The sequence below is a fragment of the Zalophus californianus genome, chromosome 5, assembly GCF_009762305.2.
Source record: "Zalophus californianus isolate mZalCal1 chromosome 5, mZalCal1.pri.v2, whole genome shotgun sequence".
Taxonomy (NCBI): Eukaryota; Metazoa; Chordata; class Mammalia; order Carnivora; family Otariidae; genus Zalophus; species Zalophus californianus.
The window spans coordinates 5839559-5911647 of record NC_045599.1 but is presented as its reverse complement, the minus strand read 5'-3'; the positions used below and the strand labels follow the sequence as shown (position 1 = coordinate 5911647).

The 72089-nt window shown below is 39.4% G+C and overlaps 2 protein-coding genes and 1 pseudogene across 2 annotated transcripts; all 3 read right to left on the bottom strand.

Annotated features, from left to right (window-relative positions):
• The window catches only part of LOC113928652, a 13950-nt pseudogene extending 521 nt beyond the window's left edge, over positions 1 to 13429 (bottom strand).
• A 2519-nt stretch (positions 13430 to 15948) lies between these two features.
• Positions 15949 to 39893, bottom strand: LOC113929801 (immunity-related GTPase family M protein 1-like). Its single transcript, XM_027606961.1, has 2 exons — positions 39634 to 39893; positions 15949 to 18729 (listed from the first exon to the last, which is right to left on the bottom strand). The coding sequence occupies exon 2, from the start codon at positions 18598 to 18600 to the stop codon at positions 17518 to 17520; it is 1083 nt and encodes a 360-aa protein (XP_027462762.1). The 5' UTR covers positions 18601 to 18729; positions 39634 to 39893; the 3' UTR covers positions 15949 to 17517.
• A 23323-nt stretch (positions 39894 to 63216) lies between these two features.
• Positions 63217 to 66553, bottom strand: LOC113929910 (T-cell-specific guanine nucleotide triphosphate-binding protein 2-like). Its single transcript, XM_027607138.1, is given in 3 exon segments — positions 63217 to 63388; positions 63390 to 64560; positions 66472 to 66553. Coding segments are annotated over 3 exon segments (1425 nt in total).
• Positions 66554 to 72089: the final 5536 nt, after the last annotated feature.

The following is a 72089-nucleotide window of genomic DNA, read 5'->3' as shown; positions in this document are numbered from 1 at the left end:
CAAAATGGCCTTGGTAAAGGTTCAAGCACTTCTCCTCCTAGGACAAATCAGTCACTGAAGCAGACCATGAGGGGATGGCCAACGCTGATTTCAGGGCAGAGTTCAAAGCATCCAGACAGATCTTCTCCTTGAGGAAAGCTCTCTTCATCTCAATGGAAGCACCAGACAAATTGGGCAACAGGAACACAAGGGTGTAGCGCTTATGAACAGGGAGCTCCTTCAGCAATGTCTTCTCCAGTCTTGGGAAATTAAAGTCATCCAGGTCAAAGTTGGAGACTAAGAAGGTGCATGGCTCACGCACTCTGATGTTGCTGATATTAGACAAGCAGTTGTCTCAGATCTGCTGAAGCACTCTCTCCCTTTTGAATGACCTGGGCTTGCTTTTCTCTTCATTATATAAATCAATGTCCACCTTGGTTTTAACAAAGTAGAACTTTTTGTCTAGCTTCTTGAATTGGGGGGCCAACATATAATCATTGAATTTAAACTATGAGGTGGAAATGATGATGAAGAGGTCATAGTTAGCAAATCCTACCATTTTAAGATACATATGTGGAATGAAATTGGGGGTTCTATTTCCAGGAAGGTCTCAGAAGATCACACTGGGATATTTTGGATGTTAATAGACCATTTTCTTCCAGTGGTCTTCACAACTCCAAAACTAGCAGAACCCCCATCATCATGACTAAGAACCCACAGTCCATTATAAAACTGGACTTCTCAGTGCCAGATTCCCCAATCACAGCCATATCCAGGGGAGTGTTCTCTGCTTCTACAACTTATTCCTGAATTAGGTTAGCCACATCTTTTAGCTTGGCCTCTTTATATTTAGAATTTAGAACCTCTTTTTTTTTTATTTTTTTATTGTTATGTTAATCACCATATATTACATCATTAGTTTTTGATGTAGTGTTCCACGATTCATTGTTTGTTCATAACACCCAGTGCTCCATGCAGAATGTGCCCTCTTTAATACCCATCACCAGGCTAACCCATCCCCCTACCCTCCTCCACTCCAGAACCCTCAGTTTCTTTTTAAGAGTCCATCATCTCTCATGGTTCGTCTCCCCCCTTCATTCTTCCTCTCCTGCTATCTTCTTCTTTTTCTTTTATCTTAAAATATGTTGCGTTGTTTCAGGAGCACAGATCTCTGATTCAACAGTCTTGCATAATTCACAGTGCTCACCATAGCACATACCCTCCCAAATGTCTATCACCCAGCCACTCCATCCCTCCCAACCCCAAACACACCAGTAACACTCTGTTTCCTGAGATTAAGAATTCCTCATATCTGTGAGGTCATATGATACATGTCTTTCTCTGATTGACTTATTTCACTCAGCATAACACCCTCCAGTTCCATCCACGTCCTTGCAAATGGCAAGATCTCATTCCTTTTGATGGCTGCATAATATTCCATTGTGTATATATACCAATGCTTCTTTATCCATTCATCTGTCGATGGACATCTTGGCTCTTTCCACAGTTTGGCTATTGTGGACATTTCTGCTATAAACATTGGGGTGCATGTACCACTTCGGGTCCCTACATTTGTATCTTTGGGGTAAATACCCAGTAGTGCAATTGCTGGATCGAATGGTAGCTCTAATTTCAACTGTTTGAGGAACCTCCATACTGTTTTCCAGAGTGGTTGCACCAGCTTGCATTCCCACCAACAGTGTAGGAGGGTTCCCCTTTCTCCACATCCCCGCTAACATCTGTCGTTCCCTGACTTGTTAATTTTAGCCATTCTGACGGGTGTGAGGTGGTATCTCATGGAGGTTTTGATTTGGATTTCCCTGATGCCGAGCGATGTTGAGCACTTTTTCATGTGCCTGTTGGCCATTTGGATGTCTTCTTTGGAAAAATGTCTGTTCATGTCTTCTGCCCATTTCTTGATTGGATTATTTGTTCTTTGGGTGTTGACTTTGATAAGTTCTTTATAGATTTCGGATACTAGCCGTTTATCTGATATGTCATTTGCAAATATTTTCTCCCATTCTGTCGGTTGTCTTTTGGTTTTGTGGACTGTTTCTTTGGCTGTGCAAAAGCTTTTTATCTTGATGAAATCCCAATAGTTCATTTTTGCCCTGGCTTCCCGTGCCTTTGGCGATGTTTCTAGGAAGAAGTTGCTGCGACTGAGGTCGAAGAGGTTGCTCCCTGTGTTCTCCTTTAGGATTTTGATGGACTCCTGTCTCACGTTTAGGTCTTTCAACCATTTGGAGTCTATTTTTGTGTGTGGTGTAAGGAAATGGTCCACTTTCATTCTTCTGCATGTGGCTGTCCAATTTTCCCAACATCATTTGTTGAAGAGACTGTCTTTTTGCCATTGGACATTCTTTCCTGCTTTGTCAAAGATGAGTTGACCATAGAGTTGAGGGTCCATTTCTGGGCTCTCGATTCTGTTCCATTGATCTATGTGTCTGTTTTTGTGCCAGTACCATACTGTCTTCATGATGACAGCTTTGTAATAGAGCTGGAAGTCCGGAATTGTGATGCCGCCAGCTTTGCTTTTCTTTTTCAATATTCCTCTGGCTATTTGGGGTCTCTTCTGGTTCCATACAAATTATAGGATTATTTGTTGCATTTCTTTGAAAAAGGTGGATGGTATTTTGATGGGGATTGCATTGAATGTGTAGATTGCTCTAGGTAGCATTGACATCTTCACAATGTTGGTTCTCCCAATCCATGAGCATGGAACATTTTTCCATTTCTTTGTGTCTTCTTCAATTTCTTTCATGAGTATTTTATACTTTTCTGAGTACAGATCCTTTGCCTCTTTGGTGAAATTTATTCCTAGGTATCTTATGGTTTTGGGTGCAATTGTAAATGGGATCGACTCCTTGATTTGTCTCTCTTCTGGCTTGTTGGTGTATAGGAATGCCACTAATTTCTGGGCATTGATTTTATATCCTGCTACTTGACTGAATTCCTGTATGAGTTCTAGCAGTTTTGAGGTGGAGTCTCTTGGGTTTTCCACATACAGTATCATATCATCTGCAAAGAGTGAGAGTTTGGCTTCCTCTTTGCCGATTTGGATGCCTTTGATTTCTTTTAGTTGTCTGATTGCTATGGCTAGGACTTCTAATACTATGTTGAATAGCAGTGGTGAGAGTGGACATCCCTGCCGCGTTCCTGACCTTAGGGGAAAAGCTCTCAGCCTTTCCCCATTGAGAATGATATTCGCTGTAGGTTTTTCATAGAAGGCTTTTATGATATTGAGGTATGTCCCCTCTATCCCTATACTCTGAAGAGTTTTCATCAAGAAAGGATGCTGTACTTTGTCAATTGCTTTTTCTGCATCTATTGAGAGGATCATATGATTCTTGTTCTTTCTTTTGTTAATGTATTGTATCACATTGATTGATTAGTAAGATGTCAGAACTAGAATTCAAAAAAATTGCCTTGCAGCCCAGGGATAAATCCCACTTGGTCGTGGTGAATAATCCTTTTAATGTACTGTTGGATCCTATTGGCTAGGATTTTGGTGAGAATTTTTGCATCCATGTTCATCAAGGATATTGGTCTCTAATTCTCATTTTTGATGGGGTCTTTGTCCGGTTTTGGGATCAAGGTAATGATGGCCTCATAAAATGAGTTTGGAAGTTTTCCTTCCATTTCTATTTTTTGGAACAGTTTCAGGAGAATAGGTATTAATTCTTCTTTAAATGTCTGATAGAATTCCCCTGGGAAGCCATCTGGCCCTGGGGTTTTGTTTCTTGGGAGATTTTTGATGACTGCTTCAATTTCCTTAGTGGTTATAGGTCTGTTCAGGTTTTCTATTTCTTCCTGCTTCAATTTTGGTAGTGGATACATCTCTAGGAATGCTCCCATTTCTTCCAGGTTATCTAATTTGCTGGCATAGAGGTGCTCATAATATGTTCTTATAATTGTTTGTATTTCTTTAGTGTTGGTTGTGATCTCTCCTCTTTCATTCATGATTTTGTTGATTTGGGTCATTTCTCTTTTCCTTTTGTTCAGTCTCGCCAGGGGTTTCTCAATCTTGTTAATTCTTTCAAAGAACCAGCTCCTAGTTTCGTTGATCTGTTCTACTGTTCTTTTGGTTTCTATTCTGCTCTGATCTTTATTATTTCTCTTCTCCTGCTGGGTTTAGGCTTTATTTGCTGTTCTTTCTCCAGCTCCTTTAGGTGTAGGGTTAGGTTGTGTACTCGAGACCTTTCTTGTTTCTTGAGAAAGGCTTGTATTGCTATATACTTTCCTTTCAGGACTGCCTTTGCTGTATCCCAAAGATTTTGAACAGTTGTGTTTTCATTTTCATTGGTTTCCATGAATGTTTTTAATTCTTCTTTAATTTCCTGGTTGACCCATTCATTCTTTAGTAGGATGCTCTTTAGCCTCCATGTATTTGAGTTCTTTCCGACTTTCCTCTCGTGATTGAGTTCTAGTTTCAAAGCACTCTGGTCTGAAAATATGCAGGGAATGATCCCAATCTTTTGGTACCGGTTTAGACCTGATTTGTGACCTAGGATGTGATCAATTCTGGAGAATGTTCCATGGGCACTAGAGAAGAATGTGTATTCCGTTGCTTTGGGATGGAATGTTCTGTGAAGTCCATTTGGACCAGTGTGTCATTTAAAGTCTTTATTTCCTTGTTGATCTATTGCTTAGATGATCTGTCCATTTCAGTCAGGGGGGTGTTGAAGTCCCCCACTATTATTGTATTTTTGTCAATGTGTTTCTTTGCTTTTGTTATTAATTGCCTTATATAATTGGCTGCTCCCATGTTCGGGGCATAGATATTTACAATTGTTAGATCTTCTTCTTGGATAGACCCTTTAAGTAGGATATAGTGTCCTTCCTCATCTCTTATTACAGTCTTTGTTTTAAAATCTAGTTTGTCTGATATAAGGATTGCCACCCCAGCTTTCTTTTGGTGTCCATTAGCATGGTCAATGGTTTTCCACCCCCTCACTTTCAATCTGGGGGTGTCTTTGGGTCTAAAATGAGTCTCTTGCAGACAGCAGGTGGATGGGTCTTGTTTTTTAATCCAATCTGATAGCCTGTATCTTTTGATTGGGGCATTGAGCAGGGTAACTATTGAAAGGTATGAATTTAGTGCCATTGTATTACTTGTAAGGTGACTCTTACTGTATGTTATCTGTGTTCCTTTCTGATCTTTGCTGCTTTTAGGCTCTCTCTTTGCTTAGAGGACCCTTTTCAATATTCCTTGGAGGGCAGGTTTCGTGTTTGCAAATTCTTTTAGTTTTTGTTTGTTCTGGAAGCTTTTTATCTCTCCTTCTATTTTCAAGTCAGCCTAGCTGGATATAGTATTCTTGGCTGCATATTTTTTCGTTTAGTGCTCTGAAGATATCTTGCCAGTCCTTTCTGGCCTGCCAGGTCTATGTGGATAGGTCTGTTGCCAATCTAATGTTTCTACCATTGTAGGTTACATATCTCCTCCCAAGCTGCTTTCAGGATTTTCTCTTTGTCTCTGAGACTCGTAAGTTTTACTATTAGATGTCGGGGTGTTGAACTATTATTATTGATTTTGAGAGGGGTTCTCTGTGCCTCCTGGATTTTGATGCCTGTTTCCTTCTTCACATTAGGGAAGTTCTCTGCTATTATTTGCTCCAATATACCTTCTGCCCCCCTCTCTCTCTCTTCTTCTTCTGGGATCCCAATTATTCTAATGTTGTTTCGTCTTATCGTATCACTTATCTCTCGAATTCTGCCCTCGTTATCCTGTAGTTGTTTCTCTCTCTTTTTCTCAGCCTCTTTATTTTCCATCATTTGGTCTTCTATATCGCTGATTCTCTCTTCTGCCTCATTTATCCTAGCAGTTAATGCCCCATTTTTGATTGCACCTCATCGATAGCCTTTTTGATTTCGACTTGTTTAGATTTTAGTTCTTTTATTTCTCCAGAAAGGTTTTCTCTAATAACTTCCACGCTTTTTTCAAGCCCAGCTAGTATCTTTAAAGTCATGATTCTGAACTCTAGGTCCGACATTGTACTAATGTCAGTATTGAGTAGGTCCCTGGCTGACGGTACTACCTCTTGTTCTTTTTGCTGAGGTGATTTTTTTCGTCTTTTCATTTTGTCCAGAGGAGAATAAATGAATGAGAGAACAAAATGCTAACAGGTTTACAACGTCCCCAGCAAATATACTGTATACAAATCAGAAAAGACCTGAAACCAGGGGAAAAGAAAGGGAAAGAAAGAAAAAAGAAAGAGAAAAAAAAAGAAAAAAAAGATAAAAACAAAAACAGAACAATACAAAAAAAGCAGAATGTGATCAAATATGATCAGGCTAGTGCATAGATCAGTGCCACACACTAGATTTTGGGCGTATTTTGGTCTGTTAGAAAAAAGTGCCTCCTAAATTTTAAAGGAAGAATGACATATATACAAAATAAGGGTTGATACAATGAAGGGATGGAAGATGACTGTAAAGATGAAAATTATAAAAGATTTTATAAAAGGACTTGATAAGATAAGAAATTGTTTGAAAAAAGAAAGAAGAAGATTTAAGAAAAAAAAAAGGAAAAAGGAAGAGAATGTGATCAGGCAGGAGACTAGAACAAAGCCATACACTAGTGATTTGGGGTATATTTTGATCTGTTAGAAGAAACTGTATCTCAAAATTTTAAAGAGAGAACAACTTATATATATATGCCAAAAATAAGGGTAACTACTATGAAGGGATAAAATATGACTCTAAAAATGAAAAATAAAAAAATTTTTTTTTAAAAAAAGGGATTGATAAGATGTTGGTTGAAAAAGGGAAAAAGAAAAATAAAAAAAAAACAGTTAACAAAAATTAACTTTGATGAACTAATGAATCTTGGTTAAAAAAAAAGCCATGAATTCTATGTGCAGTATTCCCCTGGCCCTGGAGTTCTCCCATTCTCCTTGATCGGTAAACTTGGTCTTGGCTTGCTGGCTGTTCGTGCTGATCTTCTGGGGGAGGGACCTGTTGCTGTGGATCGCAAATGTCTTTGCCGGAGGCGGAATTGCCCCGCCCTTGTCCGTCCCAGCTAAAGAAGCTGCTCGGGTTTGCTCTCAGGAGCTTTTGTTCCCTGCAAGCTCTCGGTACAGCTTTGGAGGACCAGGGCAAAAATGGTGGCCTCCCAAACTCCACCCAGAGGAGTTGAGAACTCGGGGCCCCGCTCCTCAGTGTGCCCCCAGAGAAAAGCAGTCACTCCCGTCTCCCTGGTCCGGCCGCATTGCGTGCTCACCCGGCCTGTGACCGAGCGTTGCTATCTCTGGCACCCGGCCCCGTGTGGAGTCTCCAAACCCAGCAGATCCCTGCGGTGTGTTTCTGCGCCGCTCCTCCCCGGGAAGGAAGGGGAGTCTCCCCGGCTCTGCCGCTGGTTGGGTCCCTGCTGGAGGAGCAGTGGCCCGACTGGGCCGCGGATCACAGTTTATGGCAACCCCGAGCTGAGAGCCCGTGACTCGGCTCCGTCTCTGCAGCCGGCTTCCCTGCTCCGATACCTGGGAGCTCTGCCGCACTCAGGCACCCCCGGTCTTTCTGTGACCCCAAGGGTCCTGAGACCACACTGTCACGGGAGGATTCCACCCCCTGCTTAGCCACTGTAGCGACGTCCCTCAGCAGAGCCGACTTCTAAAAGTTCCGATTTTGTGCTCTGCTGCTCAACCACTTGCCAGAAGCGGCCGGCGGAGGCCCCTCACCCGCCATCTCTCCTCCCAAATATCGCCTCGGATTCACTTCTCCGCACGTCCTACCTTCCAGTAAGTGGTCGCTTCTCTGTTCAGAGAGTTGTTGCTACTCTCCTCTTCGATCTCCTGTTGAGTTCGTAGGTGTTCAGAATGGTTTGATCCTTATTCAGCTGAATTCCTGAGACCAGAGGAAATCTAGGTCTCCTACTCCTCCGCCATCTTTCTCCACCCTCCTATACCACCTCTTCTTTATCCATTCATCTATCGATGGACATCTGGGCTCATTACATTGTTGTGTATTGTGGACATTGCTGCTATAAACATCGGGTTTCAAGTACCCCTTCAAATCACTATGGTTGTATCCTCTGGGTAAACACCTAGTAGTGTAATTGCTGGGTTGTGGTTGGCTCTATTTTTAACTTTTTGAGGAACCTCCATGCTGTTTCCCAGAGTGGCTGTATCAGCTTGCATTCCCACCAGCAGTGTAAGAGGGTTCCCCTTTACTCCACATCCTTACCAATATTTGTCATTTCCTGATTTGTTAATTTTAGCCATTCTGACTGGTGAGAGGTGGTATCTCAATGTGGTTTTGATTTGTATTTCCCTGATGGCTAGTGATGTGGAGCATTTTTTCATGTGTCTGTTGGCCATTTATATGTCTTCTTTGGAGAAATGGCTGTTCATGTCTTCTGACCATTTCTTGACTGGATCATTTGTTTTTTTGAGTGTTGAGTTTGATAAGTTCTTCTTAATTTATTTTTAAAATTTTTTAATTTAAATTCAACTAGCCAACATATAGTACATCATTAGTTTCAGATGTAATGTTCAATAATTTATCAGTTGTGTATAACACCCAGTGCTCACCACAACACGTGCACTCTTAATGGCCAACACTCAATCACCCCATCCTCCTACCCACCTCCCCTCCAGCAACCCTCAGTTTGTTTCCAATAGTTAAGAATTTTTCATGATTTTTCTCCCTCTCTCATGACTTCCCATTCAGTTTTCCTCCCTTCCTCTATGATCCTTCTGTGCTGTTTCTTATATTTCACATATGAGTGAAACCATATGATAATTGTCTTTCTCTGTTTGACTTATTTTGTTCAGCATATTACCCTCCAGTTCCTTTTACATTGATGTAAATCGTAAGTATTCATCCCTTCTGATGTCTGAGTAATATTCCATTGTATATATGAACCACATCTTCTTTATCCATACATCTGTCCATGGACATCTCATCTCTTTCCACACTTTGAGTATTGTGGACATTGCTGCTATGAACATTGGGGTGCATGTATCCCTTCAAATCACTACATTTGTATCTTCAGGGTAAATACCTGGTAGTGCAATTGCTGGGTCATAGGGTACCTCTATTTTGAACTTCTTGAGGAAACTCCACACTGTTTTCCAGAAAGGCTGTACCAGCTTGCACTCCCTCAATGAGTTATGTGTAAGAGGGTTCCCCTTGCTCAACATCCTCACCAACATATGTTGTTTCCTATCTTGTTAATTTTAGCCATTCTGACTGGTGTGAGGTGGTATCTCATTGTGGTTTTGATTTGTATTTCCCTAATGGCTAGTGAGGTGGAGCATTTTTTCATGTGTCTGTTGGCTATGTGTGTCTTCTTTGGAGAAATGTCTGCTCATATCTTCTGCCCATTTCTTGACTGGATTATTTATTTTTTGGGTGTTGAGTTTGATAAGTTCTTTATAGATCTTGGATACTCGACCTTTAACTGATATTTCATTTGCAAATACCTTCTCCCATTCTATAGGTTGCCTTTTTTGTTGACTGTTTCCTTTGCTGTACAGAAGCTTTTTATTTTGATGAGGTTGCAATAGTTCAATTTTGCTTTTGATTCCCTGGCGTTTGGGGACATGTCTAGCTAGAAGTTGTTTCAGCCAAGGTCAAAGAGGTTGCTGCCCAGTTCTCCTCTAGGATTTTGATGGATTCCTGTCTCACATTTAGGTCTTTCATCCATATGGAGTCTATTTTTTTGTATTGTGTAAGAAAATAGTCCAGTTTCATTTATCTGCATGTGGCTGTCCAATTTTCCCAACACCATTTATTGAAGAGACTGTCATTTTTCTATTAGATATTCATTCCTGCTTTGTCAAAGATTAGTTGACCATAGAGTTGAGAGTCCATTTCTGGGTTCTCTATTCTGTTACATTGATCTGTGTGTCTGTTATTGTGCCAGTATCATACTGTCTTGATGATTATACCTTCATAATATAATCTGAAGTCCAGAATTATGATTCCACCAGCTTTGGTTTTCTTTTTCAACATTCCTCTAGCTATTGGGGTCTTTTTTGCTTTCATATAAATTTTCAGATTGTTTTTTCCAGCTCTGTGAAAAATGCTGGTGGTATTTTGATAGGAACTGCATTGAAAGTGTAGATTGCTTCGGGTAGCATAGACATTTTAACAATATTTGTTCTTCCATTCCAGGAACATAGAACGTTTTTCCATTTCTTCGTGTCTTCCTTAATTTCTTTTCTAAGTGTTCTATAGTTTTCAGAGTACAGATCATTTACCTCTTTGGTTAGGTTTATTGTTAGGTATCTTATGGTTTTTAGTGCAATTGTAAATGGGATCAATTCCTTGATTTCTCTTTCTTCTGTCTCTTTGTTAGTGTATAGAAATGCAGCTGACTTCTGTGCATTGATTTTTTATCCTGCAACTTTGCTGAATTCCTGTATCAGTTTTGGCAATTTTGGGCTGGAGTCTTTGGGTTTTCTACATAGAGTATCATGTCTTCTGCAAAGGGTGAGAATTCGGCTTCTTATTTGCCAATTTAGATACCTTTTGTTTCTTTTTGTTGTCTGATTCCTGAGGTTAGGACTTCCAGTACTATGTTAAACAACAGTGGTGAGAGTGGGCATCCCCGTCGTGTTCCTGACCTTAGGGGAAAATCTCTGTTTTTCCCCATTGGGAATGATGTTCTCTGTGGGTTTTTCATAGATGTCTTTTATGATTTTGAGGTATGTCCCCTCTATTGCTTTACTGTGGAGAGTTTTAATCAGAAAAGATGTTCTATTTTGTCAGTTTTTTTCCCCTGCATCTTGAGAGGATCATACGGTTTTGTCTTTTCTTTTATTAATGTGGTATATCACATTCATTAATTTGTAGATATTGAACTACCATGCAGCCTAGGAATAAGTTCCACTTGGTCGTGGTGAATAATACTTTTAAAGTAATGTTGAATCCTATTGGCTAGTATCTTGATGAGAATATTTGCATCCATGTTCATCAGAGATATTCGTCTGTAATTCTCTTTTTGGGTGGGGTCTTTGGTTTTGGGATCAAAGAATTGCTGGCCTCATAGAACAAGTTTGGAAGTTTTCTTTCCATTTCTATTTTTTTGAAACAGCTTCTGAAGAATAAGTGTTAGTTTTCTTTAAATGTTTGGTAGATTTCCACTGGGAGGCCATCTAGTCCTGGACTCTTGTTTTTGGGGAGATTTTTGATTACTGCTTCAATTTCTTTGCTGGTTATGGGACTGTTCAGACTTTCTATTTCTTCCTCTTTCAGTTTTGTTAGTTATATGTTTCTAGGAATGCAACCATTTCTCCCAGATAGTCTAATTTGTTGGCATATAGTTGCTCATAATATGCTTTTATAATCTTTTGTATTTCTTGGGTGTTGGCTGTGATCTCATTCTCTCATTTATCTTTTTTTTTTTTTAATTTGGGTCCTTCCTCTTTTCATTTTGATAAGTCTGGCTAGGGGTTTATCAGTCTTTTTAATTTTTCAAAGAATCAGCTCTTAGTTTTGTTAATCTGTTCTACTGTTCTTTTGAGTTCTATTTCATTGATTCAATCTAATCTTTATTATTTCTCTTCTCCTCCTGGATTTAAGCTTTATTTGCTGTTCTTTTTCCAGCTCCTGTAGGTGTAATCTTAGGTTGTATATTTGAGACTTCTTTGTTCCTTGAGAACAGTTTGTATTGCTATGTACTTCCTTCTTAGGACCATCTTTACTGCATTCCAAAGGTTTTGAAGAGTTTATTTCCAGTTTCATTTGTTTCCAAGAATTTTTAATTCTTCCTTAATTTCCCGGTTGACCCATTCATTCTTTAGTAGGATGCTCTTTAATCTCCATGTATTTGTGTTCCTTCCACATTTTCTCCTGTGATTTAGTTCAAGTTTGAAAGTAGTGTGGTCTGAAGATACGCAGGGAAGGATCCCAATCTTCCGGTACCAGTTGAGACCTGATTTGTGATCTAAGATGCGATCTATTCTGGAGACTGTTCCATGTGTACTCGAGAAGAACATGTATTCTGTTGTTTTAGGATGGCATGCTCTGTATATATTTGTGAAGTCCATCTAGTCCAGTGTGTCATTCAAAGCCCTTGTTTTCTTGTTGATCTTCTGCTTATATGATCTGTCCATTCCTGTGCGTGGGGTGTTAAATTCCTCTACTATTATTGTATTATTATCAGTGTTTCCTTAATTTTGTGATTAATTGGCTTATATAAATGACTGTTCCTATGTTAGGGGCATAAATATTTACAATTTGACATCTTTTTGGATAAACCCCCTTATTATTATATGGTGTCCTTCTACATCTCTTATTACAGCCTTCAGTATAAAATCTAGTTTGTCTGATATAAGGATTGCTACCCCAGCTTTCTTTTGATGTCCATTACTATGATAAATGATTCTCCACCCCCCCATTTTCAATCTGGAGGTATCTTGGGTCTAAAATGAGTCTTTTGTGGATGGGTCTTGCCTTTTTATTCAATTTGACACCCTGATCTCCTGACTGGAGTATTTAATACATTTATACTTAGAGTAATTATTGAAAGATATGGATTTAGTGCCATTGTATTACTGTAAAGTCGGTGTTTCTGTATACTGTCTCTTTCTGTCTTTCTGGTCTATGTTACTTTTGAGCTCTCTCTTCACTTACAGGATCCCCTTTAATATTTCTTGCAGGGATGTTTTAGTGATCACAAATTCTTTAGTTTGTTTGTCCTGTAAGCTCATTATCTCTCCTATTCTCAATGACAGCCTTGCTGGATAAAGTATTCTTGGCTGCATATTTTTCTCATTCATCACCTTGAATATATCATGCCAGTCCTTTGGCCTGCCAGGTCTCTGTGGACATGTCTGCTGCTACCCTTATGTTTCTACCCTTGTAGGTTAAGGACCTCTTGTCCTGAGCTGCTTTCAGGATTTTCTCTTTATCTCTGAAATTTGCCAGCTTCATTATTATATGTGGAGTTGATAACCTATTTTTATTGATTTGAAGGGAGTTCTCTGTGCCTCCAGGACTTGAAGACCAGTTTCCTTCCCCCAGATTAGGAAGTTCTCATCTATAATTTGTTCAAATAAACCTTCTGCCCCCCTCTCTCTCTTTCCTCTTCCTCTGAGACTCCAATTATTCTAATATTGTTTTGCTTTATGTTTCACTGATCTCTCAAATCCTCCCTTTGTGATCTAGTAATTGTTTATCTCTCTTTTTCTCAGCTTCCTTATTCTCCATCATTTTGTCTTCTATATCATTAACTCTCTCTTCTGCCTCATTTATCTTAGAAGTTAGAGGCTCCATTTTTTATTGCATCTCAGTAATAGCCATTTTGATTTTGGTCTGATTAGATTTTAGTTCTTTTATTTCTACAGTAAGGGATTCTCTAGTGTCTTCTATACTTTTTTTCAAGCCCAGCTACCATCTTTATAATTTTTTTGAATTCTAGTTCTGACATCTTACTAATATCCATGTTAATTAAATCCCTGTCAGTGAGTACTGCCTCTTGTTCTTTTTTGGGGTGAGTTTTTCCCATCTCATCATTATGTCCAGAAAACAATAGATGAAAGAGAGAGAAAATGCAAAACTAGCACTGCAATATATGCACTAAGGAAATCAGAATAGAACAGAAACCAAAAAAAAAAAAAAAAGGGGGGGGAGAGAAAGAAAGAAAGAATCAAACAAGGAGGAGAACAGAACACAAAGTAAACTAGATCCTGGGTGTATTTTGGGCAGTTTGTTTGAGGAAACTATGTCCCAAAGTAGGAAAGAAAGAAAAACTTTAATATATACAAAAATAAAACTGAATACAATGAGAGGAAACAAAAATGAAAAATATATATATAATGTAAATATAAAAATTAAAATTAAAAAAAACAAAATGGGAATTGTTAAATAAGAAAATAGCTAAAAAGGAAAAAATATCAAACTGAAAGACTACAGAATAAGAAAAAATGATGAATGTTATATACTGTTACCTTAGAGCTTAAGTTTTGCAGTTCTGTATGATTAGTAAACTTGGTATTAGCCTCTTGTTCTTGCTGGTCTTTTGGGGGAGGGCCCTGTTGCACTGATTCTCAGACGTCTGCCTGGGTGAAATGCACCGCCCTTGCCAGGGAGCTAGGCTCAGGGCAAATGGCTCTGGATTGCACTATATGGTGCTGTATTGCTACCTGAAGGCTTTCAGTACCAGTGGGGGGGGGGGATAAAAAAAAACCCAAATCCTTAGCCCCAGAGCTGAATGTTCGCACCCCCCACCCCCACTCTTCAGTGAGCCCTCACAGAAAAGCAATCACTCTTGTCTCCCTGGTTTCCATCTGAACTCTATGTTCACCCAGCCTGTGACCAAGCATTTTTTATCTCAGGCATGCAACCCTGTTTCAAGTCTCCAAATTTTATGGATCCTGTGGTGTAGACCCTCACCCTTCCTCAGGGTAGGAAAGGGGGAGGTTCTCACTAGGTTTCTGCCCTTTGCTCAGCCCCTGCTTGGAGAGTGGTCACCCAACCAAGCAGCAGTTTGTGGTTTATGGCAACACTGAGTAGAAAGCCAGCTCCAAAACTTACTGTTTGCAGCAGGCTTCCCTGCTCTAATATTTGGGAACTCTGTCACACTCAGGCACCCCCCTATTCTTTTTGTGGCCCTGGGGATCCTGAGACCATGCTGTCCTACCTGGGATTCTGCCCTGCTTGACTACCTGAGCCTTTCAGGTAGGATGTCTCCCACCCACGCAGACTTCAAAAGTTCCAATTTTGTGCTTCCACTGCTTAAATACTTTCTGGTAGACTCCTTAAGCTAGACCCTCCCCCCCGACAGTTTATCTTCTGATATATCTCCCCAGATTCATATCTTTGCACCTCCTACCTTGCAAAAGTTTGGCTTTTCTATTTGTAGAATTTCAGCAATTCTTTTCTAAGATCTCCAGTTAACTTTGAAAGTATTCAGAATGATTTGATAACTATCAAGCTGAATTCCAAGGACCAGATAAAATTAGAGTCCCCTATTCCTCTGCCATATTAACTCCTCCTTTTTCTCCCAGAGAAAGATTTCTTAAATGAGATGATACCTATATAAAGATACCAAGATGGCAGCTGTATAACACAGACTGATCAATGTAATACCTTTGACTACATTAAAGTGAAAAGCTTCTCTTCATGAAAACAAATGCAAAAAGAAAGTTTAAAAATCACAAATCTGGAGAAGATTTTTGCATAAATGTAGTCAACTAATGATCAATGGAAAGAAAGTATTTTAAAAATTCCAGAAGTCACTAAGAAAAACTGAAACAATCCAGTATGAAGGTGGGCAAAAGACATGAACAAAATGTTCATAGAAAAAGAAACATGTATGGGGAGAAAATAGAGAAATTACCACAAATTAATTAGTAATGAAACAAATTTATCTCTGTGCACTATGAGATGACATTGTTAATTAGTTCAATTGTAAAATTTAAAAAGTCGGACAAATTCAGATATTGGTGAGAATGTACATTGATAGAATCTCTGAAACATGGTTGCTGGGAATGAAAATGAATACAATTCCTTTGAAAAAATAGTATGGCTGAATCATAAAATTGCACATTCATGTGCCTCAGGACTCAGCATTTCCACTCATAACACTATACTTAAGAGTCACTATGCAAATATGTGCAGGAGACCTGTGACATGTGCTCCTAACAGCAGTCTTCATAACTGTGAAAAAAGAGAGGATAGACATTGACAGAGAACAGATAAATAAGTTCAGTTACACAGTGTTGAAAGGATTGAACCACAGGTATATGGAGAGTAATTAATCTTTTGGTATAATGTTGACATTAAATATTAATTTATGGAGCCTTCTGAATGCTGAGTGTTGATGGAAGTGCTCCAGGACACTAGTCACTCATGACACTTCTGAACCCCAGGGATGAAGAGTTCCTACAATTTTCCATGGAGACAACTGGGTGGCCATCCAAGGAACATGAATAGACTTGGCATTGGGCTTTTTACTGGCAACATGGCATGCTTGAAGAAGATAGATCTTCAGAGTTCTAAGAGAACATGATGTTGTATCCAGAATCCAATACTCAGTTAAACTATTTATTGAAAGTGATCACAAAATAAAGGCATTAATTTGAAATGCAAATACTCAGAAAGTTTACCACACAGAGAACGTTTTTCTCACGTTGTTTGAGAATGGATGCAATATAAATGAACAGGGAACAGGGAATCCAAGAAGCACCAACACCACTAAGGTAATGGATGGATGTGAGTGAGACCTGTGCTCCAGGCTAAGAGAGCAACTAGTCCAAGTGAGAATGGGAATTAGAGATGTTGCACAAGACACCTTCATGGAGAACCCTAGCCTGCTCTTCCTCAGGGGAGTGCTCACATTCTACTGTCATTTACTCTCCCTCTCACTACTTAGCATGGCTCTATCTAGCTTTTTCTTCTTAAATATAGAGCCTCAAACTGCTTAACTCTGTGTGGCCTGAGGCTGGATGAAATGACCTGTGAATGTTTGCAGAGACTGGTCCTTCTGTAGATAGCAGGGAAGGACATGTCCAGGGGCCAATGAGGGAAGGGGTGTGATTGAATAGGGTGCAGCTCCTTCATGCTGGGTCCATACAGGAGTGACTATCACAGAAGGAGGAGGTCACTCACAACTGCCAGTTCTGTAAGGAGCTTCTTGATGGTATTATCTGTTATCTGTTGCTGTGGATCAAATTACCCTGAAACTTAGTGGCTTAAAACAAGTGTTTATTTGTTTATAGTTTCTGAGGGTCAGAAATCCAGGAACAGTCTCAGTTGTGTGGTTCTGGATAAGGGAGAGACCTGAGGTGGCAGTCAAGCTACCATCTGGGCTGCATCTTCTGAAGTCTTGCTGGGGCTAGAGGATTTGTTCCCGAGATGAGGTATTTATATTCCTGGCAGTTAATGCAGGCTGCCTCTGTTCTCCTCCACATAACCTCTGATTCTTCAGGACCTCTCCAGCAGGTTAGTTTAAAATTTCTGTGATTAGTAGGCAGAGAGAGGAAAAGGGAGAGGGAGATGGAGAGAGGGAGGGAGACAGAGCTGGAGCAGGAGCAAGACAGAGCCAGTGAACAGAGCATTTATAAGACAGAGCTGCACTTTTCATAACAAAGTTCTGGAATTTTTGGACATTCCATTATTGCTGCCATATTCTATTAGTCACTCCAGGGAAAGGGATTAAACATAGCCATGAAAATAGGAGAAAATTTTGGAGGCCATCTTAAAGGGTCTACCACTGACCTATGGGCAGGTCAAGATTGTGTGAGTCCACAGAGTGTGAAATGAGAAGTGAAAGAACACGGGCATCAGAAAAATGATGTTCAAGTTAAGTGATAAGGGGATGTCAGAATGAGATTGTATGTCACAGTGAGCAGATCTTTTCTTCCACCTTTGGATACAGGCTCATTTAATAAATGACAAAAGTAGAACATATTTGGGAACTTCCTGACATGGGTTCAAAATGGGCAAGTCATCTCATATACCTCAAGGAACTTAGAATCAATGAAAGTGGAAGTAATTGAGCTTGATTGAAAATTCAGAAAGGGGACAGTGTGAGGAGAGAACCCCAGATGTCCTAACTTCCCTCCAGAAGGAACCTGCTGAAACACCACCTCTTCAGATGATGGAGTCTGTCAGGATTTTCTTCAGGATGGCTTTGGTGTCCTTGGAAACTATTTCAAGGAGGCGTCTGTGTTTCCACTTTCTCAGGGAGTTGAAAATAAAGTCACCTAAGAGTGGGATGTAGCTCAGAATTGAATATAAGCAAGAGACTGTATTACAATTCATGAAAGATAATGGCCAGTCCCCTCTGAGGACAGTGTATAGATCCCAAGACTTCATAATGGCCCTGTACTCCTCTGTGGGTTTCCCCATACTCTGAGCCATCTGCTGGAGAGATTCATCATCTACACCAAAGAGCAAGTGGTAGGCTGTCAGACTCTCCTCCAGATCATCTGCATTCTGGATGCCAAGGGTGTCGAAAGACTTTGAGGATATTTTCTCCCTGCAAGTGGTCACTTCATCATTAATGGCCTTCTCATAAGTGTGGGACAGATTCTCTAGGGGACCATGGTACCTGATGTCAGAAATGTCCCTATGCAAGGTAACCCTAAGCTCTGGGAAGCCATGCAATAAGGGGTCAAAGCTGGAGACCAGGAATATGTTGGGTTCACACACTCCCTCCTTTTGGAGAGTTTCCCGAATATTATCCCGAATATTCTTCAGGAGTCGTTCCTCCAAGAGGGCACTTGTGCTGAGGTCCCTGTCCAGCTTAGTCCAGACAATATAGAATCTCTTTCCCAGGCCCTGGATGGTTTTAGCAAGCTTCACGAGAGTCATGCTGAACTGTTCAGATGCAATGATGATGAAGAGGTCATACTGGCTAAACTGCATCTCCTCCAGATAGTTCTCCAGGCTTTGGGTAGCTGCCCCTGTTCCGGGTAGGTCCCACAACACCACATTGGGAAAATGGGGGTAAAAGTAGTGAGTGGGAACCTGAGTAGTCCTCACCACTCCAGTGGGAGCTGAGTCGTTTTCCTCATGCCCAATTCCCCGCAGTGCATTGATGAAGGAGGACATGCCATTGCCAGAATCTCCAGTCACTGCAATGCTCACTGGGGCACTGGATGCCGTCTTCAAGGTCCCCCTGATCACAGAGACCATCTCCAGCAACTTCCTTCCTCCCAAGGCCTTTTCCATATTTACTGCAGTCTCCTTAGGTAATATATTCCAGCCCGTCTTGTACAGACTATCAGAGGTGGAGAATGTAAGGAATGGGGGGTGAAGAGAGTGGGTGGGCTGTGTCACATCACTGAGCAGTGGAGTCACCTGCAGAAACAGGAAAAGCAGGGGAGTTAGGAGGGCCAGGCACACAGAGTGGCAGAGGAATCATCAGATTTGGTAACCGAAACTGAGGGTGTCAGATCCACACCCAATTCCCTGCAAAGGCCCTTAGATGACAAACAGCAAGTCTTTGCAAAAATATTTGAAAATTTGTCAAAAATTTAAACATACACAACCATAGAAAATAGGATCCTACCATTTGTAACAACATGTATGGACCTTGAAAGCATTATGCTAAGTAAAATAAATCAGACAGACAAATACTGCATGATCTAACTGATATGTGGAATCTAAAATTAAAATAAAATAAATTCATAGAAAAAGAGAACAGACTTGTGAAGAGGTGGAGGGTGAGAGGAGGGGGAATTGGAGGAAGTGTTCAAAGGTACAAGATTTCAGTTATAAGTAAGTACTAGGGATGTAATGTAAAACCTGATGACTATAGATAACCCTGCTGTACGATTTTTAGGAAAGTTGTCAAGTTCTCATCACAAGAGAAATTTTTCTCTTTTTTTCTTCTTTCTTCTCCTTTTATTGAGATGATGGATTTTAGCTGAACCTACTGTGGTAATTACTTCACAATATATATAAGTCAAATCATCATGCTCTGGGCCTTAAACTCATACAGTGATGTATGCCAATTATTTTTCAATAAAACTAATAAAATAATTTAAAGAGTCACCAAATGACCCAGCAGTTACATTCCTAGGTGTATACCTAAGAGGGATGAAAACATACATCTACATAACATGCATGTAAATGTTCACAGCAGCATTATTACAGTAGCCCCTGAGGTGGAATTAACAGTTGTTCTGTTCAACACTGTTCAATGGGTAAATAAAAGTAGTCTATCCATACAAGACATCAGTATTGGGGAAGAAAAAAAATGAAGTACTGATACCTGCCACAACATGGATGAACCCCAAAACATTATGCTCAGTGAAAGCAGACAGCCCATCGGACCATGTATTCTATGATTCTATTCATATGAAATGTCCAGAAAAGGCATCTTTTAGATAATGAAAGATATTTTTTGGATAATGAAAATGTTCTAAATTTGATTATGACAAGTATACAACTTTGTGAATATATTCAAAGCTACTGAAAACTTTAAAGGGAGGAATCATAGAATTTATAAATTATATCCCAATAAAGTTGTTGATTCAAGAAAAGCAGCAGAGGTGCTCATTTAGGAGATGTGCACATATTAGAGGCTCAGAGGAGACCACTGAGAAATGCTCTGCAGCCGTGGTGCTAGTATTCAGCTCCTAAGCAGGCTGCACAAGACAGAACACTGGGGCTCAGTTTTCTTTCTTTCTTTCTTTCTTTTTATTATGTTATGTTAATTACCATACATTACATCATTAGTTTTTCATGTAGTGTTCCATGATTCATTGTTTGTGTATAACACCCAGTGCTCCATGCAGAATGTGCCCTCTTTAGTACCCATCAGCAGGCTAACCCATCTTCCCACCCCTCTCCCCTCTAGAGCCCTCAGTTTGTTTCTCAGAGTCCATAGTCTCTCATGGTTTGTCTCCCCGTCTGATTTACCCCCCTTCATTCTTCCCCTCCTGCTATCTTCTTTTTCTTTTTCTTTTTGTTACCATATAATTTATTATTTGTTTCAGAGGTACAGGTCTGTCAGTTTTCAACATGAAAACATTTACATTACCAGGCTTGTCTGAAACCTCAGTCAGGGCTCTTGGCAATTTCCTTATCGGAAGGGTCTGTCCTGGCCTAATGCTGGATGAAAGCACTCAGAGAAGTCTGGAAGGCAGTCATGCAAACAGGACACACAAGTGGAGAGGAAAGCTGGTGTGGTAGGTTACAAGCTGCACCATAGGATCTACAGCTCAACATGAAATTTGTCCTACAGACAGGACTGCAGTCCTTTTGAGCAGAAATCTGAGCATTTGGATGTGAGGTCTCATCTCCGGCAGCATCAGGAGATGCCCATAGATGGGTGTGGGAAGGAAGCCCTCATGCAGAAGAAGACCTCGTGGCCTCACAGGAAAACTCCTCAATAAAGAGTCAGTCTTGAATTAGAAAATGTTTTAAAATTTGTATTTGTGCACACAGAGATAGTAAATGTCTTAAGGGAAATTACCACAGTAAGCAGTCATAACTTGTGGGACTGTGAAAGTCCACCAGGCAGCACTATGTGTGTAGCCCCCAGGAAGAGAGTCCACTAGGTAATCCTAACCAGTTCTCTTCTCCAATTCTGCCTTATAAAATGCTTGCAATCTCACTGCACAGCTCAGCTTACAAGAGAAAGTTCATGGGAGAACTTAAATATTTATAATAATAATCATAACAGATAAACAATCAAGTACAAATGTAAGTACTGACTTAAAAATCAGTAGAATATTATTTGGAAAGTTTGTGTAATTTAAATGTTGAAGTGGATGAGGGACAGGGATTTCTTAGGTATGCCGTTAGTGGTGAAAGATATGGAAAATGGGGGAAATGCACTTTTCACTGCTGTTAAAAATGATTAAATTGTTTTTGACTCTGAAGACATATGTATTGAGGATGTGTCGGTCCTCAGGATTGAAAGGTATGAAAAGTTGGCACAAGTTTGCTTCTTCCCTGTGGACATCCCCAGTACGACAACCTGCTCACCCAGTCTGGGCAGAGGAGTACCCATACCTGCCTGGCTCCTGACTGAGTGACCCTCATGATGCTCTTCTGCTCAAGTCCCCTCCATCTATCAGTCTCCATCCACTAACAGCATAGAATAAGATCTTGCCAGGGATGCCTGGGTGGCTCGGTCAGCTAAGTGTCTGCCTTCGGCTCAGGTCATGATCCCAGGGTCCTGGGATCAAGTCCTGCATTGGGCTCCTTGCTCAGTAGGGAGCCTGCTTCCCCCCTCTCCCACTCCCCCTGCTTGTGGTCTCTCTCTCTCTGACAAGTAAATAAATAAAATCTTTTAAAAAAAAGAATAAGATCTTGCCATTTGCAACAACAACATGAATAGATCTAGAGAATAAAATGCTAGGTGAAATAAGTCAGACAGAGTAAGACATATACCATATGGTTTCACTCATATGTTCAATTTAAGAAACAAAAGAAACAAAGAAAAAAGTAGGAAAAAATAAAATAAAAATAAAACATAGGCTTATGTCAAGACAATCTCTGGAAAAAAGTCACATTATACATGCACTGAGACAACATCATGTTCCCAGAGGTCAAGAGAGTATGTGGGCTTTATTTCTATCCCTATATCAAGAGACACAAAATCAGAAAGAATCAAAACGCATTTGGTGTAGCAGCCAGTGGTCACCTCAACACCAAGTGAAATAAATTTATTTCATGGGTAAATGTGTTTCTGTTATTTTAAAACACACACACGCACACACACACACGATTTCACTTTTTAGTGCTAAATGCATTATCTGGCATATTAAGGAAGTAACAAGTCTTCCATATTTTGTAAGGAAGCTTTTATCCTTTCTAGCATGATAGAAGTTAGCCTGGCAGGTAAGAAATACACCCCAAACATGGGCTTTATGCCAATTATTCTCTTATAACTGACCTGTCAGCTGGGCTTCCTATTAAGAACTTTAGGTTACTATAGTGTTATCATTGGATTTTACAATCTGTTATTAAGAGAGAAAGAAGGACAATATATCGAAATGAATGAAAGGAATAAGTTATTACTGAAATGATGGGGGATAAATAAATACATCAAATATGAAAGAAAAGTAGAAAAAAAAGAGAGAAAGAGAGACCCTAAACACAGAACACAAACTGGTGGTTGCCAGAGAGGAGGTGGATGGGTGGGCTAATTGGTAAAATATATAAAGAGGATTAGAAGTATATTTTTGGTGATGAGCACTGAGTAATTTATAAACTTCCTCACTCATTATATTCTACACCTGAAAAAAATAACACTATATGTTAAGTATACTTCAATAAAAATATCATACATCTGTTATAGTAGCAAAGTTATTTCGTTGCATTTCAAAAAAAGAAAGAATAAAATACTTAAGAATAAATTTAACCAAGAAGGTGAAAGACATGTGTACTGAAAATTCTAAGACATTGATGTAAGAAAGTGAAGAAAACACAAATAAATATAGAATATTCTGCACTCATGGATTGGAAGAAATGATATTGTTAAAACACCCATACACAGGGGGTGGAGTAAGATGGCAGAGGAGTAGGAGCCTTGGATTTCGTCTGGTCTCAGGAATTCAACTGAATAGGGATCAAACCATTCTGAACACCTACGAACTCAACAGGAGATCGAAGAAAAGAATAGCAACAACTCTCTGAACAGAAAAGCGACCACTTTCTGGAAGGTAGGATGTGTGGAGAAGTGAATCCGAGGTGATATTCTGGAGGATAGACGGTGGGGGAGGGGGCCTCCGTTGGCTGCTTCTGGCAAGTGATAGAGCAGCGGAGCACAAAACTGGAACTTTTAGAAGTCGGCTCCACTGAGGGAGGTCACTCCAGTGGCTAAGCGGGAGGTGGAACCCTCACCCTCAGGGTCACAGAAAGACCGGGGGTGCCTGAGTGTGGCAGAGCTCCCAGGTATTGGAGCGGGGAAGCCGGCTGCAGAGACTGAGCCGAGGCGCGGGCTCTCAGCTCGGGGTTGCCATAAACTGTGATCCGCGGCCCAGTAGGGCCACTGCTCCTTCGGCAGGGACCCAACAAGCGGCAGAGCCAGGGAGACTCCCCTTCCTCCCCCGGGGAGGAGCGGTGTGGGAGCGCACCGCAAGGATCTGCTGGGTTTGGAGAATCCACGGGGTTGGGTGCCAGAGATAGAAACACTCGGTCACAGGCCAAGTGAGCATGGAGTGCAGCTGGACACAAGGGAGACAGGAGTGACTGGCTGCTTTTCTCTGGGGGCGCACTGAGGAGCAGGGCCCCGAATTCTCAGCTCCTCTGGGCAGAGATTGGGAGGCCACCATTTTCACTCTCATCCTCCATAGCTGTAGTGAGAGCTTGCAGGAACAAAAGCTCCCAAGAGCAAACCCAGCAGACTGCTTAGCCCAGAAAGACAAGGGCGAGGCAATTCCGCCTCTGGCAAAGAAACTTGGGAACCACGGCAACAGGCCCCTCCCCCAGAATATCAGCACGGGCAGCCAGCCAAGACCAAGTTTACTGATCAATGAGAACGGGAGAACTCCAGCGTTAGGGGAATACTGCACACAGAATTCATGGCTTTTTTACCATCATTCATTAGTCTTTCAAAGTTAATTTTTTTACCTGTTTTTTATTAATTTTTCTTTTTCTCTTTTTCAACCAACATCTTATCAATCCCTTTTTTAAAAAAATTTATTTTTCATTTTTAGAGGCATATTCTATCCCTTCATAGTAGTTACCCTTATTTTTGGCATATATATATAAGTTGTTCTCTCTTTAAAATTTTGAGATACAGTTTCTTCTAACAGATCAAAATATACCCCAAATCACTAGTGTATGGCTTTGTTCTAGTCTCCTGCCTGATCACATTCTCTCCCCTTTTTTTCTTTTTTTTTAATCTTCTTTCTTTTTACAAACAACTTCTTATCTTATAAATTCCTTTTATAAAATCTTTTATAATTTTCATCTTTACAGTCATATTCCATCCCTTCATTTTATCAACCCTTATTTTTTACATATATAAGTCTTTCTTTCTTTAAAATTTTAGGAGGCACTGTCTTCTAACAGACCAAAATACACCCAAATTCTAGTGAGTGGCACTGATCTATGCACTAGCCTGATCATATTTGATCATATTCTGTTTTTTTTTGTTGTGTTCTCTTTTTGTTTCTTTTTATCTTTTTCTTTTTCTCTTTTTTTCTCTTTCTTTTTTCTTTCTTCCCTTTCTTTTCCCCTGGTTTCAGGTCTTTTCTGATTTGTATACAGTATATTTTCTGGGGAGGTTTTAAACCTGTTAGTATTTTGTTCTCTCATTCATCTATTCTCCTCTGGACAAAATGACAAGATGAAAAAAATCACCTCAGCAAAAAGAACAAGAGGTAGTACCATCTGCCAGGGACCTACTCAATATGGACATTAGTACGATGTCAGACCTAGAGTTCAGAATCATGATCTTAAAGATACTAGCTGGGCTGGAAAAAAGCATGGAAGTTAGTAGAGACACCCTTCCTAGAGAAATAAAAGAACTAAAATCTAACCAAGTCAAAATCAAAAAGGCTATTAAGGAGGTGCAATCAAAAAAGGGGGCACTAACTGCTAGGATAAATGAGGCAGAAGAGAGAATTAGCAATATAGAAGACCAAATGATGGAAAATAAAGAGGGTGAGAAAAAGAGAGATAAACAACTACTGGATAAGGAGGGCAGAATTCGAGAGATAAGCAATATGATAAGATGAAACAACATTGGAAAAATTGGGAACCCAGAAGAAGAAGAAAGAGAGAGAGGGGCAGAAGGTAAATTGGAGCAAATTATAGCAGAGAACTTTCATAATGTGGGGAAGGAAACAGGCATCAAAATCCAAGAGGCACAGAGAACCCCTCTCAAAATCAATAAAAATAGGTCAACACCCCAACATCTAATAGTAAAACTTACGAGTCTCAGAGACAAAGAGAAAATCTTGAAAGCAGCTTGGGAGAAGAGATATGTAACCTATAATGGTAGAAACACTAGATTGGCAACAGAGCTATCCACAGAGACCTGGCAGGCCAGAAAGGACTGGCAAGATATCTTCAGGGCACTAAACGAGAAATATATGCAGCCAAGAATACTATATCCAGCTAGGCTGTCATTGAAAATAGAAGGAGAGATAAAAAGCTTCCAGGACAAACAAAAACTAAAGGAATTTGCAAACACGAAACCAGCCCTCCAAGAAATACTGAAAGGTGTCCTCTAAGCAAAGAGAGAGCCTAAAAGCAACATAGACCAGAAAGGAACAAAGACAATATACAGTAACAGTCACCTTACAGGCAATACAATGGCATTAAATTCAGATCTTTCAATAGTTACCCTGAATGTAAATGGGCTTAATGCCCCAATCAAAAGACACAGCCTACCAGATTGGATTAAAAAACAAGACCCATCCATATGCTGTCGGCAAGAGACTCATTTTAGACCCAAAGACACCCCCATATTGAAAGTGAGGGGGTGGAAAACCATTTACCATGCTAATGGACAAGAAAAGAAAGCTGGGGTGGCAATCTTTATATCAGACAACATAGAATTTAAACCAAAGACTGTAATAAGAGATGAGGAAGGACACTATATCCTACTTAAAGGACCTATCCAACAAGAAGATCTAACAATTGTAAATCTCTATGCCCCGAACATGGGAGCAGCCAATTATATAAGGAAATTAATAACAAAAGCAAAGAGACACATTGACAACAATACAATAATAGTGAGGGACTTTAACACCCCCTGACTGAAATGAACAGATCATCTAAGCAAAAGATCAACAAAGAAATAAGGACTTTAAATGACACACTGGACCAAATGGACTTCACAGACATATTCAGAGCATTCCATCCCAAAGCAATGGAATACACATTCTTCTCTAGTACCCATAGAACATTCTCCAGAATAGATCACATCCTAGGTCACAAATCAGGTCTCAACCGATACCAAAAGATTGGGATTATTCCCTGCATATTTTCAGACCAGAGTGCTTTGAAACTAGAACTCAATCACAAGAGGAAAGCCGGAAAGAACTCAAATACATGGAGGCTAAAGAGCATCCTACTAAAGAATGAATGGGTCAACCAGGAAATAAAGAAGAATTAAAAAAATTCATGGAAACAAATGGAAATGAAAACAAAACTGTTCAAAATCTTTGGGATGCAGCAAAGTCAGTCCTAAGAGAAAAGTATATAGCAATACAAGCCTTTCTCAAGAAAGAAGAAAGGTCTCAAATACACAACCTAACCCTACACCTAAAGGAGCTGGAGAAAAAACAGCAAATAAAGCCTAAACCCAGCAGGAGAAGAGAAATCATAAAGATCAGAGCAGAAATCAATGAACTAGAAACCAAAAGAACAGTAGAACAGATCAACGAAACTAGGAGTTGGTTCTTTGAAAGAATTCACAGGATTGATAAACCCCTGGTCAGACTTACCAAAAAAAAAAAGAGAAATGACCCAAATCAACAAAATCATGAATGAAAGAGGAGAGATCCCAAGCAACACCAAAGAAATACAAACAATTAAGAACATATTATGAGCAACTCTATGCCAGCAAATTAGATAACCTGGAAGAAATGGGTGCATTCCTAGAGATGTATCCACTACCAAAATTGAACCAGGAAGAAATAGAAAACCTGAACAGACCTATAACCACTAAGGAAATTGAAGCAGGCATCAAAAATCTCCCAACAAACAAAAGCCCAGGGCCAGATGGCTTCCCAGGGGAATTCTACCAAACATTTAAAGAAGAATTAATACCTGTTTTCCTGAAACTGTTCCAAAAAATAGGAATGGAAGGAAAACTTCCAAACTCATTTTATGAGGCCACCATTACCTTGATCCCAAAACCAGACAAAGACCCCATCAAAAATGAGAACTACAGACCAATATCCTTGATGAACATGGATGCAAAACTTCTCACCAAAATCCTAGCCAATAGGATCCAACAGTACATTAAAAGGATTATTCACCATGACCAAGTGGGATTTATCCTGGGCTGCAAGGTTGGTTCAACATCCGCAAATCAATCAACGTGATACAATATATTAACAAAGGAAAGAACAAGAATCATATGATCCTCTCAATAGATGCAGAAAAAGCATTTGACAAAGTACAGCATCCTTTCTTGATCAAAACTCTTCAGAGTATAGGGATAGAGGGGACATACCTCAAAATCATAAAAGCCATCTATGAAAAACCCACAGCAAATATTATTCTCAATGGGGAAAGGCTGAGAGCTTTCCCCCTAAGGTCAGGAACCGGCAGGGATGTCCACTCTCACCACTGCTATTCAACATAATATTAGAAGTCCTAGCCACAGCAATCAGACAACAAAAAGAAATCAAAGGCATCCAAATCGGCAAAGAGGAAGCCAAACTCTCACTCTTTGCAGATGATAGGATACTTTATGTGGAGAACCCAAGAGACTCCACCCCAAAACTGCTAGAACTCTTACAGGAATTCAGTAAAGTGGCAGGATATAAAATCAATGCACAGAAATCAGTGGCATTCCTATACACCAACAACAAACCAGAAGAGAGACAAATTAAGGAGCTGAAACCATTTACAATTGCATCCAAAACCGTAAGATACCTAGGAATAAATCTAATCAAAGAGGCAAAGGATCTGTACTCAGAAAAGTATAAAATACACATGAAAGAAATCGAGGAAGGCACAAAGAAATGGAAAAACTTTCCATGCTCATGGATTGGAAGAACGAACATTGTGAAGATGTCAATGCTACCTAGAGCAATCTACACATTCAATGCAATCTCCATCAAAATACCATCCACTTTTTTCAAAGAAATGGAACAAATAATCCTAAAATTTGTATGGAACCTGGAGACCCCGAATAGCCAGAGGAATGTTGAAAAAGAAAAGGAAAGCTGGTGGCATCACAATTCCGGACTTCCAGCTCTATTACAAAGCTGTCATCATCAAGACAGTATGGTACTGGCACAAAAACAGACACATAGATCAATGGAACAGAATTGAGAGCCTAGAAATGGACCCTCAACTCTATGGTCAACTACTGTTTGACAAAGCAGGAAAGAATGTCCAATGGAAAAAAGACAGTCTCTTCAACAAATGGTGTTGGGAAAATTGGACAGCCACATGCAGAAGAATGAAACTGGACCATTTCCTTACACCACACACAAAAATAGACTCCAAATGGTTGAAAGACCTAAACATGAGATAGGAGTCCATCAACATCCTAAAGGAGAACACAGGCAGCAACCACTTCGACCTCACCCGCAGCAACCCCTTCCTAGAAACATCGCCAAAGGCAAGGGAAGCAAGGGCAAAAATGAACTATTGGGATTTCATCAAGATAAAAAGCTTTTGCACAGCAAAAGAAACAGTCCACAAAACCAAAAGACAACCGACAGAATGGGAGAAAATATTTGCAAATGACATATCAGATAAAGGGCTAGTATCTGAAATCTATAAAGAACTTGTCAAACTCAACCCCCAACGAACAAATAATCCATCAAGAAATGGGCAGAAGACATGAACAGACATTTTTCCAAAGAAGACATCCAAATGGCCAACAGACACATGAAAAAGTGCTCAACATCTCTCGGCATCAGGGAAATCCAAATCAAAACCTCAATAAGATACCACCTTACACCAGTCAGAATGGCTAAAATTAACAAGTCAGGAAACGACAGATGTGGCGGGGATGTGGAGAAAGGGGACCCTCCTACACTGTTGGTGGGAATGCAAGCTTGTGCAACCACTCTGTAAAACAGTATGGAGATTCCTCAAAAAGTTGAAAATAGAGCTACCGTATGATCCATCAATTGCACTACTGGGTATTTACCACAAAGATACAAATGTAGGGATCCGAAGGGGTACGTGCACCCCGATGTTTATAGCAGCAATGTCCACAATAGCCAAACTGTGGAAAGAGCCAAGATGTCCATCGACAGATGAATGGATAAAGAAGAAGTGGTATATACACACAATGGAATATTATGCAGCCATCATAAGGAATGAAATCTTGCCATTTGCAATGACGTGGATGGAACTGGAGGGTGTTATGCTGAGTGAAATACGTCAATCAGATAAAGACATGTATCATATGACCTCACTGATATGAGGAATTCATAATCTCAGGAAACAAACTGAGGGTTGCTGGAGTGGTGGGGGTTGGGAGGGATGGAGTGGCTGGGTGATAGACATTGGGGAGGGTATGTGCTATGGTGAGCGCTGTGAATTGTGCAAGACTTTTGAATCACAGATCTGTACTTTTGAAACAAATAATGCAATATATGTTAAGAAAAAAAAAAGATAGCAGGAGGGGAAGAATGAAGGGGAGTAAATCAGAGGAGAGACAAACCGTGAGAGACGATGGACTCTGAAAAACAAACTGAGGGTTCTAGAAGGGAGGAGGGTGGCGGGATGGGTTAGCCTGGTGATGGGTATTAAAGAGGGCACGTTCTGCGTGGAGCACTGGGTGTTATGCACAAACAATGAATCACGGAACACTACATCAAAAACTAATGATGTAATGTATGGTGATTAACATAACAAAAAAAAATTTAAAGATTAAAACATCCATACAACACAAAACAGTCTACATGTTCAATTCAATCCCTGCATTTTTCAAAGAAATAGAACTAACAATCCTAAGATTTATATGGAACCACAAAAGAACCTGAGTAGTCAAAGCAATCTTGACAAAGGACAAACTGCAGGTATAACACTTCCGGATTTCAACCTATATTACAGAGCTATGGTAATCAAAACAGTATGGTATTGGGCGCCTGGGTGGCTCAGTCGGTTGAGCGGCTGCCTTCAGCTCGGGTCATGGTCCCAGGGTCCTGGGATCGAGCCCCGCATCGGGCTCCCTCCTCGGCGGGGAGCCTGCTTCTCCCTCTCTCTCTGCCTGCCTCTCTGCCTACTTGCTCTCTCTCTGTATCTCTCTGCCAAATAAAATCTTAAAAAAAAAAAAAAAAAAAAAAAAACAGTATGGTATTGGCATAACACAAGACAGATAAACCTGTTGAACATGATGAGTACCCATAAATAAACCCAAATATATATCATCAATTTATTTATGACAAAGAATGCAAGAATATAAAAAGGGGTATGGACAATCTCTTTAATAAATGGTGTTCAGTAAACAGGACAGCCAAATACAAGAGAATGAAACTGGACTATTATACCATCACGAATACTAACGCAAAATGGATCAAAGACTTGAGTTTAAGACCTGAAGCAATAAAAGTCCTAGAAGAACATTTTTCGGGTAAATTGCTTGACATCAATCTTGGCTATGATTTTCTGGATCTGACTCCAAAAACAATGGAACAAAAGCAAAAATAAAAAAATGAGATGAAATAAGCTAAATTAAAAAGCTTCAACACAGCAGAAGGAAATCATAAAAATTTTGAAAAAACAACTTACTGAATGGGAGAAAATATTTGTAAATCACATCTGATAAGGGATTAATAGCCAAAATATATTTAAAAAAACTCATACAACTCAGTAGCAAAAAAGAAAAAAATATGATTAAAAGATGCACAGAGGATCTGATTACATGTTTTTCCAAAGAAGACTTAGACAAATGGCCTAAAGGTACATGAAAAGATCCTCAACATCCTACTCTTCATGGAAATGCTAATCAAAAGCACAATGACACATTACCTCACACTTGTTAGAATGACTACCTTCAAAAAGATATCCCACAAAAAGGGAATCTTAATGCATGGTTGGTGGGAATGTGAACTGATGCAGCCGCTATGGAAAACAGTAAGGAGTTTCCTCTAAAAATTGAAAATAAAACAACCATATGACCCAGGAGCTCCCCTTCTGGGTATTCAACCAAAGATAATGAAAAACACTAATTTGAAGAGATATATGCACCCCCATGTTCATTGCATCATTACTTACAATAGCCAAGATATGAAAACAACCTAAGTGTTCATTAATGGATAAAGGGATAAAGAAAATGTGAGATATATATATACATATATAATGTATATGTATGTATATATATGTATATTTGTGGTATATATTTAATTTTGGTATAATTTTGTGTGTATATATATAATAGTGACATATATATTTATATATATAAGATATAATATTATTCAGTTATGAAAAAGAATAAAATCTTGCTACTTGCAACAACATAGGTGGGACCTTGAAGGCTTTAGCTAAAATGAAGTAAGTCAGAGAATGACAAATACCGTATGATCTCCTTATTTGTGGAATCTAAAAAACAAAACAAAAAACCCTAAAACAATGAGATCCTAGACAAAGAGAACAGAAAAAGTTCTCTGGGAGGTAAACTTTCTGAGTCTTTGGATTTCCAATTAATGCCTTTATTTTGTGATCACTTTCAATAAATAGTTTAACTGAGTAGAGGATTCTGGATACATCATGTTGTCTTAGAACTCTGAAGATCTACTTCCTTCCAGCATGCCATTTTGCCAGTAAAAAAGCCCAATGCCAATTCCATTCTCATTCCTAGATGGTCCCCTGGTTGTCTCCATGGAAAATTGTAGGAACTCTTCATCCCTGGGGTTCAGAAGTGTCACCAGGGACTAGTGACCTGGAGCACTTCCACTTACCACTCAGCATTCAGAAGGCTCCTTAACTTGACTGCTGACATGAAAAGACATGGAGGGGGCGCCTGGGTGGCTCAGTTGTTAAGCGCCCGCCTTCGGCTCGGGTCATGGTCCCAGGGTCCTGGGATCGAGCCCCACATCAGGCTCCCTGCTCGGCGGGAAGCCTGCTTCTCCCTCTCCCTCTCCCCCTGCTTGTGTTCCCTCTCTCGCTGTGTCTCTGTCTGTCAAATAAATAAATAAAATCTTAAAAAAAAAAAAAAGAAAAGAAAAGACATGGAGGAAACTGAAATGCATATTACCAAGTGAGAGAAACCAATCTGGAAAGGCTATATACTGCATGATTCCAACTGTGTAACATTCTGAAAAAGGCAAAACTATAGAGATGAGGAAAAGATCTGTGGTTCCCAAGGGTTCAGGGGAGGGAGAGATAAGTCAGTGCAGCATAGAGGCCATTTAGAGCAGTGAAACCACTCTGTGTGATATGATAATGGTGGATCAGTGGTGGATAAATTATACTTTTGTCAAAACCCATAGAATATACAACATCAAGAGGGAACCCAATGTAAACAATGGATGTGGAGGGAGAAAGATGGATCAGTTTGGGTTCATGAATTGTACGATGGGGTGAGCTGTTGACAATGGGAAGGCTGTACTTGTGTGAGGGCAGGGGATACATGGGAACCCTCTGAACCTTCTGCTCAATTTTGCTGTGACACTAAAACTGCTCTAAAATACAGTCTAGTGAAAAAGATGGCTGTTGACATTGTTCTTCAGCTTTGCCACTGTCCTTTGTTACTTTTTCTTAGTGTAATATGTGTTCCACAGCTACCTACAGTAGGATATATATAATATTACATGCATACATACACACAGAATAAAGGAAGATATAAAGGGGTTCCAGGGTGGTTCAGTCAGTTAGGCATCTGACTCTTGGCTTCTGAGATCCTGAGATGGAGCCCAACATTGGGCTCCCTGCTCAGTGGGGAGTCTGCCTGAAAATCCTTTCCCTCTTCCTTGCCCCTCCCCTGCTTGCAGGCACTCTCTCTGTCTTAAATAAATAAATAGCTCTTTCATAAAAGAGATATAATCATGCAGCATTAAAAAAAGATACAAATATAAATACATGTGAACTCAACTCCCAAAATGAACTAGAATGTTTCTTGTATAAATGAATATTCCTACACACTTAACCCCATTACCTGCTTCTCTGTATCTCTTCTCAGACATAAAACACCTTTAAATTTTGCATTTATCATTTTTTGCTTCCTTCAGTTTTTACCACTATGTGTGTTTACTCAGAAAATATATCATATAGTTTTCCTTGATGGGTGTCTTAGAAAAATATGATTATTTTGTGTATCATCTTCTGTAAACTGCTTTTCACTTACAATTGTTTCTATCACGTTTTTTCCGTTTTGCCAAGATAGCACATATAATCTATTCCCTGTCAATGGAAATTTAAGTTTGGGGTTCTTTAAAGTTGTTTCTTTCTCTTCAACACAGTTCTGCTATAAACAGGTTACACATGTTTCTTGTACACTTGTGCAGGAACCTTCACCAGAAATAGGGGTGGAATTGGTAGGTCATAATATCCTGATTCTTACACATTGCACAAAAGAAAGAGAATGCATTTCTTACCAAACAGCATCAAATTTCCAGTCATTCAGATATTTTCTGTATGTCTATCACTACTGGGTAGTTGAGAAGGATCTGCCTGCCCTTATACTCAAGTGTGAAGTACACTTGTAACTTGGTGTCTGTGACCATCCATTTCTCTCTTGAGTAGGTTACATGGTATCAGATCACATCTGCATCTGAAGCAGCTTCCTGAATCATGTCCTTTAAGCTCTGAAGGAGCTGCTGGCTCATCCTCCTGGGTCTTTCTCTGAATGGACTTCCCCTGAATAGATTTCCCCAGGGCTGCTGGGGTTGTCAGACACACCCACACCATTCTCTAGTCCAACTCTAACATTACACAAGGAGTACTCCTACTAAAAATTATTTTAGACTTAGAGTTTTTTCTGGACCAAAGTATGTATCCCCAAGTTCCTATGGTGAAGCCCTAACCCCTATTGTGACTGTATTGTTACTGTTCTTTAGGGAAGTAATGAAGGTTAACTGACCTCAGATGGGTGGGACTCTGATCCAATAGGACTGGTGTCCTAGAAGAAGGGGAAGAGCACCAGGGATGCACACACATAGCGAAAGGCCATGTGAGGACACAGCAGGAAGAAAGCCATCTACAAGCCAAAGAGAGAGGCTTCAGTAGAAACAAAACCTACTGGCACATTGATCTTAGACTTCCAGCCTCCAGAAGAGTGAGAAAATAAATTTTTGCTGTTTAAGCCCCCCAGCCCATGGTATTTTGTTATGGCAACCTTAGCAAACCAACCTCCTGAAGAGTTATTTCCAGAATCCAGTCTGATTCCCAATAGGTTTTTATTCCAGTTCAATGCTTCAGTTTCTCTCCATTGGATTGGAAGTGTGCTTTTAGCCAAGGTTGAGAGGATTCTAAAGAATTAATTCCTTTTTCCTTTGTCACTGAAGCCTTGAAAACTCTCCTTCTCTTCCTGCTAACACCATGGCCAGCCCTGGGGAGCTGCTCACCTGGATGTATGAGCCCAAGATGCGCCTGGATGGCCTCTACCCAACCTCCCACAGATGCTCTACCATCATTCTTTCACCATCACCTCACAACACAGGTTGAATTCCAAGGTGTAAAAGAGCCAGAGTAGCCCACTGAGACCCTGAGTGTGTTCTGAGTGCTGAGGTCACAGGGCTGGGTTCAGGTCCCAGAACTTCTCTTGGGAGTGTGGTGAATGCAGACTTCCCTGACAATGGCTGCTATCACTGGGTCTGACTAGAGATATTTTGTGTTTCATGGACTGTAAAAGAAACTTTCTGCCTTCTGCTCCCTGCCAACTTGAGAAGATCAAAAAGTTGACTACCCAAAAGACATGACATCACCACATATTGAGTGCCATTTTCAAATTTAAACATACAGTGAAAAGTCCCATGAAGTCAGTGATGATAGGAAGATGAGTGTGCTATCTGAGAAGGAATGTAAATGACTCAAGAATCCCAGAAAAGCAAATATTGGTACTGTACTTCTAGTATCAAAAATTAGACACCAAGAGGGGCACCTGAGTGGCTCAGTCAGTTAAGTGTCTGCCTTTGGCTCAGGTCATGATCTCCTGGAATCAAGCTCGGCATTGGGCTCCCTGCTCAGTGGTGAGTCTGCTTCTTTCACTCCCTTTGCTTCTCCCCCCATTCTTGCATGCTCTCTCTCTCAAATAAATAAAATCTTAAAAAAAATTTAGATACCAAGAAACTCAGGCTGTCTGGTTGCAAGATGGGTGTCCCCTGGCTGGTGAAGTAGAAATGTTTCCTATCCTCACTAAGGTCTGGGTGGAACTTCCTTTAAGACCACCGCATTTGCCTTCATTTCATAAACCAGCTTGTGACTGTGACCCTCAGCACCTCCATAGTAGGGAAGGTGGTGGCTGTGGAAATGTTTCCTGTCTTCAATATTCTCAGAGGCCAGTGGGAAGAAGCAGACAATGGAAATGTAGGCAAAACATCTAGAATGAGGTTACCCAAAGCAAACTCTGCTGTGTAGGAGAGGACTGTGTCTCTCAGGTAAAGACTGTCCCAAGACTAATAGGAGTTTCAGTGTAGGGAATATGGTCAATGAGATTGTAGTAGTGGTGCATGGTGACAGCTGGTAGCTACACTTGTGGTGAACACAGCAGAACATATAGATTGCTGACTCACTATGTTGTATATATGAAGTTAATGTAACATTGTGTGTCCAATATACTTCCATTATTAAAAAAAAAAGTATCCCAGGAGTTCTAATTAAAGAGTAAAATGAGGGAAGACCTGGCATTGCGGATATGTGAAGTCCAGATAAAACTTGTCTCCTTCCCTGCTCTCCAGAGTGATCAATCCACCAACGGAAGCAGGACCGGGAGACCTCCTGGCTACCCCAAGAGTAGCTGCCTCATATTCTCTTTCCTCTAGCACCAGACTCTGGCTTAGGTCCTCCACTAACCAGGCCAGTCACAACATCACCCCGAACCTCATTCCTTATGATGGCCAACAAACACATGAAAGATGCACAAAATAAGGAATTGGAGAATTAAGCTACTTGAGGTCTCTTCCTGCCTCAGTGTTTTTTGGTTCTGTGACTCCTGAAAGCACAAGAGGACAGTTTCCCTGTCCACATAGGTATAGACTTGCACACCTGCTGACAGCCAGTTGGACTCAGTCAAGGGCTTCAGCTGCCCTTGAGCCTGCCCCAGGAGCCTGAGACTCTACAGCTGGAACATAGAGTCCCAGGGACTGACCTGAAACTGAACCAATTTCTTACACCATACACAAAAATAAACTCAAAATGGATTAAAGACTATATCCATAAAATCCTAAACCATAAGTACCCTGGAAGAAAGTACAGGCAGTAATATCTCTGACATCAGACATAGCAACATTTTTCCATATATGTCTTCCGAGGCAAAAAAAAAATAAAAGCAAAAATAAACTATTGGGACTACATCAAAATAAAAAGCTTGTGCACAGTGTAGGAAACTCTCATCAAAACTAAAAGAAAACCTACTGAATGAGAGAAGATACTAGCAAATGACATTTCCAGTAAAGGATTAGTATCCAAAATACATAAAAACTGACATAACTCAACACCAAAAAACAAATACTCCGCTTAAAAAATGGGCAGAAGACAAGAACAGACATTTCTCCAAAGACAATATCCAGATGGCCAACAGACACATGAAAAGATGCTCAACATCACTCATTATCAGGGAAATGGAAACCAAAACGACAATGAGATATCACCTCACAGCTGTCAGAATGGCTAAAACAAAAACACAAAAAAACAAGAAGTGTTGGCAAGTATGTAAAGAAAAAGGAACATTTTCGCACTGTTGGTGGGAATGCAGACTGGTGCAGCCACTCTGCAAAACAGTATAGAAATTCCTCAAAACCTTAAAAACAGAAATACCCTACAATCCAGTACTTGAAATACTGGGTATTGACTGAAAAAAAATAAACACTAATTCAAAGGGGATACATGCACGCTCTGTTTCTAGCAGCATTATTTACAAGAGCCAAATAACGGAAGCAGCCCAAGTGACCATCAGTAGATGAATGGGTGAAGAAGATGTGATATACATATACAATGGAATATTATTCAGCCATAAAAAAATTAAATCTTGTCATTTGCAATGACATGGATAGGGATAGTGCAATGCTAAGAGAAATAAGTCAGTTAGTGAAAGACAAACACCATATGATTTTATGCATATGTGGAATTTGAGAAACAAAACAAATGAGCAAAGGGAATAAAAAAGAAAGACAGAGACAAACCAAGAAACAGACTCTTTAGAGAATAAACTGATGGTTATCAGAGGGGAGGTGGGTAGGTGGTGAGTGAAAGAAATGATGGGGATTAGAGAGTACAGTTAACATGATGAGCACTGAATAATGCATAGAACTGTTGAATTACTATATTGTAAACCTGAAACTAATATAACACTGTATGTTAACCATATTGGAATTAAAATAAAAAACGTAATAAAAATAATAAAATAAAAATAAAAATAGCTTGGGAGAATAATTTAGTTTGAGGTCTCATGGTCTTTTATTGCTCATGGGTAATCAAAGCATAATTGCTAAGAACAAGTAAATTAAATAGATGTAAATTAATTTTTTTAGATCTAAACTAATTTTTTTTAAAATTTAGGTAAATTCATTACATTTCTAGATCATATCCAAATAAATTAAAATCATGAAACATTAATTACTAAACATACATGTCTCTAATATTGGCTTCTTTATTACTGAGAAACTAAAGATAAATGTAAGTCTGTTGGTAAACTTTTGTATGGAAAGATTGTACTGTAAAAAAAGCATGTGTTTCTAGAAGTTATAAAGTGTATTTATAAACTTCCCATCTCAAGAACAGAACACTGGTCTAACACACAGTTAACAAGTGCTTACTGCTTAATTTTCACTAGAAATTAAAGTTTCTAAGTGTTAAGAACTCTAATGTGTGTGGTTAAAGCTACTAAAAATTAAAAAAGGAAACATCTCTGAAAGAAAGAAATCTAGGTTATGTGCTTTTGGTAAAAAAAAAAATGTATATGGACTGGAGAAACACTTTTTTTGAGGTGAAAGAAAGTAGTAGAAAGATTATGAAAAATGAACCTTTGGAAAGGAATTTATTCATGGTCAGGACTGACAAACATTGTAATGAATATGTTCTCATGGAAAAGTATGATGCAAAATTAGAATTTGGTTTCCTATAACAAAGATTTGATGGTTATTTTAAACATTTGATTACTTTTGGTAATAAGTTGTGAAAGTTCCCTTACCATTTAAGTGATCTTCCTAGAAAACAAAGATTCTGTGTTTTATGTTGCATTTCCATGGGTATATAAGTGTTCTAGAAATTATGTGAAATTCCTGGAAATTTGATATGTCCTAGTATAATGTTATCGCTTGTAATTACTCTCTTACCTTCTGAAATTGCTGTCATCAAAGCTGAGGTTCACATTAAAAGGACTGAACCAGAGTATCAGGAAAATGACCCAGCTGACTCACATAAAAAAACAGCCAGGAAAAGAATCTGTAAAGATTGTGGCACATGTGGATAACATCCATTCTGCTGTTAGAAAAATGTCCCCTCATTGTGAGATTTTTACCATTCTGATGCCGAGTTAACATGGTACACTTCTGAACCAGAGAAAATAAGATGGATAAACGATGGCTCTAAGTTGAACAAATAGGGATTTACGAAACACAAGACATCTGCTTGATTCTTCCTGACTCACTAGCAAACACTTTTTTGTGTTGTTTTTTCATTCCTTCACCCATCATAGTGCATTTCAGATGACTCAAACTATGGCTACATATTGGAGGGGAGACTTCTATAAAATTGTAGAAATCTCCCAGCAATGTCTGACTTGTCTGGCCCATTATCCTGGAAAAATTATTTTTGCCCCCAGAGACCTCACGCCTCCTCCTTTGAGAGACATTTGAACATTCACAGCTGGTCTTTATTCAGTAGTCACCTAGCCTGGGTTATTAATATGTTCTTCTTACTGTGTGTGTGTTTTCCAGTTAGGATGAAGCTTTGCCCTGCAGCAAAGCTGATGCCCTCACAGTGGTAAAGGAACTGTTAATGACTTCTTTCTCTTTCCTTTCTTCCTTTAAAAACATTTCCTTTCCTATAGCTCAATGGAGCTCCTTCCTATTTGCTAGATAAGATGCTGCCTAACTCATGAATCATTTAATGAAGCTAATCACTCTTTAAAATTTGTTGATTTTAATTTTTTAACAGCTAATAAGCATTGTCTCCCCAGAAAAAGGTATTTAGGCATAAGATGGAGGGTGTCTGATCCAGAAGCTCTTGGGGAAAAGCCCCTATGCACTGACACCCCTGACATTCACATGTTCCTTGTGCAGTTCACAGGAATAAAGTTTGTTCTCGAAATGCCCTCTGAAAATGTCCCAAATAGTTAAATGCTCTAACTGGTTTACAGCCATCCACCAGACATCCTGCCCCTTCAGCCTTCCAAGTCCACAGCACCTAAAATCAAGCATGCAGACTCTCCCAACCTCAGGCCTACAGATCTATAATTCTATTTTTAGACCCGTACTCAATCCAAAATGATTTCTTGCTTACCTGCTCCTGAAGGAAAAGAGGCTTCTGGTGTCAGAGCTGAGCTCTGAATATGCCCCCGGGCAGCACAGGAAATGCTGAGCCTGGATGAAGTGCTCCCTGCAACCCACAACAGGAACACTCCTCTGCACAGACTGGCCTTGCACTGGAACACACCCTGTGTGCTGATACAGTCACTGCGGAGATAAAGAGTGGACAGTCATCTGAAATATCTAAACTGTGTGTGAGGAGCTGACAGGATTTAAAACCTCTCTGGCATCTGTTCCACCCTCACAGGATCTGGCCAATAGTGAAGCAGCCATCACATTGCAGAGCCCTGCATTTGCAAGAACAGAAAGTGAAAACAAAGTTCTGAGGGCTCCTTTTCCAAGAAACACAGCCATTGCCAGGAAGTGAAAGTGAAAGTCACCACGGTCATTGATTTTGTGTGTTTTTGACATCATGAATGAGAGCAGGGCACGGGATCCCAGGCAGCATGGGATCCCAGGCACCCAGATTCTCAGTGACGCCCAAAGGACACCCTAATCAGGCCCCAGGCTCAAGGCCAAGCACAATCTGAATCCAGATTCAGAGAACACAGGCCTGAGTCCTGGGAAAATGACACTCATGACCTCCCTGTTAACCATGGACAGCCCATACTGTGTGGGGAGTGAAGTCTAATAAAGAGGGTATCTAGTCTTGTCCCTGGTTCCTGGCACAGAGCTTCAGAAACCCCGGGAATTTCCTGAGTGATGGGAGCTGACTTTGTTATGCTAATGAAGTGATCCCAGGCAGGATCCTAGATAGCTTCAGGTCAGTGGCTGGTCACCAGGAAGACCCACCAACTGTACAGGGTGGGGACTATGGGCCACCTGGACCTCTCAGAGGAGAAGGGGGTAGAGCCTGAGTTCAGTTAAGTAGCCAATGATTTGAGCAATCATGTCTTTGTAATGTAACCCCAATCAAAATTCTGAATACCAAGGCTCAGTGGGCTTCTTGGTTGTTTGCACTGATGTTCTGGGAGGCCGCATACTCTGACTCCATGGAGAGAGACAGGGAAGCTGTGTACTCCCTCCAAGAACCCACCCTATGTGAATCCTTTTTAATAAAACTGTACTTGTATGACACTTTCCTGACTCATGTGAATCATTCTAATCAATTAGCAAGCTGAGGGTATTATAGGAACCCTCTAATTTGCAGACAATTGGAGGTCCAGGTGACCTACAGAATCCCCCCAAGTGTAGTTGGCATGTGATGTGAAGGTAGTCTTCTCAAGGACTGAGCCCTGATACCTGGGAGTCGGTTAACTCTGGGTGGTTAGTGCAGAAATTAAAAGGCAGTATATCAAGTTGGGGTGGAAACTGAATAGAGAGTAACTCTGTACCCTTGGCAGTCATATTCTGGCTTTAATTTTTTTTTCATTTATTTGTTGAAAAGAAATCAGCTATGTAGTTTATAAACCAAGAGCTATAAGGTGTATACCGTGCACACAATGGGCATTCATCAAGTTTCTGTACCAGAGGGACTCTGTCATCTTTACAGGTCTATTTAATGAACATAGGAAGAAATATACACATCTGTTTTCTCCTCTTTGCAAAAATGGCAGCATACCCTATACAATGTCCTGTACCCTGGGTTCTTCATTTGCTTTCATAATTGTTCTGGATGAAAACACTCAAAGCTCTTCCTATTAAAAATATTTTTATTAATGTCTTTTCAAACATCTGGTAAGACAAATAGCATAAGAAATAAGACCTATGTGAACTATAGCTCAATAAAGCTGTCATTCTAAAAAAGAAGAAATGGGATGCACCATCAGCCCAGTAAACTCTTGTGATCCCTGCAAATAGCAACTCTCTCCTCCAACCTGGAGTTTATATCCCCCACACACACCAGTTTTTGATTGAAGAATAATTAACATAAAAATTATATTAGTTTTAGGTGCACAACATTGATTCAACAACTCTATACATTACTCAAAGCTCTCCACAGTAAGTGCAATCACCATCTGTCACCACACAGCATTGTTACAATATAATTAACTATATTCCCTATGTTGCACTATTCATCTCTGTCAATTATTTACTTTATTACTGGAAGTGTGTACCTCTTAGTCTCCTTTATTTATTTTACCTTTTCCCCCCCACCCACCTCCCCTCTGGCAATTACCAGTTTGTTCTCTGTATTTAATAGTCTGTTTTGTTCTCATGTTCTCATTTGTTTGCTTGTTCAGATTTCATATATAAGTAAAATTATATAGTATTTGTCTTTCTGTTTCTGACTTATTTCACTTAGTATAATACCTCCTAAGTGATCCATGTTGTTGCAAATGGCAAGCTCTCATATATATATATACAACACACACTTCATCTTCTGTATCTATTCATCTATCAATGCACACTTGCATTGCTTCCATATCTTAACTATAGTAAATAATGCTGCAGTAAACATCAAGGTGCAGATATCTTTTTGAATTAGTGTTTTTGTTTTCTTTGGTTAAATGCACAATTGTGGAATTACTAGATTTTATCTTTTACTAGATTCCATCTTGTAATATATGTTTAATCTTTTGATGAAATGCCATACAGTTTTCCACAGTGGTTGCACCAATTTACATTCTCTCGACAGGGCAGAAATCGTTCCCTTTGTCCCACATCCTCATCAACACCAACACTTGGTATTTTTTATCTTTTCAATACTAGCCATTCTGACTTGTGTGAGATAACTCACTGTGTTTTTGATTTGCATTTCCCTGATAATTAGTAATGTTGATCATCTTTTCATCTGTATTGGTCATCTGCATGCTTTGGTTTGGGAATTTCTTGGGGGGGAGGAGTAATGTCCACTCAGGTCATCTGCTCATTTTTAAAATCAGATTTTTTTTTTGGTACTGAGTTGTATAAGTTCTTTATAACTTTTCTATAATAATCTCTTATCAGATATAATATTTTGCAAATATCTTCCCATTTATGAGTTGCCTTCTGTTTTGTGTATAGTTTCCTTCTCTGTGCAAAAGCTTTATATTTTCTTGTAGTCACAATAATTTATGTTGCTGAGGGAGACATGCAAGAGATTACTGCATACATTTTTTAAGAGTTTTATGGTTTCACAAAACAGGATCACAGGGGAAGGGAGGGAAAAATAAAATAAGATGAAATCAGAGAGGGAGGCAAACTTTTTTTTTTAAAGAGATTCTTAAAATAAATTTTATTATTTTTTATTTTTTAAATAGAGACTCTTTTTTAAAATAAATTTTATTATTTTTTATTTTTCTAATTGTTTAATTTTTAAAAAAATTTTAAAAAGATTTTATTTATTTATTTGATAGAGAGAGAGTGTACACAAGCTGGGGGAGTGGCAGGCTGAGGAAGAGAGAGAAGCAGGCTCCCCATGGAGCAGTGAGCCCCACACCAGGCTCAATCCTTGGACCTCAGGATCATGACCTTAATGGACTGAGCCACCCAGAAACCCCTTTTTTAAAATTTTTAAAAGATTTTATTTATGGGGCACCTGGGTGGCTCAGCCGGTTAAGTGGCTGCTTTCGGCTCAGGTCATGATCTCAGGGTTTTGGGATCAAGCCCCACATCGGGCTCCCTGCTCCACGGGGAGCCTACTTCTCCCTCTCCCATTCCCCTGCTTGTGTTCCCTCTCTTGCTGTGTCTCTCTCTCTCTCAAATAAATAAATAAATCTTTATTGTGCTTTAGAGAGAGCACAAGCAGGGGTGGGGACAGAAGGAAAGGGAGAAGCAGACTCCCCACTGAGCAGGGAGCCAGACACGGGGCTTGATCCAGGATGCTGAGATCATGACCCAATCAAAGGCAGATGTTTAACTGACTGAGCCACCCAGGTGCCCCAACTATAAGAGACTCAACTAGGACATAAACTGAGGGTTGTTGCAGGAGAGGTAGGTGGGAGGATGGAGTAACTGGGTGATGGGCATTAAGGAGGGCACATGATGTAATGAGCACTGGGTGTTATATTTAACTGATGAATAACTGAACTCTACCTCTCTTTTGGTATTGGTTGAGACCTGATTTGTGGCCCAGTATGTGGTCTATTCTGGAGAAAGTTCCATGTCCACTCGAGAAGAATGAGCAGTCTATTGTGTTAGGATGGAATGTTCTGTATATCTACAAAGTCCATCTCGTCCAATGTGTCATTCAAAGCTTTTGTTTCTTTGTTAATCTTCTGCTTAGATGATCTGTCCATTGCTGTGAGTGGAGTGTTGAAATCTCCTACTATTAATGTATTATTATCAATATGTTTCTTTATTTTGGTTATTAATTGGTTTATATAATTGGCTACTCCCATGTTGGGGGCATAGATATTTACAATTGTTAGATCTTCTTGTTTGATAGAATCTTTAAGTATGATATAGTGTCCCTCTACATCTTTTACTACAGTCTTTGGTTTAAAATATAATTTGTGTGATGTGAGAATTGCTATCCCAGCTTTCTTTTGTGGTCCGTTGGTGTGGTAAATTGTTCTCCATCCCCTCACTTTCAATCTAGAGGTGGCTTTAGGTTCAAAATGAGTCTCTTATAGACAGCATATGGATGGGTCCTACTTTTTTATTCAACCTGAAACCTGTGTCTCTTCATGGGAACATTCAGCCCATTCATGTTGAGAGTAACTGTTGAAAGATATGAATTTAGTGCCGTTATATTGCCTATAAGGTCCCTGTTTCCATAGGTTTTCTGTTTCTTTCTGTTCTGTGTGACTCTTGGGGTTTCTCTTTGTTTATGGAATCCCCCTTAATATTTCTTGTAGGGCTGGTTTGGTGTTTTATATATTCTTTCAGTTTCTGCCTATCCTGAAAGCTCTTTATCTCTCCATCTGTTCTTGAATGACAGTCTTACTGGGTAAAGTATTCTTGGCTGCATGTTCTTTTCATTTAGTACCCTAAATATGTCTTGCTAGCCCTTCCTGGCTTACCAGGTCTCTGTGGACAGGTCTGATGTTATTCTAATATTCCTCCCTCTTTAGGTAAGAAATTTCTTCCCATAGCTGCTCTCAGGATAGCTTCCTTGGCTCTAAGATTTGTAAGCTTCACTATTACTTGTTGGGGTGTTGATCTATTTTTATTGATTTTAGGAGGGGTACTCTCTGCCTCTTGGACTCTAATGCTTGTTTCCTTCCTCAGATTAAGGAAGTTCTCAACTATGATTTGCTCAAATATACCTTCTACTCTCTCTCTCCATCCCCTTGGGGATCCTGATAATTCTGACATTGGAACGTTTCATGGTTGTTGATCTCTCTATGTCTATTTGCATGTGCTACTAGCTGCCTATCCCTATCTTCTTCAGCTTCCTTCCTTTCTATCAGCTTATCTTCTAGATTACTAATTCATTCTTTGGCCTCATTTACCCTGGCTATTAGAGTATTCAGTTTAGATTGCATCTCGTTCATAGCATTTTTAAGTTCGGCCTGATTAGATCTCATTTCTGCCCTTAGAAGTTTTATATTGTCACTAATGCTTTTTTTAAGCCTTGCTATTGACTTCATGATTGCTATCTTGAAGTCTATCTCTGTCATCTTGCTTATATCCATATCCATTAGTTCTGTGGCAGAGGACATTGTCTCTGGTTCTTTTCTTTGTTGGGAGTTCCTCCTGCTAGTCATTCTGTTGAGGGATGGTTGAGCAAATGGACAGAGTCCAAAATATCAACCACAATGCAAGCTAGATGCAACCTAGCAAAATCAGGAGTGGTCAGATGCCACCACCAAAAAAAACAAAGCCAAAACTTAAAAATTGAAAAATTTTTAAAAATTAAAAAAAAAAAAAGGTGGAGGGAAGACAAAGGGGATTCTAATCTCTCAGTGTGGACAAAGCAGAGTGTTTCAGTTGTTCCTGGGTGTATTTTGGTCTCTGTGTTAGAGGACACTATGTCCCAAAATTACTAGGCAAGTAAAACTTGTATATATAAAAAGGTAAAACTTAGTAGAGTCAAATACAGGCTACAATAATGCATATATCTATAAAAAATATAGGTGTGTAAAAATACAAGTTCAAAATGTGACTATGAAAAATGAGTTGGTAAATAGGCATCTAGTTGAAATGAAGAGAAGGTATAAAGAAAAATATAGCAGGGGAAACCATGAATTGAGAAACATGAGAAAAGGAAAATTATATCTGAAAAATAAACAAGTCATGGGGCAACACCTGGAACTCAATATACAATTTTCCCCTGGCATTGGGATTTTACAGTCTTATATCCAAAGGATTGTCATCCACTTGTTCTTCCAGCCAGTCTTCTCGGGGAGGGACCTTCCTCACTGTTTCTCAGGTAACCCTGCCTGTGTGGAGTTGCCTTCCCCCCCACCCCCCCCCCCCCCACAAGGGAGATGGGCTCAGTGGAAATAGGTCTTTTGTGTGGCTTTGTTCCCTGGGTTCTTTTCTGTGCCTTTTCAGGGGATCAGAGCAAAAATGGCTGCAGCCAAAACTCTGGCCCAGAGCAGAAAATTTGCAGTCTGCCCTCTTTAATAAACTCTCCAGGACAGTCTCCACTTTTGTATCAGCCACAGAAAAATCACAGTCTCCCATGGTGCTTGCCCACAGCAACTCTCTGAGAAGTGTTTTCAGGGGCCTGGGAGAGCCTCTGCCCTCTGTGCTTCTAGAACCATGAGCGGCTGTGGGCTTACACACACACCTGAAGCTCCAGGATCATGTCTTGTTTTGCCCTAAAGCCCTTTCCCAGCCTCTACTGCTCTGTGAGTTTTTGCCCAATCCTGAGCACAGGTTTCAGAATTTTTTCAGGCTGTTCAAGGAAAGAGTGAATATTGACCTGCCCAGTTCTCTGTTTCTGGTGATCCTAGCTAAGTTTCTCTTCCTGGGCTTGCTGACCATAACCTGCTTCCTGGCTCTGATGCTCCAGCCCTCTACCATTTCAGGAATCTCCTTTTGCTCCTTTTGTGGTCTCTCCTAACCTGAGACCACAATGCCTTACCTAGAATTCTGCCATTTTATTTCCAGAGCCCCCTTTCTGAGAGGGATGTCTCTCCCTAGAGCAGATTTCTAAGGGTTCTGATTTTGTGCTGATTTTGTGCTTACCAGCTTATGGTGGCTCCCTTCATCTTCTGTTTATCTTCCGATATCTCCCGACAGATTTAACACTCTGCAGGGTTTACCTTGCCAAAGGCAGTCACTTTTCTGCTGGTAGAGATCCAGATATATATATATTCTTACATCTCAGGCTGATTTTGTGGGTGTTCAAAATGGTTCGCTAGCTATCCAGCTAAGTTCAGGGGACCAGTTGAAATGAGTCCCCTTCTCTCTGCCATCTTGCCTCTAACCCCAAAACAAGAATTCTTCTCATTTCTCTGTTCTATTGTTTTTTTAGTTTCTATTTCATTTATCTCTGCTCTATCTTTATTGTTTCTTCCTTCTTCTGGCCTTAGGCTTTGTTTGTTCTTTTTCTAGCTCCTTTAGGTGAAAGGTTAGGTTTTTTATTTGAGATATTCCTTACATCTTGAGGTAGGCCTTTATTGCTCTATGCTTCCTTCTGAGGTTCATGTACGCTGTACCCTAAAGGTTGAACTATTGTGTTTCTATTTTCATCTGTTTCCATGAATTTTTTATTTCCTCTTCGATTTCCTTGTTGACCCATTCTTTGTTTAGTATCATGTTGTTTAATCTCCATGTATTTGTGGTCTTTTCAACTTTTTTCTTGTGGTTGACTTCTAGTTTATAGCATTGTGGTCAAAAATTATGCATGGTATGACTTCAATATTTTTGTATTTGTTGAGGCCTGATTTGTGACCTGGTATGTGATCTATTCTAGAGACTATTCCCTGTGCACTTAAAAAGAATGTGTATTCTGCTGCTTTAGGACAGAATGTTCTGAATACATCTGCTAAGTCCATCTGGTCCAGTGTGTCATTCAAAGCCAGTGTTTCCTTATGATTTTCTGTTTTGGTGATCCATCCATTGATCTAAATGTGGTGTTAAAGTCCCCTACTATTATTGTATTATTGTCAGCTGGTTCCTTTATGTTTATTATTAGTTGTTTTATATATTTGGGTGCTCCCATATTGGGCACATAAATATTTACAATTATATCTTGTTTGATTGTCCCCTTTATGATTATATAATGCCCTTCTTCATCTCTTGTTACAGTCTTTGTTTTAAAGTCTAGTTTTTCTGATATAAATGTTGCTACTCTGGCTTTCCTCTGACATCCATTTGCATGATAAATATTTCTCTATCCCCTCACTTTTGATCTGCAGGTGCCTTAAGTCTAAAACGAGTCTCTTGTAGACAGCATATAGATGGGTCTAGTTTATTTATCCACTCTATCACTTTATGTCTTTTGATTGTTCATTTAAATCCAAAGTAATTATTGGTAAAAATGTATTTAGTTCCATTTTGCTACTTGTTTTGTTGTTTTTGTAGTCCTCTTATTCTTTCCTCTCGCTCTCCTGTTCTTGGTTTTCTGGTTTTCATTCGTGATACACTTGGATTCCTTACTCTTTATTTTTGCATATCTATTACTGTTTTTTTAATTTCTCCTTACCATTTAGTTTATATATAACACCTTCTGCATATAACAGTCAATACTAAGCTGATGGTCACTTAATTTTGAACTCATTCTTTACTCTTCTTGCCCCCAAGCTTCGGATACTTGGTATCATACTTTACATCTTTTATTTGTGAGTCCCTTGACTGAGTTCTACAGAAATACTTAGTTTTACTGCCTTTATGGGTTTTTTTTTTTTGGTTTTTTGGTTTTTTTTTTACTTTTCATACTCTCACTTATGGTCTCTCCTTTCCACTCAAAGTCTCCCCTTTAATATGACTTATGGGACTGGTTTAGTGGTTGTGAACTATTTCATTTTTGTCTGAGAAATGCTTCATCTCTCTATTCAGAATGGTAACCTTGCTAAATAGAGTATTCTTGGCTGCATATTTTATTTCCCTTCAGCCCTTTGAATGCATCATGCCACTCTCTTCTAGCATGGAAAATTTCTGCTGAAAATCAGCTGGTAACCTTATGGGGTTTCTTTTGTATGTAATTCTTTTCTCTTGCATCCATTAAAATCTTTCTTTATCACTATTTCTTGCCATTTTAATTACTATGTGTCTTTGTGTGGGCCACCTTGGGTTGATTTTGTTGGGGGAATTTTGTGCTCCCTGAATGTGGTTCTGTTTCCCTCCCTGAATTTGGGAAGTTTTCAGCTATTATTTCTCCAAACACATTTTCTGCCACAATTTCTCCTCTCTTCTTCTTCCTCTGAGATCCCTATAATGCAAATGTTATTATGCTTGGTGGAGTCACTGGGTTCTCTAAGTCTGTTCTCATTATGCAGTATTTATTTGTGTCTTGTCTGTTCAGCTTGATTGCTTTCCACAACTCTATCCTCTAGCTCATTAATAAGTTCCTCTGCTTCCTGTAGCCTACTATTTATTCCATCTTTTGTATTTTATTAAGGTTTTATGTATGTAATTGAGACACACACAGAGAGAGAGCACAAGCAGGGGGAGGAGTAGAGTGGGAGGGATAAGAAGACGCCATGCTGAGTGCATAGTCCAATGCAGGGCTCAATCCCATGACCCCAAGATCAAATTCAAGAGTCAGACACAACCAACTGAGCTACCAAGGCACCCACCATCTATTGTATTTTTAACTTCATTGATTGAGTTATTAATCTCTAATGTTATTTTTTATCCCTTTATCAAGGGTCTCACTCATGTCCTCCACACCTTCCTGCAGTCCAGTGAGTATCTTTATGATTATTACTTTCAATTCTCTGTCAGGCATAGTACTTATTTCAGTTTCCCTTAGATCTCCTGCTATGATTTTTGTCCTGTTCTTCATTTGGGACATATTTCTCTGTCTCCTTATTTTATCTACCTCTCTGTTTCTATGTGTTAGGAAATTCAACTATACCCTCTGCTCTTGAAAGTAGTGGCTTTATGAAGAAGTCCTATAGTACCCAGCAGTGCAGTATTCCCTGTTCCCCAGAACCTGGCACCTCAGAGGAGTCTCCTATGTGTGTTGCTTGCATCTTGATTGTGTCTGACTCGCTTTTCCTTTCAGTCCAGACTTCTGCATTGACTCTGTGCCTGCTGTGATCTATTCTTGCTCTCTGTCGTGTTAGTGAGACCCAGGTAAGACTACTTGGAAGGGGTGGGACTATTGGAGGGCTCAGGGACGGGGCCACTGTTTTAGCAAAATTTGTAGTGAGCCACTAATTCCATGTTAGATTCTACCTATGTGGGCAGCAGCTAGGGACATGGCATGCATTAACAGGGTAGTCGTGGGGGCATGATGGGTGGCAGTGGTGGCAATAAGGGGTGTGCCATGGCTGGGCACACATAGGATGGGCATGGAGCAAGGCAGTGTCTGGAGGCAAATGGCAGCTAAACATGTATGTGGCATATCTAAACTTGCACAGAGCTGCTAGTTCTAGGACAGATCTCTGAAGTGCAATGGTGGTTAGGAGCACAGTTGCATTAATGGCAGCTGCCAGGGACCTAGTATATGGCACCACCTGCAGCCATCTGCTTGCCACAACTCTGTGCAGTGGCTTGGTGAGGCACATATGGCATTAGCAATATTTACAGTGAGCTGCTATTCTTAGGTATGGCAGTGCACACTGACAGCAGGTTAGGTAGCAAGTGTTCGTGCAGTAGCTTCTCAGGAAGGTAAATTCTGTGCCTATGCTGGGGAGCAGGGAAGAAAAATGGCACTTGGCAGCTCATTTGTTCCTGGAGAAGTGCCCCCAACAGTCTCCAAAATCCATATAAACACGTCTCCCTCTCATTTGCCCAAGACATTGTGCAAACTCTTCATTCTGTGTTGCCTCTGGCACTGTTGACTCTTTCAGGGCAGGGACCCAGGTATCACTTGCCCTTCAGGCTCAACTAGTACTGAGTCAACTGGTTTTTAAAACTCTAGGTTCCAAGACCTCCTGGTTATACAAACTCACAGAATTCAACCCCTCTATTTTCAAGACCAGATGCTATGGGATTTATTTTCCTTATTTGGGCTCCCTGGTGTTTTTGCCTCTCCATACCCCAAGCTCCCTACTTCCTGCAGGCAGCTGCTGACTGCCATTTCTACCCTTCTCCCTAAACTCTCCTTTACAGCTTCCACCATTTAGTTGTGCAATTTGTTCCACCACTATTCAGATCACTTTCTAGTTTACTTACTTGGATGTGAGTGATATCTACTTATAAATGTGGAACAGGGTGAGCTTAGTGTCCTCCTTTCCTGCTATCTTCCCAGATTCATCTACTAGAGCTCTTTGTGTTATAAGGAGGCTTACATAAAACATGTTGTAGTTAGAACAAACTATTTTAAGCCTGAAAAAATTAACTTCAGTCTCAAAGATAAATGACGTTTTGCTCCTCCTCCATTTTATGTTCCTATGTCACAATTTGTGTCTTTTTATGTTCTTTACACATCAAGAAATTGTTTCAGCTCTAGTTATTTTAATATTTTTGTCTGTTAAATTTTGTCGTAGCGTTAAGTGATTACACGCCATCATTAAAGTATTAGAGTATTCTGAATTTTATTATATATTATTTTTGCCAGTAACATTTATATTTTAATATATGTTTTCTTGTTTCTAATTAACATCTTTTCATTACATCATGAGAATTTTTAGCATTTCCTGTAAGGTAGGTCTATTTGTCATGAATTCCCTCAGATTTAGTTGGACTGGGAAAGTCTTTATTTCTCCTTCATTTCTTTTTTTTTTTAAAGATTTATTTATTTATCCTGAGAGAGTGAGAATGAGAGAGAGAGAGAGTACATGAGAACGGGGAGGGTTAGAGGGAGAAGCAGGCCCCTCGCGGAGCAGGGAGCCTGATGTGGGACTCGATCCCGGGACTCCAGGATCATGACCTGAGCCGAAGGCAGTTGTTTAACCAACTGAGCCACCCAGGCGCCCCTCTCCTTCATTTCTAAAGGACAGCTGTGCTATGTAAAACATTTTTTTTTTTTTTGCCGTGTTGCAGCATCATCCCTGTTTCTTCTGGTCTACAAGGTTTTTACTGACAAATCTGCTGATAGCATTACATTATCACTGTCTGTAAGTATGCATTTTTTGTAACATATTTACTGTCACTCTCTCTCACCAGAATGGAAGCCCCCTGAGGTCAAAGACATTCTCTTGTTAACCTGTCACCCACACATTTAGCATCTGCCACATAGACACTCACTAAATATTTATTAAGAGATTGAATAAAGTTAAACTGAAGTAGGGGTCAAGGTCCCACATGCAATGGGACAACTCACACTTTGACATCTTTTTATTTAACTTCATGAAATGTAAATTTAACCAAAATGGCTTGGTGAATTCATGTAATGAGCAGAGAGCATTTTCTCCTTCCCATTGAAGGCATAATCATGAGGGATTATTTCTGAGGACTGTAATTTATTGCCTCTGTCCTGTGGAAATCATCTCAGCATCACAACAATAAACATTTGCAGTTTTATGAGCCACAATGGCATATTTTCCCTCACTTTCCAGAAACCCATAAGAAGGCATCTACTGAAAGGGACATTGGAGGGAGTCCTGACTGATGACCACACATTCCCCACTGCTTCTACTACTATTTACTTCCTCTTCCCCTTCCTCATATCTTCATCACCACCATTAGTAACCCTAGCCATCAGAGTTCACAAATTCCTGACATGTGAGGATGGCTTAATGTAACCCATCTGCTTTTTTCATATTTCTCCCTTCATCCCCCTTATTGCATCTATCTCTAAAAGGAAACAAAATAATATATTACTTTTACTGAGTTTTCCCTACACTCTAATTCTAGTCTATGCTCATTAATATGACCATGCTTACAGAACTGAGATGTAAGAGATAAGGAACTGCCTGAGATAAGACAACTAGTAAACGTCCCAGATTATTAAATTATGAGCTCCAGGTCTCACCCAATCAGTGGGATTCCACAGGCCAAACTCCTTATATGAATAGTTTTCTCCTTTACTATCCATCAATTTTTCCCTCTCTTCTGTATTTTTCTTCTTTCATTCCCTATATAGTTCATATTTCTATACTATTTGCTTTTCGTTGCTGTTGTTGTTATTATTTTAAAACATCTTAAGGAGCCTCGGAATATGACATAGTGGGAGGATGCTAAGTGCACTTCATCCCATGGATATTGCTAGATCCACATCATTGCAATTAACTCAGAAAATGACCCAAAGACTGGCAAAACAGACTCTCCACAGTTAATTGTATAAGGGGAGGTCACATCAAAATGGTAGGAAGGGCAGAGAGGCAGTAAAGAACAAAACCCCCAGTGAAACTAATCACATACTGGAGGGACACCATAAACACAGAGAAGGAAGAGGAATCGACCCCACACCAGGCACCTCAGACATGGGGTAACTGCACTAGGAAGATGAGTCCCCATAACATTCCACTTTGAAAACCAGTGGGAATTAAAATCATGAGTATTTACAGTCAGTGGTGCTTAACACCAGGTACTTTAGAAATCAACTGGCTCAGCTCTGGAAGAGCAAAATGCAATAGGAAACTGAGTCCCAGACCTTAATGAGACAGCATAACAGACAACTCTGTTGAGATACAGCATAAAAGCAAAACTTTCAAATGTGCCTGGGGTATAAAAGGAGATTTATCTGCCAAACTCAGAATGTGTGCTGGTAGAGGCAGGCATCTTTAGGAGACTTTCCAAGAACACAAGAGCTGATGGGTGTCATTTCTCTCCCCACCTCTAGACTAGATACTGGGACATCAGAGGGAACCTGCATGAACACTTGCCATACAACTTGCTAAACCTGCATGCTCCAGCCCCATGTTCTCCTGTGGATCCACCCATCCAACATGCCCCAACCCTGCAGGAGTCCTTGCAAAGCATCTCCAGACAGGTCTCATCCTTCATGTAGCCCCAGTAGGGATCAGGGACCAGCACCTACCTTGCTAATACCATGTGCCCCACCCACATGTATTCCAGTGAACTTGCCTCAACCGATCCACCCCATCTAACAAGAACCACCCAGAGCAGTTCTTGATGAACCTTATTCTACAAGCAGCCCCAACAGTGCCCAACTCCACTCCAGAGTGACTTACTCTGTGGATGGGAAAATAACCACATATACCAGTACAAATACAGCCCCAAGAGTGGGTTGGGGACAGACATCTGAGATGACCACTAGTCTAGTCCACTAACAAAACCTCACTGAGATCACAACAAGGAGAAAACCCTGTTTTGTGGGAGACCACCGCAACCTGAAGACAGGCTGGGGGTAGATATCTGGTCTTACTGCATGCCATACACAATAACTAAAGCCTCAGGGGACAACATAGGGAGAGTACCCTGCATTTTGGTGGACAGCAGGCCTGGCAAATGGCCTGAGAGCAGGTAGCCACTCTGACGCAACTACAAGCCCAAGGCACCCTCAGCTTGGCCCCTTAATAGCACAGGACCATACAAAAGGCAAATGGGTCATTGTAGCCAATGGGAAAGAAGGCAAACTCATCTCAATCACAACAAGTAGGGCCCATAAGAGACACCACTGATGCATCTGGTTTTGGTGAGCAGGGGACATTGCACTATAGGGCATTATAAGACCTCTTCTTCAGAAGGCCACTGCTTTCAATGTCAGGAAACCTAGATGAATTTCCTAATACATAGAAACATACACAGAGGGGTGGACAAAATAAGGAAAAGGAGAAATATGTACCAACTTAAAGATAGGACACAATCAGACTAAGGAGCTAAATGAAATGGAGATAAGCAATATGCTTCATAGAGAATTCAAAATAATGATCATAAAAATACTTGCTGAACTTGAGAAGAGTAGAGGATCTGTGACACCTTCAACAAAAAGATAGAAAAAAAGAATAAGACACAAAGAACTAAATAACTTAAATTAAAAATTCACTAGAGGGAAAACTGTAGACTAGAAGGATTGGAAGAAGAGATCAGTGATTCAGAAGACAGAATAATGAAATACAATAAAGCTGAACAACAAAAATAAATAAATAAGTAAATAAATAAACAAACAAACAAATAAATAAGAAATGAGAATAAGTTAAGGAAGCATGGTGACATCATCAAGTGTAACATTCACATCTTGGCATCCCAGAGGGAGACAGAGACAAAAGTGGGCAGAAAAATTATTTTAAGAAATAATAGCTGAAAATTTCCTAACCCTGAGGGAGAAAACAGGCATCCAGATCCAGGAGGCACAGAGGACACCCAACAAAATCAACCTAAGGAGGTTGGGTTGGTTGAATCCCTTATGATTATGCTTTCAATGGGAAGGAGAAAATGCTCTCTGCTCATTACATGAATTCACCTAATAATTAAAATGGCAAAATGTAGTGATAAAAAGGGAATTTTAAAATCAGCAGGAGAAAAGAAAATAGTTGCATAGAAGGGAAACCCCATAAGGACACAAGCAGATTTTTCAGCAGAAACTTTGTAGACCAGAAAAAAGTGGTATAAGATATTCAAAATGCTGAAAGAAAAAAACCTGCAGCCAAGAATCTTCTATTGAACAAGGCTGGCATTCAGAAAAGAAGAGATAAGCAGTTTCCTAGACAAAATAAAATTAAAGGAGATCACCACTTCTAAATCAGCTTACAAGAAATGTTAGAGGAAAATCCTTGAGTGGAAAGGAAGGGCAATAATCAGGGTTAAGAAACTTAGGAAAGGAAAAAATTTCACAGGTAAATACAAACATAATAAATGTAGTGGACTAATTGTTTATAAAACCAATCTGGAGGTTAAAACAAAAAAAACAGTAAAATCAATTATATCTGTAAAAACTAGTTAAGGGAACCACAAAATAAAAGGATTTAAAGTATGACTCCATATATGTAAAATATGGTGGGGATTGGAGTAAAGAATAAGTTCAAATTTAAGTGACCATCAACTTAATGTAGACTGCTCTATGCAGAAGATGTCATATGTAAGCCTAATGGCAACCATATATCAAAAACCTGTAATAGATATGCAAAAAATAAGGAGAAAGGAATCCAAGTGTATTACTAAAAACAGCCATCAAGCTACAAGAGATCAGAAGACAGAAACAGAGAACTGCAACAACAAGAATAAAACTAGTAAGAAAATAACAATAAGTACATACTATCAATAACTACTTGGAATATAAAGTGACTAAATGCTTCAAACAAAAGACATAGGTGACTTGTTGGATATAAAAGCAAGACCTATATATATATGCTGCCTACTCAGTTCAGATCTAAAGATTCATGCAGATTGAACAAGAAAGAGATGGAGAAATATTTATCATGCAAACGGAAGTGAGCTAAAAGTGATTGCAGCAATACTTATACCAGACAAAGGCAGTCCTAAGGGGGAAATACACAGCCATCCAAGCCTCACCCCCAAAAATAGAAAAATACCAAATTCACCAACTAACTCTACACCTTAAGGAACTAGAGAAAATGCAACAAACGATGCCTAAGCCATGCATTAGAAGAGAAATTATTAAGATTAGAACAGAGATCAATGAATCAGAAACCAGAAACACAGTAGATCAGATCAGCAAAACTAGAAGCTGGTTCTTTGAAAGAATTAATAAGATTGATAAACCACTGGCCAGACTTATCCAAAAGAAAAGAGAAAGGACCCAAATTAATAAAATTATGAATGAAAGGGGAGAGATCATGACTAACACCAAGGAAATAGAAACAATTATTAGAAATTATTATCAACACTATAGGCCAACAAACAGCATTCTGCAAGAAATGGATGGCTTCCTGGAAACCTATAAGCTGCCAAGACTGAAACAGGAAGAAATTGACAACCTGAGTAGGCCAATAACCAGTAACGAGATTGAAGCAGTGACCAAAAAACAAGAGTCCAGGGCCTGATGGATTCCCTGGGGAACTCTACCAAACATTCAAAGAAGAAATAATACCTTTTCTACTGAAGCTGTTTCAAAAAATAGAAACAGATGGAAAGCTTCCAGACTCATTCTATGAGGTCAGCATTACCTTAATCCCCAAACCAGGCAAAGACCCCATCAAAAAGGAGAATTTCAGGCCCATATCCCTGATAAATATGGATTCTAAAATCCTCAACAAAATCCTAGCTAATAGGATCCAACAATACATTAAAAGGATCATCCACCATGACCAAGTGGGATTTATCCCTGGGATACAAGGATGGTTCAACATTTGCAAATCAATCAATGTGATAGAACACATTAATAAGAGGAGAGAGAAGAACCATATCATCCTCTCAATTGATGCAGAAAAAACATTTGACAAAATACAGCATCCTTTCCTGATTAAAACTCTTCAGAGTAGAGGGATAGAGGGAACATAACTCAAGTTCATAAAATCCAACTATGAAAAACCCACAGCAAATATTATCCTCAATGCAGAAAAGATGAGAGCCTTTCCCTTAAGATAGGAACACGTCAAGGATGCCTGCTCTCGCCACTATTGTTCAACATAGTACTAGAAGTCCTAGCAACAGCAATCAGACAACAAAAAGAAATAAAGGGTATTCAAATTGGTAAAGAAGAAGTCAAACTCTCTCTTTTCACAGATGACATGATACTTTATGTGGAAAACCCAAAAGACTCCACCCCCAAATTACTAGAACTCATACAGCAATTCAGTAATGTGGCAGGATAAAAATTCAATGCACAGAAATCAGTTGCCTTCTTATACACTAACAATGCAACTGTGGAAGGAGAAATTAGATAATCTATTCCATTTACAATAACACCAAAAACCATAAGATACCTTGGAATAAACCTAACCAAAGAAGTAAAGGATCTATACTCTAGGAACTACAGAACACTCATGAAAAGAAATTGAAGAGGACACAAAAAGATGGAAAAATATTCCATGCTCATGGATTGAAAGAATAAACATTGTTAAAATGTCTATGCTACCCAGAGCGATCTATACCTTCAATGCTATCCAGATCAGAGTTCCAATGACATTTTTCAAAGTGCTGGAACAAACAATCCTAAAATTTGTATGGAATCAGAAAAGCCCCCGAATCACCAAGGAAATGCTGAAAAAGAAAAACAGCTGGGAGCATCAAGTTGCCCGATTTCAAGCTTTATTACACTGATCACCAAGACAGCATGGTAGTGGCACAAAAACGACATATAGACCAATGGAACAGAATAGAGAGCCCAGATATGAATCCTCAACTCTATAATCAAATAATCTTCGACAAAGCAGGAAAAAATACGCAATGGAAAAAAGTCCCTTCAATAAATGGTGCTGGGAAAATTGGACAGCCACATGCAGAAGAATGAAACTCGACCATTCTCTAATACCATACACAAAGATAAACTCAAAATGGATGAAAGACCTCAATGCGACACAGGAATCCATCAAAATTCTAGAGGACAACATAGGCAGTAAACTTTTTGACATCAGCCACAGCAACTTCTTTCAAGATACATCTCCAAAAGCTAGTGAAACAAAAGCAAAAATGAACTTTTGGGACTTCCTCATGATAAAAAGTTTCTGCACAGCAAAGGAAACAGTCAATAAAACAAAGAAACCACCCACAGAATGGGAGAAGATATTTACAAATAACACTACAGATAAAGGGCTGGTATCCAAGATCTATAAAGAACCTCTCAAACTCAACACCCAAAAAATCAAATAATCAAGTCAAAAAATGGGCAGAAGACATGAAAAGACACTTCTCTGAAGAAGATATACAAACGGTTAACAGACACATGAAAAAATGTTCATCATCATTAGCCATCAGGGAAATTCAAATCAAAACCACATTGAAATACCACCTTACATCAGTTAGAATGGCAATAATGAACAGGGAAAGAAACAACAAATGTTGGAGAGGTTGTTGAGAAAGGGGAACCTTCTTACACTGTTGGTGGGAATTCAAGTTGTTACAGCCATTTTGGAAAGCAGTGTGGAGGCTCCTCAAAAAATTAAAAATAGAGCCAGCAATTGCACTCCTGGGTATTTACCCCAAAAACACAGATGTAGTGAAAAGAAGGGCCATATGTACCCTATTGTTCATGGCAGCAATGTCCACAATAACCAAACTGTGATAAGAGCCAAGATGCCCTTCAACAGATGAATGGATAAAGAAGATGTGGTCCATATATACAATGGAATATTACTCAGCCACCAGAAGGGATGAATACCCAACTTTTACATGAACATGGATGGGGCTGGAGGAGATTATGCTAAGTGAAATAAGTCAAGCAGAGAAAGTCAATTATCAAATTGTTTCACTTATTTGTGGAACATAAGGAATAGCATGGAGGACATCAGGAGAAGGAAGGGAAAAATTAAGGGGGGGAATCGGAGGGAGAGATGAACCATGAAAGACTATGGACTCTGAGAAACAAACTGAGGGTTTTAGAGGGGAGGGGGGGGTGAGGAGATGTGTTAGCCTGGTGATGGGTATTAAGGAGGGCGCATAGTGCATGGAGCACTGGGTGTTATACAAAAACAATGGATCATGGATCACCACATCAAAAAGTAATGATGTATTGTATGGTGACTAACATAACATAATAAAAGAAAAAAATTGTCTCTTTCCTTCTTCCTCTGCCCCTTCCCCCAGCTTCTGCTCCCTCTCTCTTAAAAGAATAAAAATAAAAGTAAATAAATTACTACAATGAAGTTGGATTTATTCTGGAGATGCAGAGACAGTTCAATATTCATAAGTCAATCAACATGTTACATCACATGTACAAGAGAAAGGATAAAAACCCTATGGTCCTCTCCAAAGATGCAGAAAAAGGATTTGACCAAGTACAACATCCATTCATGATAAAAACCCTCAACAAAGGAGGCCTAGAAGGACCATATCTCGACATAATAATGAAAAACCTCACCAAACACCATACTCAATGCCAAAAAATGGAGAGCTTTCCCTCTAAAATCAGAAACAAAACAAAGATGCTTACTCTCACCACTTTTATTCAACATAGTATTGAAAGTCCTAGCCATAACAATCACACTAGAAATATAAATAAAAGGTATCCAAATTGGTAAAGAAGAAATAAAACTTTCACAATGTGCAGATGACATGACAAATGACATGAAACTATATATAAAACCTCCCAAGAATCCACCAAAAACCTACTAAAACTTATCATGTATTCAGTAAAGTCTCAAGATACAAAATTATACAGAAATCTGCCCCATGCCTATACACTAATAATAAAGTAGCAGAGAATTTAAAACAATCCCATTTACAGGTGCACCCAACAGTATAAAATAACTAGAAATAGGAAGCAAAAGACCTATACTCTGAAAAATCAAAACACTAATGAATTTAATATGAAGCATTAATATCCAAACATATGAGGAACTGATATAACTTAACACCAAAAATCCCCAAATAGCCCAATTAAAAAATAAGTTGAAGACATGCACAGATATTTCCCCAAAGAAGATATATAGATGGCCAACAGACATGAAAAGATGTTCAACATCATAAATCATCAGGGAAACGCAAAACAAAATTACAATGAGATATCTCCTCACACCTTTCAGAAGAGCTAAAATACAAAACAGAAGAAACAACAAGTTATACTGGTGAAGATGTGGAGAAAAGGAACCCTCGCACACTGTTGGCAGGAATGCAAACGTGTGTAGTCATTGTGAAAAATGGTATGGTTGTTCCTCAAATAATTAAACAGAATTACTATATAACTAATAACTCCACTACTGTGTATTTACCCTAAGAAATTGAAAACACTAATTCGAAAAGTATATACACACCCCTAGATTTATTGCATCATTATTTATGTTAGCCAAGATGTGGAAGCAATCCAGGCCTCCATCCAGAGAAGATGTGGTATATTATACGGAATATTATTTAGCCATAAAGATGAAAGAAATTTTGCCATTTTCAAGAACATGGATGGACCTAGAGGGTATTGTACTAAGTGAATTAAGCCAATCAGAGAAAAAAAAATGCCATATGATTTCACTCATATGTGAAATTTAAGAAACAAAACAAGGAAATAAACAAAGAAAAAAGAAACCAAAAAACAAACAAACAAACCACAGACACATAAATATAAAGAACAACTTGTGTTTGCCAGAGGGAAGGTGGTGGGGGGAGATGGGTGAAATATAGAAGGAGATGAAGAATATACTTATCATGAAGAGCACAGAGTAATGGTTAGAAGTATGGAGTCACTATATTGTACACCTGAAACTTATCTAACACTGTATGTTAACTCTACTGGAATTTTAAAAATTAAAAACTAAAAATAGATGATGATATAGATAGATGATAGATGATAGATAGATGATAGATAGATGATAGATGATAGATAAAATCTTGAAATAACCTCTGTTTTCTCAAAGCAAAAATAAGCTTAATTTGTTTCAATTTGCTTTGTATTTCTATAAATGTTGGGTATTTTTACATATCTTTTAAAATATTTGCCTGTTGCAATGTAAAATAAGTTGCATTGGGGTGCCTGGGTGGCTCAGTCATTTAAGGATATGCCTTTGGCTCAGGTCATGATCTCAGGGTCCTTGGATCAAGCCCTGTGTCAGGCTCCCTGCTCAGCGGGGAGTCTGTTTCTCCCTCTCTCTCTGCCCCTCTCCACCCTGTGCATGTGCACTCTCTCTCTCCCTATAAAAAAAATAAATAAAATCTTTAAAAAATAATAAAATAGGGGCTCGTGGGTGGCTCAGTCGTTAAGCGTCTGCCTTCGGCTCGGGTCATGATCCCAGGGTCCTGGGATCGAGCCCCGCATTGGGCTCCCTGCTTGGTGGGAAGCCTGCTTCTCCCTCCCGCACTCCCCCTGCTTGTGTTGCCTCTCTCACTGTCTCTCTTTCTCTGTCAAATAAATAAATAAAATCTTTTAAAAATTATATTAAATAATTAAGTTAAATTAATAAAATAAAATAAATTGCATTAAGTAAAAATCTACCCCTTACACTGCCTCTCCCCACAGTACATCACTTCCCCAATACATAATTGAATTGTACTACTGAACTTATCTCACATTTAAGTGACGAATATGGGCAAATATATTCTCATATTTTATACTCAGATCATCACTAACATACAATACACATAATTCTCCACCTCACTTTTGGCATTAAACAATGAACAATATATCCTGGAGATGAGAGTATAGTAATATATAGGGTATTAGTCATTCCTTCATATAATTATCAAGTCATTTATTTTGTGGCTGTAACATTTCTTATTGAAGAACATTTCAATTTTGTGTTCTACCATTTCAAATAGTGCTGCAATTAATAACTTTAACCATATATATTTTGGAATTTTTCCCAGCTTTTTTGTTCTTCTCTCCCCCCCCAGCTTTATTTAAGTGAAACTTAAAGTATACAATGTGGTGATTTGATATATATGTACATATGGTGAAATGATAACTGCAATCGAGTTGATTAATACATCCATCACCTCACATATTTGCCTTTTGTGTGTGTGTGGTGAGCAGGCTTAGGATCTACTGTCCTAGCAAATTTCAACAATTGTTTTTGTATAGTGTTATTACACAGTATTATTAACTATAGTCACCATGCTATACATTCACCTTATAACTGAAAGATGTGCTCTTTCAACAGCATTACACATTACCCCCACTTTCCAACCCCTGCCAGCCACCAATCTACTCTCAATTTCATGGCCCAGATTCTTCAAAGTGAGATCACTGGGCAAAGTGTAATGTGTGTGTAATTTTCCTAGAGATGGCCTCATATGCCACATTAGGCTAGATCATTTTGTGGGAATACCAACATTGTATGACAGCAACTGTTTTTCTACAGTTTCACCCACAGAATGTCAAACTATGCAATTTCACCCAATCTAATAGGAGATAAATTATATCTTAGTGTACATGACATTTCTTGACATGAATTTGCATTCCCCTTATTAGATGCAGGATTGGATATGTTCAAGTACCTTCTGCATTTTTTTTTTAATTTCCACCTAGATGCACAATCCAGTTGTCTCTTATTCCCTAACCTCTCAAGTTCAGACAGAAAATACTCTAATAGCAACCAAGGGGTGTCTGACCTATAATATGCAAACCTTGGACTATGTTTCCATCTTATACACTTGTCCCTCTCACAAAGTACCCCAGATAAAGTTTTTCCTTAGCTAATGTTTCTCTTTCATTTCTTGTGACACATGTTCAGCTCACCAACTTTTATGTTTTTAAAGGAAATGATAACCCTAGAAAGGACAAGGAGGATATCAGTCAACATGAATTGATCTATTAATTATCACAATTTATGGATTCACAACAGAATGTCAGGAACACAAAAAGTGGACTATGTATACATTTATTTTAAAAAATCATTTTTGAGGACCTACTGTGTGCACAGCCATTTTATTCATAATGTGTCAGTAGAAAGACCAGTGCTGTGGAAGAAGTAACCATCACACAAAGTGTTATACTCCCTACTAAGCAGAAAATTCCAGATTTCTGTCCTTCATTTTCCCAAGAAGGATCATATGAAGGAAGGATTTTTTAGAGCTTATTCTCTCACTGTCAAATAATAGTCACTAAGTTCATGGTTTGTTTAAGAGTGCATTATGGAAATATCTGTGACAATCCCTGAGGGCTGTGGGTCAGGATTGCTTCAGGGGAGCCCTAAGTCAACTTTCCAGGCACCAGTGCCATGCCAGCACCAAGAATAATTCAGGAACTGGCTGTCTCACTTTTCCCATTATAATTCCCAACATCCTTAAGTAGATAGGCTTGTCCAGAGCCCATGGAGTCCTTAAAAATCTCTTCTTTTTTAAGAAGAACTTTCACATCACTCACCACAGTCTCAAGGAAATAATTTTGCAAATAGAAAATCTTTCTAAAGACCAGTGGCAATGGGTTGTCCACTAACAGAGCAGAATTTTTCCACATATCTCAGCAGTTTTTCCCCTAGCAACTCATCATCCTTCTCAAGTGAGAGCAAATGGGGAGACCTAAGTTTTGCCTTGAGTTTCTCCACTGACACGTGCAAGTCCTTGGCCATGATTTCCAGGGATGCATCATCCAGCCCAGAGTAAGACCTGTAAAGTGTTAAAGTCTCCTCCAGCTTCTCCACATCGTTATCACTGATCAAGCCCAGGAAAGGGTTCGGGGTTGATGTTCCAGCCTTCAGGGCCTCCAACCATATCTTCCATCTCAGAGAATCCCTCCTCCAATCAGTGGCAGTCTCCATAACTTTCGGCAAGTATTGCATGAAGATGTGGTGCTTGGGGACTGGGAGCTCCCTCAGAAGGGTGGTCTCCAGTCTTTAGAAATCATAGCCAGACAACTCAAGGCTGGAGACTAAGAAGATCTGAGGATCACTCACATTGGCCTCCTGCAAATGTGTCACATGGTCATTGCAGATCCTTTGCAGGATTTCATGCTTATCAAATGTGTTGGGTTTACTCATTTCTAGGTTATGTAAATAACTGTCTACTTTACTTTGGACAAAATTTTTCTTCATTTTTCTAATTGCTGTAGCCAGATACAGATCATTGTCCTTAAAGCATGTAGCAGAGATGATAATAAAGAAATCATATTCACCAAATTTCATTTTATTTAGATATTTCTGTGGCTGTAAGGTAGTAGTCCTCACACTGGGCAGGTCCCATAATGTTACATTGGGAAACTTTGGGTGTTTGTATGGAGTTCTCTTAAAGGTTGTCTCCACTACCCCAACAGGGGCAGCCCCATCATCCTCGTGACCCACTCTCCACAGGGCATTGATAAAGCTGGACTTCCCTGTCCCAGACTCCCCAGTCACAGCAATGTTTACTGGGGCATTCTCCATGTCTCTCAATGCATCACTGATTACAGAAACTGCTCTCTGAAGGTCCCACTTCACCACTTGTGATTGAATCAAGGTGATGGTTTCCTGAGAGAGAATTTTTCTTTCCAGCTTGAATTCCTTAAAAAATTTCTCAAAGCTGTAAGCCAAATCACCACCCTTTCTATGAGAGGATATGGAACAGGAAGATTGACCCATGACTGAAGCAGTAGAAGACACTATGGGGAGGAGAGAAGAAGGAAAGAATAAGAATTAGCACAATGAGGGGTGGCTTGGGATATGCTATTATGGACAGGAAGAACCACATTCCTGGCCATAATATTGTAGCCAGGTGCCCTTCTCTTTCTTTCCAGGCATTTTTTGAACTTCTGACTAGAAATAGTTTGCCCTTGCTCAGACTCTTCCCTTATCTTGGGAAGCCCTTCTTCCTTAGACACTTTTCATTCTTCCAGACTAACTTCAAAGCCTAATTCTTCTTTCCAAACTTTTCTGCCCACATTATTTTTTCCTTATCTTGCTTCAGTTTTCTTTATCTGTAATGTTATGAAAATAATACTTCTTCTTGGTGGAAATCTAAGAAGACAGCACCAGCATTTACCCCCACACCCTTTCCTGCCTGTGGTGTGAGAGTCTCCAGAAGATCCACTTCTGATAACCTCCAACCTCATGTCATAGACTTTGGTTCTCATATGGGGCAGCTAAATAAGGATGAGTAGGTCCTTTCTTTCTTAGAGAAGATACTGTACATCTTTATTAGGAGATAGAAACTTTTAATGATTGTAAATGTCTTTTATTTTATCTAGAAAGTATGTTGGCTCATGAAACAAGGTGTTGAAAGGACTCTTTGTTTTTCCTAGAGCAGAAACAGCAGGTGTCATGGATCCCCATGTTCTAAAAAACCATGTTGGGCTATCCACCTGGGACTTGCTATGAACCACCATGACAGTCCTGAGACCCCACTCATCACCTGCTTCATACATATGTATAAAAGGAGACAGAAATCAAGTCAGGGAAATAATCCACCTAGGGGACTGACTGATGTATGAAGTGTCATTGGTACAAAAGATGGTGTTAACAAAGACTGAAGCAGAAGCTGACTGGGATGTAAGGCAGTCATGATAAAGAGGTCCTTCTGTTACTTTCTCTGATATCAATCAAATTGAACTGGATATGGAATCCTGAATCTATCTGATCACTGGAGTCTTATACTTCTGTTCTTCAACAGAAGAAATCATATACCCAGGACTAAAGGTAATGTGAAAGACTTGTATACTGTCCCCCAAAGAGATAGAGAGAAGAGTTTTTAGACCAGGAAGCAAGTCACCTCAAGTCAACACTGATGTCTGGGCAGCATGCAGGCTGGAGAGGTGTGCTTGTGAGGGATCAGGCACTTCACCTGGGGGTTCCCTGGTAGCCACAGGCTGCAGCCCACAATAGGATGGCAAAAAAAATATTTTTGGAAGAAATTATTCAGACCAAGTGTACATTGTCTGGACTGGCACATATATGAATGGGGCATGCAGACATTCTCCTTAGAAGAGAGAACTAAGAGAGTCTATCTTGTCAAGGGTGAAAGGGGCAGCTCTTAAGCAACTAAGAATCATGGCGCCAGCACTTCTGGCTACCCCGCAGGAATAGTCTTCACATAGAGAAGAATGGAAATCCTGAACATCTGGCATGTACAGGGACAACCTCTCACTGTTTGGAGATCAAACCACCCCACCACCCCTTTGGGGAGCAGGCAACACACAAAGTAGAATGAGCAAGATTGAGTGTGCTAGTGGATATACGACCTGGACCTCAAGAAGGACCCAACAAGGTGAGACTCCAACTCCATTAGGTATAGTCTCATGCCTGTGCATTCTTAAAGGATGGGGGAAAATGCACAAGAGGTTGAGAAAATCTGACTGAGACAGGTCCTAAGGAATGGAACAAATAAAAGATAAGGGAACCAAATGACAGGGTTAGAGGACAAGCAGATATGGACAGCAAAATTTTGTGTGCTGAGCAAATTTCAAGCCATGACCTATTGTTTAAGGTTCCATACCTCACCTGATGTTGTATGTGATGTTCTGTTATTTATTATTTTCTGCTGCAACAGCAATGCAGGGGGAGCAGGAGCAGAGTAGTTTATGGTATACCTGGGAGCTTGTATTCCATCCTCTGGCAGTGTGTCCTCTGAAACTGGGATAGAAATGAGAGGAAATGTGAAAACTCCATGGCAATAAACCTTAGATGTGCATCTCTACATACATTTCTCATGTCATTCTCTTTACAACCCTACATGGACATTATAATCTTTTCCACCATGAATTAAGAATCAAATAAATGAAGAGGTTGAGGGACAGACAATGAGGGTTCCCCCATTAGCAAAGCTCAGAGCTAGGATTCAAGTTTAGGGCCCTCTTGCAAGGGCAGAGCTCTGTCTCAGGAAGCAAAGGCAGAGCACACATTTGGGTGGGCAGAGGTGAAACTAGGACTCAAAATGAAGTCAGTGTGAAACACACAGGATTTATATTCCAAGAAGAGATGTGTTAAAAAGAAAGTCATAATGGATCCACTTAAATTAAAGCCCCAAGTCAGTAAACCAAGATTTAGTACCTAACAGCAGTTTCAACCCCCAGAGATGTAGTCTTTCAGCAGCCAACATGGCAATGTCCTGGTCAGCACTAAAAACTATACTGACAGATCCTCTTCTCTCCTCCTCGAAGGGCAACATTGCCTAAAACAATGGATTCTCTACTAATAATTTGTCTCCTACTTTCTCTTTTCACCTAAAAACCTTTTCATTTTTGCAGGTCAATGGAGCTCCTTTCTGTTTGCTAGGTGGGATACTACCCAATTAAAAAATTACTTAATAAAGCCAATGAGGTCTTTAGAATATACTTGCTTGAATTTTTTTAACAGATTTGGTGTCAGTGTCTGGATCCAAAGCAAATTTCTGACTATATTTGGGGACTACAAGAAACACAGGTGTGGTGTCCCATGAATCATTTTGAGTTCACTGTCTTTCTCAACATTTCCAAGGATCATTAATAAGTCCATCTTGCTTTGAGCTCTGTTCTTTTCTGCATTAGAGCTCCTGATTGAATTGGCTTTCCAGCACAGGGTTAATGTATAACTCTATCACTGACACAGGAGACTCTGACAAAGCACCAGTTCTTAGCCCTTGGTTAAATCCAGAAGTCCACATTGGAATCCCTTCCCCAGTTGCAATCCACAGTCTGTATTTACTGCTCTTTGCTGGCTTAGTCTGTTCCCTGTTTCCTGTCTGCAGTCTTCATTAATGGAACCTGCTAAATATATATAATGGAATATTATTCAACCATAAAAAGAATGAAATCTTGCCATTTGCAAAGAAGTGGATGGAGCTAGACAGTATTATGCTATGTGAAATAAGTCAGTCAAACAAAGAAAAATACTGTATTATTTCAAACATCTGTGGAATTTAGGAAACAAAACAAATCATCATAGGAGGAAAAAATAGAGAGAAAAACCAAGAAAAGACTTAACTATAGAGAAAAAAACTGATAGTTACCAGAGAGGAAGCGAGGAGGGGGATGGAATAAATAAGCAGTGGGGTTTAAGGAATATACTTGTGATGAGCATGGTTATTTAATGTAAGTGTTGGACTACTAAATTGTACACCTGAAACTAATATTATACTGTATGTTAACTAACTGGAATTTAAGCACTGGGTGTTATACACAACTAATGAATCATTGAACACTATATCAAAAACTAATGATGTACTATATGTTGGCTAATTGAACTTAATGAAAAAAAAGACTCATAACAAAAGTAAAATAAATAAATAAATACTTAAAAAAAAGAACTATGGTTCTGGAGGCTATAAGAATCTACAAGCTTTTTTTGTGTGTGTCCTGAATAAGTTGGCTTGGTAAGTATGAGGTTGGGAGTCACAAAATAAGGCCACACAAAAATGAGAGTTGCCCTCTAATTTCAACTAGATTTGGTTAGAGAGAAATGTGTGTTAAACTCCATTTGTAGTCAGGGTCCTACTAAACCAGCCCTTGGGGAATTTACAACTTAGAATTATATTTACCATTATGGTCTTTCTTGTCACAGAGAAAGGCAAAAAAGAGAGAAGGGCATGGGGGATGCACAAGGACAACACTGCCCCAAAGCCATTAGCTGATTTTTGTAAGTTTTTTAACCAGTGGGGCTCAAAGACTGGAGCTTTAGGTTGGTGGGTTTGTCTGGGATAGAGCTTGGAGGAAACTTCATTGCTCCTGGAGAGAGGGCAGGCAAACAACCCAGAGATAGAGTGAAAACAGCAATCTGAAAAATGCCTGGGACACACAAATGGGAGATTCTTCACTTTACTGAGAGTACTTCTTTGAGAACAGCAAGCATGGAGAACCCTCTTTGGGGACAAAGGAGCTGGCTGGAGCCATTTCCCTACCCCTGCCCCTCAGTATAAAAACAGAACCACTTGCAGTAAACACCTGAGCACCAACACTGGCTGCCTAACCTGCTTACATCAAATCCCACAAACCCATGTTCTACCAGAACTACCCATCTTGGTTAAATTTGCCTTGGTCCCAATGCAGCACACTACTTCCCCAGAAGACAAGCAGAAACCACCACACACACCGCATCTCCAGACCAGAGAGGTTTACAAATTCTAGTTGAAGTAACATCGGGTCTCATTTAACAAACAGACCAGAACACACCTACTTAAAACTCAGCACACTCTGAAAAAGGTCCAAACACTTTCCCTGTAGGAAAGGACAGCTTCTGCGGATGATGGGCCTGAAGGATAAAGTAGCAAAAACATAGTAGCTGGGTGTACACAGCACACACCAGAGAACATCAAGAAGCACCAGGCCACAGACACTTCAAAAAGCCATTATCTCAGGATCAGGAACATAATGGGCTTTTCTAACACAGAAAAGAACAGAGACTTAGACAAAATACCAAGACAGAAGAATTCATCCCAGTTGAAATAACAAGAGGAGGTCACACCCAGAGATCTAATCAAAACAGATATAAGTAATATGCCTGATGGATAATTTAAAGCAATAATCACAAATACACTGGGTTTGAGAAAAGAATGGAAGAATGCAAGGAGGCCCTTACCAAAGAGTTAAAAAACAGAAATGAGAAATGCAGTAATTGACATTCAAAACAGATTGGATGCAATGAACACAAAGTTAGAAAAAAAGGAATGAATAAGTGATAAAGAGAATGAAACAATGGAAAATAATGAAGTTGAACAAAAATGAGAAAAAATAAATATGCAACACAAGAATAGACTTAGGGAACTCAGTAACTCCATCAAACGTAATAACATTTGTATTATAGGAGTCCCAGAAGAAGAAGAGAGAGAAAAGGGGACATAAAATTTATTTGGGGAAATCATAGCTTAAAATTTCCCAAATCTGGGGAAGGTAACAGACATCCAAAACCAGGAGGCGCAGAGAATTCCCACCAAATTCAACAAAAACAAGTCAACACCAAGACATATTGTAATTAAATTTGCAAAATATAGCAATAAGGAAAAAATCTTAAAAGAAGCAAGACAAATATTGTTAAAATGTCTGTGCTATCCAATCGATCTACACATTTAATGTAATCCCTATCTAAATACCATCAACATTTTCCACAAAACTGAAACAAACAATACAAAATTTGTATGGAAACAGAAGACCCAAGTAGCCAAAGGAATGTTGAAAAAGAAAACCAAGGCTGGAGGCATCAAAATCCCACACTTAAAGCTGTATTACAAAGCTATAATTGGCAAGATAATATGGGACTGACACAAAAACAGACACATATATCAATGGAACAGAATAGAGAACCCAGAAATGGACCCTCAACCCGCAATGGTCAACTAATCTTCAACAAAACAGGAAAGAATATCCAACAAATGGTGTTGGGAAAAATGTACAACCACATGAGGAAGAATGAAACTGGACCATGCTCTCACACTATACACAAAAATAAATTCAAAATGAGTGAAAGACCGAAATGTGAGATAGGAATCCATCAAAATCCTCGAGAACACAGGCAAAAACCTCTTTGACCTAGGCCACAGCAATTTCTTGCTAGATACAACTCCAAAGGCAAGGGAAACAAAAGTAAAAATGAACTTTTGGGACTTCATTAAGATAAAAAGCTATTGCACAACAACGGTAACAATCGATAAAACTAAAGGCAACCCACGGAATGGGAGAAGATATTTGCAAATCTCTTATCAGATAAAGGGCTAGTATCCAAGATCTATAAAGAACTTCTCAAACTCAACACCCAAACAAAAATCCAGTCAAGAAATGGGCAGAAGACATGAACAGACACTTCTCCAAAGAAGACATACACATGACCAACAGACACATGAAGGTGCTCAACATTACTCATTATCAGGGAAATACAAATCGAAACCACAATGAGATACCACCTCACACTGGTCAGAATGGCTAACATGAACAACTCAGGAAGCAACAGATGTTGGCAAGAATGCAAAGAAAGCAGAACCCTCTTACACTGTTGGTGGGAATGCAAACTGGTATAGCCACTCTGGAGAACAGTATGGATTTTCCTCAAAAAGTTAAAAATAGAGGTACGCTATGACCAAGCAATTGCACTACTAAGTATTTATCTGAAAGATACAAACATAGTGATTTGAAAGGACACATGCACCCCAATGTTTATAGCAGCAATGTCCACAATAGTCAAAATATGGAAAGAGCCCAGGTGTCCATCAACAGATGAATGGATAAAGAAGAGGTGGTATGTATATAATATGGAATGTTACTCAGTCATCAAAAAGAATGAAATCTTGCCATTTCCAATAATGTGGTTGGAACTAGAGGGTATTATGCTAAGCAAAATAAGTCAGTCAGAGAAAGAAAATACCACATGATTTCACTCGTATGTGGAATTTAAGAAATAAAAGAGATGAACATAGGGGAAGGGAAGGAAAAATAAAATAAGATGAAAACAGAGAGGGGAAACAAACCATAAGAGACTCTTAACTCCAGGAAACAAACTGAGGGTTGCTGGAAGGGAGGTGGGTGGTGGGATGGAGTAATTGAGTGATGGACATTAGGGAGGGCACTTGAAGTAATGAACACGGGGTGTTGTATGCTAAATTCTAATTATGAAACTAATAATACAGTATATGTTAAATTGAATTTAAATAAAAATTTAAAAAATAAAAATAAAAGCCACGTATACTTTTAAACAAAGAAGCCGACAAAAGAAGTTCCTAAATTACAAGGAAAGACTGACAAGGCTAGTTGCCAATCATTCAAGAGAAACTTGACAGGCCCTAAAGAAGTGGCACGATATCAACATGCTGAATGGGAAAAAATCTACAGTCAAGAATACTTTAACCAGGAAGGCTATCATTCAGAATAGAAGGAGAGATAACAGAGTTTCCCAGACAAACAAAGCTAAAGGATTTCATGACCAGTAAACCAGCCCTGCAAGAACTATGAAAAGGACTCCTTGAGTGGGAAGGAAACACCAAAAGTGACAAAAGCAAGAAAGGAACAGAGAAAATCTCCAGAAACAATGACAAAACAGGTAATAAAATGGCACTAAATACATATCTATCAGTTATTACTCTGAATGTAAATGGACTAAATGCTCCAAACAAAAGACATAGGGTGTCAGAATGGATTTAAAAAAAAAAATACCCATCTACATGCTGCCTAAAAGAGATTCATTTCAGACCTAGAGACACCTGTACATTGCAGGTGAAGGGATGGAGAAATAATCATGCAAACGG

Excerpts from the sequence above, each read along its gene's own strand:
- LOC113929801 (XM_027606961.1), bottom strand. The coding sequence starts at position 18,600 with ATGGAAAAGGCCTTGGGAGGAAGGAAGTTGCTGGAGATGGTCTCTGTG.